The sequence below is a fragment of the Onychomys torridus genome, chromosome 13 (genome assembly GCF_903995425.1).
Source record: "Onychomys torridus chromosome 13, mOncTor1.1, whole genome shotgun sequence".
Taxonomy (NCBI): Eukaryota; Metazoa; Chordata; class Mammalia; order Rodentia; family Cricetidae; genus Onychomys; species Onychomys torridus.
This window is the reverse complement of record NC_050455.1, coordinates 10,054,029-10,126,117: the sequence shown is the minus strand read 5'-3', so window position 1 is coordinate 10,126,117 and position 72,089 is coordinate 10,054,029. Positions and strand designations below refer to the sequence as shown.

The 72,089-nt window shown below is 40.4% G+C and overlaps 1 protein-coding gene across 2 annotated transcripts; it reads left to right on the top strand.

The window, feature by feature from the left end:
* The first annotated feature begins 22,577 nt into the window (after positions 1–22,577).
* Positions 22,578–61,619, top strand: LOC118594873 (desmocollin-3). Of its 2 annotated transcripts, none has more exons than XM_036205116.1 (16): positions 22,578–22,810; positions 33,095–33,179; positions 34,955–35,154; positions 36,064–36,183; positions 37,475–37,630; positions 38,799–38,943; positions 41,195–41,361; positions 44,465–44,599; positions 44,990–45,175; positions 52,165–52,424; positions 52,537–52,679; positions 54,178–54,402; positions 56,952–57,176; positions 58,634–58,755; positions 59,068–59,322; positions 61,253–61,619. In XM_036205116.1, exons 1-16 carry the CDS (start codon positions 22,700–22,702, stop codon positions 61,448–61,450), a joined length of 2,733 nt encoding a protein of 910 aa, XP_036061009.1. In that variant the 5' UTR covers positions 22,578–22,699; the 3' UTR covers positions 61,451–61,619. The 2 variants fall into 2 exon arrangements, with proteins under 2 accessions (XP_036061009.1, XP_036061010.1); XM_036205117.1 differs by lacking the exon at positions 61,253–61,619 and adding an exon at positions 61,131–61,173.
* Positions 61,620–72,089: the final 10,470 nt, after the last annotated feature.

Sequence of the window (72,089 nt, the reverse complement as noted above, 5' to 3'; positions counted from 1 at the left end):
TTCTTCAGGGCCACAGTGAACCCACCTACACCCCCCCTGTCAATTGATCCCAGCTGCCCACAAGGCCATGTCATTAATCAACAAGGCCATTTCCTCCCAAGCCTCTTTCCAGATTGATTATTCCCTCCCTCTGGTTTTTGTTGTCTTATCCACTCCCCATGTGCCCACGGGGTCCTTTGGCAGAGTTCCCCTTCTACCTTAAGGGCCCAGGATAAACTTAAGGGTCATTCCCTCTTATGGATTCATATGCCTGCCAGTCATACTAAGGTCATTCCCACCTATCCCCAACTTGTTTCTGCCCTAATCATGCGTGGCTACCAGACCTCGTGTCAGATTTTTGGTAAGGACCCGATTCTATCCTAACGCCCTACACCCACGAACAAACTCAATTTTTATTTCAGACACTGGATTGTTGGGGTGTTGCCTTTTCGGGGTTCCTGGGCCTTCTTGACAATCACCTCCCCGATGACCCAGTCCTTCAATTTGCATCCACTCATCCCTTTATTTTCCCAAAAGTCATTTCCCCCAGCCCCTTGCCTGAGGCCCCAACCATTTTTACCGATGGGTCAGCCAATGGCACTGCGGCTTATGCCTTTCAAGGTCGTTCCCTTCCCTTTGCCCTTTTGTTCAGCTCAGCTGGTTGAACTTTTTGCTGTTTTACAGGTTTTTCAGAATTTCCATGATTCCCCCCTTAACATTTACACGGATAGTGCATATATCGCTCATTCGATACCCCTTCTTGATACAGCCCCCTTCATTAAGCCCACCTCCAATGCCACTCCCATTTTCGCTCAAATTCAACAAAAACTTAAAGAACACTCCCACACTGTTTTCATTGGCCACATTCGTGCTCACAGGGAGCTTCCTGGCCCCCTCGCAGAGGGAAATGCTTTGGCCGATAAAGCCACTCGACAGGTTTTTCCAGTTCTGCAGGAGCCCATCCTGTAGGCTTCTCATGCCCACCGCCTCCACCATCTTAATGCCAAAACCCTTTGATTAAAGTTCAAAATCACAAAAGAACAAGCTAGAAACATAGTTAAACAATGCCCATCTTGTGTAGTTTCCCATCCTGTCCCCCATGTTGGAGTTAACCCCTGAGGGCTCTTGCCTAATATGATCTGGCAAATGGATGTTACACATGTTCCCGACTTTGGTAGACAAAAATATCTCCATGTTTCTGTTGATACGTTCAGCGGTTTTATTTTTGCCTCCCCTCATACTGGTGAGGCCGTCAAGGATGTTATTGCTCACTTCCCGGTCTGCTTGTCTGCTTTGGGTGTCCCAAAACACATAAAAACAGACAATGGTCTGGCCTACACAAGTGGAGGACTTAGACGGTTCCTCCAACAATTTGAGATCTCTCACACTATGGGTATCCCTTATAACCCTCAAGGTCAGGGCATTGTTGAACGAGCCCACCAGAACTTAAAAACATGGCTCTCTCGATTAAAGATGTCCGAGCTTTCCCTTGTCTCCCCCCAAGACCGCCTGAGCCATGCTCTCTTTGTCCTTAACTTCCTTACCCTGGATGGTGAAGGTCTATCAGCGGCTGACCGCCATTGCCACACCTCAGCAGATGCCAGCCGCCCTTTGGCCATGTGGCGAGACCCCCTTACAGGCGTTTGGAATGGTCCAGATCCTGTACTTATCTGGGGCCATGGCTCTGCTTGCATCTTTGATCAGGCACATGATGCCCCACGCTGGCTCCCTGAGTGCCTGCATTCCCAGGGAGCCGGCTGTTCCCCCTGAGGACCCTTCTTCTCTTTCAGATGCTAAAGCTACCATCAAAGACTGAGACCTCAAAGAGATGGAGATCACCCACAAAGCTGCCCATTATCAATTCTCCGGAAGATGGGAAGAGAAGACTCTGGCAGAGACAGCTGCTGTCGCACTCCCCCATCGTTCAAAAAGGGAGCCTGTGACTGCAGTCACTTTAGCCGTCCTCCTGGGGGTGGGGGCTGCAGGGGCTGGTACGGGCATAAGCCTCCCTGGTCTTATCTAATCAACATTATTCAGAGTTTAGAATTTCCATCGATGAAGATATAGCGCAGCTCAGCGAGGCATTTCCACCCTTGAATCCTCCCTCACCTCCCTTTCAGAGGTGGTCCTCCAAAACCGCCGAGGGCTAGATAGACCTCCTCTTTTTACAGCAAGGAGGCCTCTGTGCTGCTCTTAAGGAAGAGTGTTGCTTCTATACTGATCACACAGGAGTAGTGAGAGATAGCATGGCTAAGGTCAGTGAAGGCTTAGAGAAGTGCAAAAAAGAGAGGGATCAAGAGCTAGGCTTGTTCCAAAATTGGTTCTCTGCATTTCCCTGGCTAACCACACTCCTGCAGTCCCTCCTGGGACCCTTGGTTGGCCTCATTCTTGTCTTGACATTCTGCCCTTGGGCTTTGTCTCGACTAACTCAATTTGTGAGCAGTCAGCTGGCTGAACTTCAGGCAAAACAAATTCAGGTTCATTACCATCGCCTAGACCTCCGTGAACGCGGTCTTGATGAACCAGATACAGACTCCATATCAGCACAGACCCCTCTGCCCAGGGGAGGATGCACCTGTGCCTGGGAGCTGGAGCCCACTGTTTAGGGGATTGAGGGTGCAGCTGGGACTGCAGAAGGCAGGGAGACTAAAGTGCTCCACCATCCTGGGTGCCTTGGATGACATACTCTATTGCACGGAGGTTATGCAGACCCTATATTCTTCCCTCCTGGATTAAAACCTGCCCCCTGTAAAAAACTGCATCGTTCCAGCTTCCTTCGGGACATGCGGGGACGCCTACATGAACCGACCGATTAACAATGAAACTTTTAACAGGGATGGAGCCTCTGTCACCCCTCCCCGGTCATGGCAAAACATTTGGGCCTCCTTTCTTTGTTTTGCTATATGTATAGAAGGGGGAGATGTTAGGGACCAAGATGTCAGGAACCAAACATGAACCATGGAAAGTACTAGCTAAGCCAGGGAATAAGTCATAAACCCACCGCCTTCCCCCCTCCCCCAGGGCAGTAACACCTGTTTGCTAACTGGAGGCTCCCAAAGATAAGAACATTCCACAGTCAGGTGCCATGGCAACCAAATGTAAAGAGCATTCCATGGTCAGGTAGCCTAGCAACAGAACAAATGGCCCCTGACCAGTGGTGACCTTAGCTGATTTCCTGCAGTTGCAAGACCTGCATGTCTCCCACATACTGCACGCTTTCCACGTCCCTTCCACTTCCCGCCTTCCTGCCCCTTCCCCTCTTATGCTATATAAGCCATGTGGAGGAAAATACAGATTGGCGGCTTGATCAGAATACTGTCTTGCCGTCCGTCTCTTCGTGTCATCCTGTCCTGTCATTTGCTCCCACAGGTGGGTGGCCCTGTTGACACCCTGCTGGCCAGGGCATACATTTTATCTCAGAATCTTTTGCTCTCCCTTTCTTTCTTTTCCTTTTTAACAAGGACTCATGTATCCTAGGCTGACCTTGAACTCTTATGTAGTAGAGAATGACATTGAATTTCTGTTTCTCTGCCTCTATCTCTAGAACACTGTGCCATTGCAGTTGTATAGCCCTAGGTAAAAAACTGAACCCAGGAGCTCCTGAATGCTAGGTAAGAGCTCTATTAAATAACCTACATCATCCCAATTCAATTTTTACCATTTTTTAAATCTGCAGCGTATTTTAGATAAATCACATAACCCCTTCTTGGAGCATATATTTCTTCAGTGTGATAAAGATTCAAGGTTAGCAAGGTGGCTTAGCCACTAAGCATGACCTGAGTTCAGACCTCTGGAATAATATGGTGGAAGGAGAGAGGCTTAGATGTTTTTTGACTTTCACATCTGCACTGTGGCATGAGCAGGTCTGTATACACACACACATATTTTAAATAAATAAATACATAAATACATAAATACATAAATACATAAATAAATAAAAATAAAGATTTAGATCAGACCAAATATAACGTTACTTTTAAGTGCTTTTTTTTCTATAAGGCTATGCTAATTAAATATGGAAGACATAACATTAAATACTGTTTTAATAAAATATTGATTTTCTATCATCCTCCTTCTCAAAGACACCATACTTCAAGCATCCATTGTATGTGTGTGTGCTGTGGATATCACTCTGTATAAATAAAATGCTGATTGGCCAGTAGCCAGGCAGGAAGTATAGGCAGGACAAGGAGAGAGGAGAATTCTGGGAAGTGGAAGGCGAAGGCAGAGAGATACAGCCAGTCACTGCCATGACAAGATGTAAGGTACTGGTAAGCCACGAGCCATGTGGCAAAGTGAAGATTAATAGAAATGGGTTAATTTAAGATAGAAGAAGTAGATAACAAGAAGCCTGTCATGGCCATACAGTTTGCAAACAATGTAAGTATCTGTGTGTTTACTTGGTTGGGTCTGAGCATCTATGGGCCTGGTGGGTGAGAGAGATTTGTCCTGACTGTGGGCCAGGCAGGAAAACTCTAGCTACAAATGGCACCCAACGTGTTGGCAAGAGTTTCCACCTAAAACCTGACAAAAAAGATTCTAAAACAGAGCTAAAAACAGCTTCCTAGTTGCCTCTCTCAAGTTAGCAGCAGCCTGTCGGTTTGAGCTACTATGGCGGGTTCCTGGCGTGTGCGTCTGACCTGCATTGTGGCGGGAATGAGGAGTCTACAAGAAGCACTTTACTCTGCTGTGTGGTGGATTTAGCCTTTGCTAGTTAAAAAAAAAAAAAAAAAAAAGTTTCTGGGCTATGCACTGCTTTGATAGAACTGCTTCTGATTGTTGATGGTACACATGGCTCCAGACCCAGAGCTGGCGGTTAACTGTACCACCGCCATGTTGGGAAGCTGAGGTGGGCGGAGCCAGCAGTCACAGCTGTGTTTCAGTCTTACAAAGATGGATATTACACAGAGAATCTGGGTTATGTTTTCTTTGGGATTTTTAACTGCAGAAAAAGATTTGATCGTAAAAGCTATTGAGTTAAATAAATAATGTAAATTTTAAAGGTACGTTGACTTCAAAATTTGGATATAAGGATATGTTGCTTTGGAAAAGAGTCTCTGCTTTTGTTTCCACAGAAAGCCAGAGGCTGTGGATTTGTTCCAGATTAAGGTACATCAGGTTTGATCAGCCAAGACCACCTGAAAGGTCTCCGATGATATGATGGCCCAGATGATCCAACATCCAAAATGGTTTCAAGGCAACTGGCTCCGAGGTTTACTCTCATGGACTACTCCATAATCCTAAAATTTTCTTTCTGTCCCCATAAGATACAGTGCCCCCCTCCAGCAGGAAGTAGTAAGAGAAACTATGCTCAGTTTCCCAAAATTATCAAGCTGGCTTTAGAGATGGAATTGGCTCACTGCTTCTCTAAACCCAGACATATTGCTAAAAGAAAAGGTTAAGAGATTTTTATGTCCCAAATCAGAAAAGCCCGCTGATGTGGGACAGAAAAAAACAGTATTTTTTTTAATAAATAATTTTTTTCTTTATTATTATGTGTTTTAAATTTTATACATCAGCCATGGGTTCCCCTGTCCTTATAAATGCGATCTCTTTCTAAAGAAGAAAAGGGGATATGATATAGATATAATAGGATGAAAGGGTAGATTAGCGAACTTACTTCTAAAGAGCAACAACTTGTTTAAAGTGCTTTACATTGGTATAGATTTTAGTCTATTGATACAAACTTAAAGTTAATTTTGTAATACTGTGTGTATATTTCTACTTGTGTTTAAGGTATTATTATGTTTGTATAGCCCATTTTAAATTATAATGGATAATTTAAAATAGATTAATAATTAGTCATCTATGATAATCATACTCGTAGCCATGTTAGTTAAGTCTTCTAGGTATACATAGAGCTATTTCAGATAGATAGGTAATCTTCAAATACTTCAAAGACCTACAGAATATGGCATTTTAAATATTTTTAAAATTTAGACTTTCTGGACGGTGAGACATGTCTGTTCCTGGCAACACTGATTTACTTCAGAAAGGAGGATGGGCATTGAAGACACTTCATATCTTATCTTCACCCTGGCAAAAATAGCCATTTGGGCAAGAAACTGCTCTTGCCTGGACTGCTTGATCAATTGGACATGCAGGACCCATAGAAAGGTGACCACTAAACTTTGCTTGACAAAATGGTCCTTCAGGTTCCTGCTTTGCAGATGAAACTGCCAGATATTCTACAGGACACTGAAAAAATTGACTGAGAGACTCTAGCCCTGTGGGCTGAAGCTGATTTATTTGGGAGCTGGGTGGCGGGCCCCAAAAGAGCAAAAACAACCAACAACATCATCTAGCTTGTGTTTTGAGCTATGGCCTCTCATTTTTATCTGGAACTTACTGATGTATCTATGTTGGATGACCCATTAGTCCTGAGGACCCATCTGTCTTTACCTCCTTAGCACAGGGATGATAAATATGTGCTGTAATGCACACCCAACTTTATTAGATGGGTTTGGGGGATTAAACTGAGGTCTTTTTTGTTTGTTTGTTTGTTTGAGACAGGGTATCTCTGTGGGCTTTGGAGCCTGTCCTGGAACTCACTTTGTAGACCAGGCTGCCCTTGAACTCACAGAGATCTGCCTTCCGAGTGCTGGGATTAAAGGCGTGCACCACCACCACCTAGCTGAGATCTTCATGGTTTCACAGCAAGTCAAGTGAGCTATAGGCTCACTTGAAAAAAAGGCTCCATCCAAAAAGAAACTTTAAAATGGTCCATTGGTCCCAAGTTTAGTCACTGAATAAGATGCTTTTGCCTCCATCTTTCTAACATAAATCTAACCATGGAACAGAAAAAATAAGCAGTTCCTATGGAAAGGAAAAGAAAGAAAGAATTGGGTTAGGTTTACAGCAAATGAAAGAGAACTCTAGTCAGTATACAAAATTTTAATTTCTTGAATGGATTAAGAAAAATGTGGTACATATACACAATGGAGTACTACGCAGCAGAGAAAAACAATGACAGCATGAAATTTGCAGGCAAATGGATGGAACTAGAAAAAATCATCCTGAGTGAGGTAGACCAAACCCAGAAGGACAAACATGATATGTACTCACTCATAAGTGGATTCTAGATAGAAAGCAAAGAACAATCAGACTGCAACCCACAGAACCATAAGGATATATATATGACATGGAGGATCTTAGGATGACTGTTGCTTATAATAAGATCTGGTTTTACTCAATTACTGAGCAACCCTCAATGAAACATCACAATATTAAGGTAAGAATTTATTCTGTATCAAGTTGATAATAGAAAAATAAGTAAATTAATTAATCTAAAAAATAAAAAATAAAAAATTGAACTATTAAAAACAAACAAACTAGGGGCTCATCATTCCTCTCCACATTCTATTCTTTCCCTTGTATTACATATTTTAAATTTTTTATGAGTGGATTCTGCTGGAATTTCCACTACAGATAAGCACTAGAGGGCTCCTGTTGCAAATCACCTGCTGGAACGATGGAAGGACCTTTCTACTGACACTTGGAGGGGAGCCAATCTGGTGTTGGTGTGGGCCTGGGTTCTGCTTATGTCTTTCCTCAGGAAAATAAAATTCCTCATTGGGTTTCTGAGCACTGAGGGGGCCCCGTGGCTGCAGCTGAAGCCCAACATGGCAGAGACCTATTGGGCCTTCGTGAAAAACTCTCCCCTTCCGATACCAATGGGGATTGAAAGCCCAATATGGCCAGCTTTGGCAAGCATTAACGTAAGCCTAGGAACTGCAGCCATGTGGTTGGATTCTCCAGAAGGTAATGTATGGTAACTGCTCTTTCAAGTATGTTTGAGATTGTGTCACCAAGACACCTAGGAGATTAAGGATAACACTGAAGGTCACTGACCTCCATTTAAACAGTAGCATGCCAGCTAAGCATTTTCATTCTCACAACCCTATTCAAGCTGGAGTAGTACCTCCTTCTCAGGAGTGGCTCTGTGCAACATTTTTTGGCGTCCTGAAATTCATTTAGCCCCCTTTGAAGATACCTTAAAATTTGAGAATGTAGTCATTATGAGATCATTAGTTCTGTTCCTCATGAGCTGCCTGTTTTTTCTTTATGGTTCTTAGTTGTTCTTTTGCAGAGCTGCCAGCTGGGGTCATGCTGGGATCAAGAATAATGGGCCTCAGCGGTTTGTGTTCCTGGGGTTGTGTCCATGCCAATGGATACCCACATGCTCCAGAAGAGAATTTTGACATTGCTGCTGCCATTGTTGCTGTTATAACAGTGGCAACCACTGCTACTACTGTTTCGAGGATTGCCATTTCATAACTGGTTACTACAGCTAGTACAGTGGAGACCATGGCAGCAAAAGTAGCTACAACAATTAACTAATTTTTCATGTCAAATTTAAATCAATAGTTATATACATTTCAATCGGCCTTGAAAGCTATAAATTTACAAACTCAAGTTCCACTCGCTCTCAGGATACCATCTTACAAGGTCTCTAATTTGCAGTAAGACTCATTAAGGAAGGGAATGGCTCAGTTGCCTATAACCTACTGGCTATGGGTGGATTAAGACTTCTGTTGGTCTTTTCTGTGTCGAACACACAGATTGCAAGCCGAGCACCACTTAGAGAACTTTGGCAACAGTTAACTCTGCAGCTCTCACACAGTTGAGCCTGTATGATAATAAGTATTCAGAGACAGGTAATTCCTAGTGGGGCGCTCACCAACCTAAGACAGAACACCTGTGTGGCCTGGACAGGTGTCTCCATGATGGGCAAGGTAACCTGCTGACGTCCCATGCAACCTAAGTCAGAAGCTCATTTTTTAGTAAAAGGCAGGGGTGGGGGGTAGGGGGTGGGGGGACCTGTAGGGCCCTGGCCCCATTTTGGGTAACTGTTGCCTTGCTTGCTGACCTTGACCTTGATATCCTCCCTATGCTAATTCCCTGTGAGATTCCACCCTCCTGAATGCTTAAGGGAAGCTCCTTGTCTGTGTATCCAGCATATTGGGTGTTAACAGATTAGATGCAAGATTGTAAAACATCAGGAGCAGGGGTGGGGATTTAGCTCAATGATAGAGCACTTGCTTAGCAAGTGCAAGGGCCAGGGTTCGATCCTCAGCTCAAATAAAAAAAAAACAAAAAACATCGGAAATGAACTTCTGCCATCTGGGGTTCCCCCGCTGTGCTGTAAGCCTGTATTTAAGACCTCTCCCTCCTTCAATAAATGACATTCGACATTCAAAAAAAAATAGGGGGTCAAGAACATGATGAGGAAACCCACAGAGACAGCTGACCCATGCTAGTTGGAGCTCACTGACTCTAGACTGACAGCTCAGGAACCTACATGGGGACCAAACTAGGCCCACTGAATGTGGGTGACAGCTACGTGGCTCAATCTGTTTGTGGGGTCCCTGGCAGCAGGACCAGGACTTATCCTAGATGCATGAACTGGCTTTTGGAGCCCATTCCCTGTGGTGGGATACCTTTCTCAGCCTTGACACAATGGGGAGGGGCTAGGCTCTCCTTCAACTTGGTATGCCAGACTTTGTTGACTACCATTGGAGGCCTTACCCACTCTGAGGAGTGGATGGGGGCAGAGTGGGAGGGAGGTGAGGAGGTGGGAGAAAGGGAGGGAGGAAGGGTTGGTATGTAAAATAGAAAAAAATTAATAAATAAACATATTTAAGGTGTAGCCATCCTAATAGCCAGCAAAATAGACTTCAAACTAAAATCAATCAAAAGAGATGATGAAGGACATTACATACTCATCTCAGGAAAGATCCAACAAGATGAAGTTTCAATTCTGAACATTTCTGAACCAAACACAAGGGCACCCACATATGTAAAAGAAACATTACTAAAGCTTAAATCACATATAAAACCCCACACATTAATAGTGGGAGACTTCAACACCCCACTTTCACTTCTGGACAGATAGGCCAAATTGAAACTTAACAGAGACAAAATGTACTTAACTGATGTTAGGCTCAAATGGACTTAATCGATATCTACAGAACATTCCACCCAAACAAAAAAGAATATACCTTTTTCTCAGCACCCCATGGAACCTTCTCTAAAATTGACCACATACTTGGCCACAAAGCAAATCTCAACAGATACAAAACAATTGGAATAACCCCCTGTGTTCTATCAGACCACCATGGTTTAAAGTTAGATTTCAACAACAGAAAAAACTACAGAAATCCTAAAATCTCATGGAAACTGAACTATGCTCAACTGAATCACCAATGGGTTAAGGAAGAAATAAATTAATGACTTCCTAGAGATCAATGAAAATGAATACACCACATACCCAAACTTATGGGATACTATGAAAGCACTGCTAAGAGGGAAATTCACAGCACTGAATGCCCACATAAAGAAGCTGGAGAAATCTCATGCTAGTGACTTGACAGCACACCTAAAAGCCCTTGAACAGGAAGAAGCAAAGTCTCCCAGGAGGAACAGACGCCAGGAAATTATCAAATTGAGAGCTGAAATCAATAAAATAGAAATAAAGAGAACAATACAAAGGGTTAATGAAACAAAGAGTTGGTTCTTTGAGAAGATCAACAAGATAGACAAGCCCTTATTCAAACTAACCAAAAGACAGAGAGAGAGCATCCAAATGAAGAAAATCAGAAATGAAAAGGGGGACATGACAACAGACAATGAGGAAATCCAGAGAATCATCAGGTCATACTTCAAAAACCTCTACTCCACAAAACTGGAAATTCTAAAAGAAATGGATAATTTTCTGGATAGGTACCACATACTGAAGTTAAATCAAGCCCAGATAAACCACTTAAATATTCCAATAACCCCTAAGGAAATAGAATCAGTCATTAAAAGTCTCCCAACCAAAAAAAGCCCTGGACCTGATGGTTTCACTGCAGAATTCTACCAGATCTTCAAAGAAGACTTAATACCAATACTCTTTAAATTGTTCCACACAATAGAAGCAGAAGGTATATTACCAAACTCCTTCTATGAGGCTACAATTACCCTGATTCCTAAACCAAACAAAGATGCAACAAAGAAAGAGAACTACAGACCAATCTCCCTCATGAACATTGATGCAAAAATACTCAATAAAATTCTGGCAAACAGACTCCAAGAATACATCAAAACAATTATCCTCCATGATCAAGTAGGCTTCATCCCAGGGATGCAAGGGTGGTTCAACATACAAAAGTCCGTCAATGTAATACACCATATAAACAAACTCAAGGAAAAAAACCACATGATCATCTCAGTAGATGCAGCAAAGGCATTTGACAAAATCCAACACCCCTTCATGATAAAAGTCTTGGAGGGATCAGGAATACAGGGAACATACCTAAACATAATAAAGGCAATCTACAGCAAGCCAACAGCCAACATCAAATTAAATGGAGAGAAACTCAAAGCAATACCACTAAAATCAGGAACAAGGCAAGGCTGTCCCCTCTCCCCCTACTTATTCAATATAGTACTTGAAGTTCTAGCCAGAGCTATAAGACAACATAAAGAGATTAAGGGGATACAAATTGGAAAGGAAGAAGTCAAGCTCTCCCTATTTGCAGATGACATGATAGTATACATGAGTGACCCCAAAATTTCAACCAAGGAACTGATATAGCTAATAAAAACCTTCGGCAACATTGCAGGATACAAGATCAACTCAAAAAAATCAGTAGCCCTTCTATATACAGTAGACAAACAGGCTGAGAAGGAAATCAGAGATACATCACCCTTTACAATAGCCACAAATGATATAAAATACCTTGGGGTTACTCTATCTAAGCAGGTGAAGGACCTATATGACAAGAACTTTAAGTCTCTGAAAAAGGAAATTGAAAGATGTCAGAAAATGGAAAGATCTCTCATGCTCATGGATAGGCAGGATTAACATAGTAAAAATGGCGATCTTACCAAAAGCAATCTACAGATTCAATGCAATTCCCATCAAATTACCAACACAATTCTTCACAGATCTGGAAAGAATAATACTCAACTTCATATGGAAAAACAAACAACCCAGGATAGCCAAAAGAATCCTGTACTAAAACAACCTCTGGAGGCATCACAATCTCCGACCTCAAGCTCTACTATAGAGCTACTGTAATAAAAACAGCTTGGTACTGGCATAAAAACCGACATGTGGACCAATGGAATCGAATTGAAGACCCTGACATTAACCCACACACCTATGAACATATAATTTTTGACCAAGAAGCCAGAAATGTACAATGGAAAAAAGAAAGCATCTTCAACAAATGGTGCTGGCATAACTGAATGTCAATGTGTAGAAGGCTGCAAATAGATCCATATCTGTCACCGTGCACAAAACTTAAATCCAAGTGGATCAAAGACCTTAACATAAATCCAGCTACTCTGAACCTGATAGTAGAGAAAGTAGGAAGTACTCTTGAATGCATTGGCACTGGAGATCACTTTCTACATATAACACCAGTAGCCCAGACACTGAGAGAAACAATCAATCAATGGGACCTGTTGAAACTGAGAAGCTTTTGTAGAGCAAAGGACACGGTCAACAAGACAAAGTGACAGCCTACAGAATGGGAAGAGGTCTTCACCCTCCCCACATCTGACAGAGGGCTGATATCTGGAATATATAAAGAACTCAAGAAGTTAGACATCAAAATGCCCAACAGTCCAATTAAGAAATGGGCTATAGAACTAAAACAGAGAATTCTCCACAGAGGAAGTTCAAATGGCTGAAAAGACATTTAAGGAATTGCTCAACATCCCTACTCCTGAAAGTTGCTTACATCCTTCTCCTGGTTCTCAGGTAATATTATATCCTTCTGAGGTCTTTGATGTGGTTGAAGACTAGATAGTTATAATTTTCTCAGTTATGATAAAAGATAAGTTAGATATAAAACCTTAAACTCACAAATATAAGATAGATAGGATATCTTCTTTAATATTGTAACTGTAATTCTTGCTTGATAATTGTTTTGTTATCTGTAATTTTACTATGTGAAAGTTAACCTTCCTTTTTTAACAAAAAAGAAAAGGGGAAGTGCTGTGGATATCACTCTGTATAAATAAAATGCTGATTGGCCAGTAGCCAGGCAGGAAGTATAGGTGGGACAAGGAGAGAGGAGAATTCTGGGAAGTGGAAGGCGAAGGCAGAGAGATACAGCCAGTCACTGCCATGACAAGATGTAAGGTACTGGTAAGCCACGAGCCATGTGGCAAAGTAGAGATTAATAGAAATGGGTTAATTTAAGATAGAAGAAGTAGATAACAAGAAGCCTGTCATGGCCATACAGTTTGCAAACAATGTAAGTTTCTGTGTGTTTACTTGGTTGGGTCTGAGCATCTATGGGCCTGGTGGGTGAGAGAGATTTGTCCTGACTGTGGGCCAGGCAGAAAAATGCAAACTACATGTGTGGTTGTATGCTCAGTGCTGGTCAGCGTTGCTGGGTAGCTTTAGGGTGTTAGTTTCACACCTAGAAGACCAGGCATGAGCCTCCAGCTTGTGTTCAGGACCCTTTGGATTCTTGCTATACCATTTATCTGGGTATTCTCCCACACTCAGTTATCTGGGAAGTCCCCTTTTACTTTCATAGTCAGTTACCAAATGCTTTATTAAAAAATCTTTTTTTTTTAGTCTTTTGTAGTTTGAACAAAATTCTCTCCTTGACTCCTAGTGTTTTCATAGGAAATTGTAAATTTCTATAAAGTGTAATATGCTATTTATTCATTTTCCTTAAAGATGTTAAGAGAAATAAAGGCAAAATAAGCCTTCCTTCCACAGAGAGGGAATAGTTCCATATTAAAACTCTTAGTACTTGAGATGGAACAGAGAGCAGACATTTATGCCTGGGGGCTAGGTTACCTCTCATGTGTACCATATGTCCAACTTCTCTAGAATCCTACTGGCATCTCTCTGCCTCTCTTCTTCCCAGAGTCCTCTCTGTTGCCAGAAATCCCACTCAACCTCTTCCTGCCTATGAGTGTCGGGGCATTCCTCATTTATTAAACTTACCAGCAGTTGCATCTTTACATGTTAGGCTCTGTGAGAAGTCCCATAAAAGACCACCAGTCACATATGCAATCAACAAGAGTGTTTAATAAAAAAACAATTCCAGCATGATGGAGTCAAACCATCTGATGAAGTGGCAAAATGGTGACCCCCAAGATCACCTCATAGACTCCTTTCAAGAAGGTTTAGGGGAATTCCAGCTTCAAATGTACTTTGAAGTGATTGGGTATAGACTCTTACTGGTACAGGAATCATTTTATGATTGATCCAGGAAATGCAAATCAAAACGACTCTGAGATACCACTTTACACCTGTCAGAATGGCTAAGATCAAAAGCACAGAAGACAGCTTATGCTGGAGAGGATGTGGAGCAAGGGGAACTCTCCTCCACTGCTGGTGGGAATGCAAGCTTGTACAGCCACTTTGGAAATCATTATGGTGCTTCCTTAGAAAATTGGGAATCCATTTCCCCCAAGACCCAGCTGTAGCACTCTTGGGCATATACCCAAGGAATGCTCAATCATACCACAAGGGCATTTGCTCAGCTATGTTCGTATCAGCTTTTTTGTAATAGCCAGAACCTGGAAACAACCTAGATGCCCTTCAACTGAAGAATGGATAAAGAAAATATGGTACATATACACAATGGAGTACTACTCAGCAGAGAAAAACAATGACATCATGAGGTTTGCAGGCAAATGGATGGATCTAGAAAAAATCATCCTGAGTGAGGTAACCCAGACTCAGAAGGACAAACATGGTATGTACTCACTCATAGGAGGATACTAGATGTAAAACAAAGATGACTAGACTGCTACACAACTCCAGGAAGGCTACCTAGAAAACGGGACCCTAGGAAAGACCCAGGGATCACCCAATGACAGAGAAATGGATGAGATCTACATGAACAACCTGGACGACAGTGGGAGTAATGAAGGGCAAGATTTGAGGGAAAGAAAGCTTAGGGGAGCAGGAGATCCCAGCTGGATCAAGAACATAAAGGGAGAATGAGGAATTACAGACTATGATAAATGAAGACCACATGAGAACAGGAATAGGCAGAGTGCTCGAGAGGTCCTCAGAAATCCACAATGATATATCCTCTGTAGACTGCTGGCAATGGTCGAGAGAAAGCCTGATTTTACCTAGCCTGATGATCAGATTGCCAAATACCCTAACAGTCGTCTTGGAACTCTCATCCAATAACTGATGGAAGTGGATGCAGAGATCCTCAGCTGGGTGGAGCTCCAGGTGTCCAACTGTAGAGAAAGAGGAGGGTCTGCAAGAGCATGAATTGTTGAATCCAAGATTGGAAAAAGCACAGGGACAAATAGCCAAATGAATGGAAGCACATGAATTATGAACCAAAGGCTGTGGAGCCCCCAGCTGGATCAGGCCCTCTGGATAAGTGAGACAATTGAATAGCTTGATCTGTTTGGGAGGCACCCAGTCTGTGGGACCAGGATCTGTCCTTAGTGCATGAGCTGGGTGTTTGAAACCTTGGGCTTACACAGGGACACTTTGCTCAGTCTGGAAGGAGGTGACAGGACCTGCCTGTACAGAATCCACCAGGTATAAATGAATCCCCAGGGGTGCCTTGATCCTGGAGGACATGGGAATGGAGGGGAGGGGCTGGGGGAAGGTGGGGGAGGGGGCGGGAGTGGGGAGGACAGGGGAACCCATGGCTGATGTATAAAATTTAAAACACATAATAATAAAGAAAACATATTAATAAAATGTTTTAATTTCTTAACTAAATAATTATTTGATACCATTATTCCATGGTATACATAGTTAGGTGTTCAGTAATATCTGCCAAATATTAACATTCCACAACATTGACACCCTGAAAAGCAAGCCCATGGAATGTACAACTGAGAAACAAGCACATGAAAAATTGCTCAGCTCCTCCGTTACTCACCAGGGTGATGCAAATATAAGCACAGGGAACCAGACTTCATGAGAGGAATGCAATTGCAGTCACAGTGGTGTCCTTAGTTGAAACTCTACGTTCAGTAGAGCATTGTTGAGAAGGACAGAAAATCATTGGACTCACCAACGTTGAAGAACTGACTTGTATTTTTCTAATGAAGTCTAATGTAGCATCTGCCCTGTGGCTGGGTAATTCTGATAACAGTAGAGACATAAAAATAAAAAGCAGAAATAAAACTTAGGCACACAGATGGAAATGTACATACTGTTCATGACCTGTGAATAGAAGTATTTGGGAAGCTGTTAGTGGATAAGTCAGAGGGCAGCTCCATAGGATGACATTATAGGAAATTATTTACATTATAGGAAGGGAATGTGCAGAACAAAAAAAGATACATTTAACTTGCCTGTATACTAGAATCATAATGCTCTTATCCTTTCCAAAGAGCCTTCGGGAGAGAAAGAAAGCCCATGTAAGAAAGGATAAGGAAGGAGGATGGCACTGGTGTGAGTCATCATCAGAATGTTATAGAAAGGCAGATCACCATAAAGGATAACAGAGTACATGGCCATAGACAGAGCACTTACTCACCTGGTCTACTTGAGGACAGCTAGGACTGGTGACAGAACCCACGTGAATGAGAAGCAAGCACTCTGCCAATGAGTTGAGCCCTAGACAGCACAGCATCAAAGTCAGGCATCCATCATCAGAGAACTGAGAAGCTGTCCAGGTACCATCCAATCAAGGCGCGAGTCTGCCCAGAGCTGAAGATAAGGCAGCTCTGGCTGATGACACTTTCTTTGAGTTTGGAATCATTTATTCCGAGAATTATTTCAAACAACTATTGAAACACTGGAGGAGGTAAATTAATAAACTATCTATTATTTCCCCATTAAAGGGACTATTTAAAACTGAAGTATAGTTAATTACAAAGTCTTTTCTGACCATCAGCCATAGAGAAATTGAAAATAGGGAGAAACAGCCAATGTTACTTAGTTTCTTACTGGAAAGTGAATGAATAGCTTTTCTGGGACATCCCTAGACATCTACTAGGAAGACTGCTAACTCTCCTCCCCCTGTTTTGAAAAATACTTAGTTTTGTTTTATGTGTATGAATGGTTGCCTTGTTCACCAAGTGTGCACCTGACACTCACAGAAGCCAGAAGGTGGAGTTGAATCCAGAGAATCTGGAGTTACAGACAGTTGTGCATACTGAGAACTGAACCCCTGTCCTCTCCAAGAACAGCAAGTGCTTTTAACCACTGAGCCATCTCTCTAGTGCATCTACCCCTTTAAATGTTCAGATAGGACCACAGAGCTGGGATTTATGAGGGAGTGAGGTGCTGATGTATTCTTTCACAGATGAAGTTGGGAACAGGATGTAGGCAGGGTTCCTGGAGAAAAGGAGGGCAAGAGTGGGATGCTGATGTGAACTAAGCATGTTGTAGTCATCTATGAATTTGTCAGACTATATTAAAAAGATCTGAGAATCTCAGCCAGCCAGGCTTCATGGTACACAGCTGTAATCCCAGTATTTGGGAGGCCGAGGCAAGAGAATCAGTTTGAGTCCAATCCTGGGCTACATAATCCAGATATACATAAATATATCATATTCATATATCAGTCTGGGCTGCCTGGTAAGACTCTGTCTTAGAGTAAACAATACAACAAAAAAGAATATAAACAAATAAAAAGGCTTTGAAAACCAGGGAGGGATAAATAAAACTTAGGCACAATTATTACTGAAGCAAAGAATAAAGAAATGGATATTAAATAAAATGGTGAGCTTCCCACAGGGAACTGGCGGGAAGCTCCTTTTGTACTCCTGAGCTAAGGGACAAGCCTGTGAGCTGGGGACTGTGCCTCTTCCCTTGGCAGATCTTGAGGGATGGTCCTCAGCTTCTGGGAAAAGAGAAGGCTGATGGGGCAGTGATTCAAGCATGACGCCAGGATAATGACACATGAGTTCTGGAAGTCAGCCCACCCACACCTTGACTTTCATGCTAGGGCAATGCCCTGTGAACAGACAGAAGCTCACAGTGAGCTCTAGAAACATGGGAAGGTCCAGGAAAAGCTGGAGTCTCAGCCAATAGGAAGAGATTCTTCCCTGTGAAGGAAATACAGTTGGAGACTTTTAAGACATTTCAAATGGGGTTTTCAATTCATCATGAAAACTGGAAAGAGAGCTCAGGCAGTATTAGGGCCTGCAGTGTAAACACGAGGACTTAAGTTCAAATCTCCAGAACTCATGTGTTGTGGTCACATGCACCTCTAACCCCTGCTCTGTGTGTGTGTGTGTGTGTGTGTGTGTGTGTGTGTGTGTGTGTGTGTGTGATGGGGGTAGGGGCATGTGACAGGATGATTGCTTTGGCTTACTAGCTACCAGGTTCAGTTAGAGATCCTATTTCTAGGGAATTAAGAAGATATGATAGAGTAGGATATCCAACATCTGTCTACTTCTGGTCTTCAGCAGTATACACATTTACATACCACACAGACACACAGACACACACACACACATACACGAGTCATAATCAATTCCTCTGAATATGAGCTTTTGTTCATGACTGTAAGACATGACACACAGACACAGACAAACACACACACACACACACACACACACACACATGAGTCATAATCAATTCCTCTGAATATGAGCTTTTGTTCATGACTGTAAGACATCATCTTTAACACAATGGGCTTTTTGTTTTCTGGGTGGAAATTATCATTCCTAACAGACAGTGGGAAGTCACCGTAGCCACTGCCCTGTCTCCTTAAAAGGACTGTTTGCTGAAGAGGCTATTTGTGAGGAGTCTCCAGACTACAGTGGAAGGAGGAAAAGCCCTTGTCACAGTTCTTGACTCATGTATTAATAAAGGGAGGCTGACAGACTTCCAAGCTCGGCACACCCTCTATGGATTGGATTTACAGTCATCATCCTTAAGACTGTGTGATGGTGAATCTGGGCAATGAATAAGGTCAGATTTTGTGTGATGCTTGCTGATGCTATAGTGGAAGGTCAATACTATGAATAGAAGAATTTTCTGTAGAAAACAATGGACAATTCCACAGTCAATCATTCTGGAGAGAAATGAACCCCTGGATTAGAAGTGATTAGAAGTGGGACAGAGCAGCATGCGGGAGAAGCACCTCTTTCTTGGGAGCTGTGGTCATTTTGGTAGAGAATTAAGGTTCCCCCGGCTGCCTGCAACATTTCTATGGGGACAGATCAAAAACTGGGAGGAGTGTGTCTTGGGATTTAGGGAGGCAGGCAGGCAGGCAGGCAGTTCCTTCATGGGACAAAAGGTCTTGAATGAAGATTCCTCTTGGTACCAGCTTCAAGCAGCCTTTTTGAGATGTCCCCCGAGTCAAATACAGTTATTCAAACCCATCTTATGCTTGCTCTTCACCAAAGCTGTTTTTCAATTTCTGGTTGGCAGGGTTTGTTTTTTTCTTTTCTTTTCTTTTTTTTCCAGGCATCATGTTGCCCTGGCTCAACATTACAGAAGTATTTGAGCTGACCCACACTTGCTTCATCCCAGACCAAAGACACAGAAGTGAGTGGGTGTGCTAGACCGGTTGGTGCTAAGTTGCACAAGGTAGGCTGGACCAGTGGATCAGGGGTCAGCCTTTACCTGCTAAGATCAGTTCCCCTTGCCATTGCCAGAGACTCCTCCTAGGTTCAGGCCCATTACCCTGCCCCTCTGCTTCTTCTCCCTCCTCCTCTTCATTTGTGCTTTTGGCTTGAGATGCTACGCTTTCCCCAAATAGCTTGTTTGGGGTGAGAAATCACTGCACAGCCCATGGTAGCCTCAAAGTCACCACTAAGTGCAGAGCGTACTGGTGTGAGCCATCACACCCAGCCCAGAAACTCTCATTGTTTCAGCTTTGCTTTCTGTTGATTATATGACAACTCACCTGGATTACTATAGCTCTGCGTGTTCATCTCAAACCTCTTACCATTATTAACTCTTCTTTGCTAGTTTTCTTATCTTTAAAACTAATACCAGAACGGAGGGTAATACCTTGTTTTTCTATGTGGCCCATCATTGTTTTAGCAGTGATTTTCAAGTGATTTTGAAGGTCAGAATATTAAAAGAGACATGTCTGAAAAGTCCGTTGCACTTCCTCGCATCTCACAATGGTCTGAAGTTGACTTTACTATGGATAATACCCAATTATAACTACACTCAAGCCAAAACTCACATTTTAAATAAACTTTCCAAATCTGATTTAAAATATAATTCATGCAAAAATATATGCAATTGAACCTATCTCTGGCTGTTCTATGTTGCAATTATAAGTGATGGAAGGGTGTTTCCCTAAATTACAAATGCACATTGCCTTATGGCAGGAATTAGATGAATATGTGCACAGAATGAAAAATGCCAAACCACCTAACGCTACATTCAGCTATCTTAACATGCTTAACATACTGCACCTAAAATTTAATAATGTGAGTTGAAAATATTGCTTGTGTGCTTTCTTAGTGTTTATGGACTAGATCTGAACCACTACTAATTTGTAGGAGGAAACTCAAAGCATCAGTAGGTATATCAGTACTCCGTATCAGACAACACCGTCCAAACAAGCAACGGGACAGTCCTGCTGAAGTTTCAGCTGCTTGGTACACACCCAGAGCCAGTTAGATTCTAGTTAATCTACAGACCTAGTTGAGGTCATTAAAAACTTAGGAACATTTAGAATAGAGTTGAATGCACCAGAAATGTCTACATCTATGTATAGGGACACACATATTTCATAATGATTAAGGGGAAATCAGGTAAAGAAATAGTTTCATGGGTAGTGGACATGAAAGCTCTCTACAAACCCCTAGTAATCCCTTCCATACCCTGAAGTTGAGCGAATTGCCATTTCTTCCGGGACAAGTAGTCACTCCTCAGCATGACTTGTCATGAGCCAGGCATGCTAGCCTTATTCCCAGGCGCAGGAGTTCTCTGTCAGGCTCTTCTGAATCAGCAGCCCTTTCTGTCTCCATCATACAAGAAGCTGCCCCAAGTCTCTCCACTGCTTCTCAGGCTCTGGCCTTGCTGCTGTTGCCTTTATTGGAACACTCCTAATACTCTGCCTTCCTCTTATCTCAAGCATCTTTACAGAACTAAGCCTGCTTTGAAGTGTTTTAGTCCTTCAGTCCAGAGGAGGGAAGAATAATCCTGACGGGACAGAGAGACATCTCCGCTCTTGCCTGTCCTTTCCTCCCTATACTGCAGAAAAGCCAGCTCCACTCTGGATCCCAAACATTGACTGAGATGGGAGAAGAAGACACAGCTTTCTCTGAGGTCACAGGCAAAGGAAGACAGGAAAATAGGAGCTGGACATCTCCAGAGGGGAGAAATTTGAAGCACCGACTCTGAGACTGGAAGGGCCTCCCACACAGATTTCAATTGATTGTGGTTTACATGTGTCCAGAATGAGACTGGGGAGCTAAACCTAGCGATGTCCGAGTTTCAAGAGCTCAGGGAAGTCCCACACTTTGGGGGAGCACATGGCTTAGATAAGGACACTCTCAGAAGTAACCAGGGTAGGGTGAATGAAGGCAGTCACATGCTTTCTACATTGCTGTGGACTGACTCAGGGTTCTGACCAAGGATTTTGAATGAGCTTTGGGGATCAGTAACACATCTGACACGAATTTCTTTCTGATTCTGCCAGCAGAATTCCAAGGGTATGGCCCATAGAAAGTGGGTCTGTGTGAATCCTTTCTCCAACCCAGATCCTTGCTATGGATTTGGATACCTATAAATGTTTGTTGAATAATGGTGAAACTACAAACACCATTTTAGAGCACATTTTGCTTCAGAGACTTTCCTGTGACCAGATTTGAAAATTTTTATCTTAGTACAATCACATTTAAAAAAGAGTTGGGGATTTAGCTCAGTGGTAGAGCTCTTGCCTAGCAAGCACAAGGCCCTGGGTTCGGTCCTCAGCTCTGGGTTAAAAAAATAATAATAATGGCAACTAAAAAAGAAGAAAAGAAAAAGAAAAGCAAAACAAAAAACAAAAACCAAAACCCCATTTGACCAATAAATGAACATCCAGAACATTTTTTTTCTTCTTCCCTCCCTCCCTTCCTTCCTTCCTTCCTTCCTTCCTTCCTTCCTTCCTTCCTTCCTTCCTTCCTTTCTTTTCGTAGAGGGCCCTTAGAAGGCCACAGATATTACCAGTAATTAAAGCACACAGGCAGTCATTCTCATTTTTGGTGTGGAGAAATGGTCAGGTAAGCACTTCTTTTCTCTCGTTTTAATATCTGGCACAGATAATCCGTGGCATGGCATTCGGGACAGTTTTCCTTCAGTGGTTTATTTTATCATGTTAATGAGGTTTGGAGAGACTGCCTGGGTTCTGTTTCAACGTGTGAAGAAGTTGCCTAGATTTAGCACACTGGATGGGAGGATCCCATGATCCGAATCAAGTGTGTGTTCCTGGCACCCAGAGGAGAGTCAGAGCAGGCGGGTCCGGGTTTGGTAGTGGGGATGCTCAGCGCAGTGTCAGCGAAGGGGACGCGGGGAGGGCTGGGCAGCAACGCCTCGGGGCAGGTGAGGGGCGTGGGAGAGCGGGCAGAGGGTGGACCCGGACCGCTTTCCCGGGGAGTGAGCTCCCTGGCGGCCGCGGGGAGCGCAGGGCAGGCTCGGGCAGCTCCAAGGCGGCCCCGGAGGTGATAAAACTTGAGAAATAACTAGGAGGGGCCACCCAGCGTCTCCCTGGTCCAATCCAGTTTCAGATGAGAACACGCTCCTGGGCAAAGAAGCTTGAGAGAGGCCAGAACGACTTCTAGACAAGCTGCTGCGAAACCCTCCCGCGCCCTGGCTCTCATGCTAGGCGCCCGCCTGCGTCCTCCCAAGGTGCACCGAGCAATGGCAGTCGCTGGGCTCCCGAGCCCCGGGTGCGGAGCCTTCTGCACACAGCTACTGCTGACCCTCTGGGTAAGTTACTCCGGGTACAATCGGGTGGGGTCCCAGATGGGGAAGGGAAAAGGTGGTCGCCACAGGGGCGCAATAGGCAACAAGTGATAGGTTGAGTGTCGCTGATCATTTCTTGTCTGGTTCAAGTTTGGTCTGGAGAGGTGGCAGGCGAAAAGTTGTCATGGGACCTCTCAAGACTCAGTTTTTTTTTGTCCTGGGCCGCCATAGGCGATGTCTGACTTAGGACTCATCCTCTGGCTTCTCCGCGCTCGTGTCTTTGCCCTGGGTGGGCAGTGGGTGCTATTTGCTCCTTGCTGGCAGCTCCTAAATTGGGGTGGTGATTGGAACTAGGGAGCCTTGAGTGGAAAGGGAGGACAGTGGGGGGGGTGTGTTATTTAGGATCCTTGACCTAGCAAAAGGCAGATGTGGTAGGACTCCAGGAACTTCTTGCCCCAGATTTTTATTGAGTCCCACCTTAGTGTAAGGCCAAAGTTGTGTCTCTGGATGTTGTCTCTGAGAAGCTGCAGTTCTCAGATATCCGTTTCCTAAAAGATGACTCAAAAGGCTCACCTGAGCTACCACCCCCATGGCTGCTTGTTCACCTGTACTCTGTGTGCCAGAGGTATCCAGGTGTGGGAAGCCTGACGAAGGGTTGTACTGGAGTTCCACGGGGTGACAAAGGGACTGGGCTCGCAGGCTGAGGGCAAGATGTCCTTGGTGTCTTTAGTCTGGCTGTTTTCTGAGAACCAGGAAGGCTTGAAAGGAAAAATTAGGAATTCTGACCACATAGTAACCTGTAAAACTTCAGACCTGTCCAAGGCTAGTCTAAGATGTGACCACTTCGATGTTCCAAAGACGGGAAAGAGGTTCAGGGGGGCAGAGGAGCCCATCTGACCAGGGAGCTGGTCCACTGTGTTATGTGGACCTTGTTTATTTGTTTGCTTTTTTATTGTAGCTCAGGCTGACATTGAACTAGCTATGTGGTTAAGGATCGCCTTTACCTCCTGATCCTTTTGCCTCCACCTTCTCTGTGCTGGCTTTACAGATGTATGTCACCTTATCTGGTTCTTGGCTAGCCCTGGTTCCAAGTTGTTGGCAGGTATGCCCAATTTTCATCCCCTCTTTAAATCAGGGAGTTACAGGCATCAAAGTGGTATTCAGGATCTGAAATACATTAGGAGGCAGAAAAATTGCAATTAAGCCAGCCAGTTGGCTCTGCAACAGTCAGAGTTGTGCTTGGAAGTGACTGTAAATGAAGTCCCCTTGAATGCTGTGTTCTCCTGGAATAGATGTGTTCAGACGAATTTCCAACTTTTTTGTTTAAAGACATGACTTCGGTGTTTGACATTTTCACCAAGAGAGGAATTAGGAAATGAGGAGAAGAGACTTCAAGTGTTCTGTTCTGAGGATTAAGGGTACTAGCTGGAGGGAAGGGCACAGAAGATAAGGCTCTATAAGATAGGGAACTGTGGATCAGGGTCCTGGTGGGGCGAGGCCAGAGGTGCATGCAGTTCTAACCAGGTGAATCAACTCTTCGCCATGGCGTGTTACTTCAGGGTTGTTTAGAAAGGAATTGCACAGCATTTAGGTTAAACAGCAGACTTGGAGATAGGAGTGTGCATACAGATTGAAAGTTTCTCTCATCAGTAGGTCCCTAGTTTATAAATAAATGTGTTAAATTTCATAACTGCATGGTTTTTCCCAAGAGCCTTTGAGCATAACATTATTGAAGCCATTTTAGAAACACCATTAATTATGTGGAGATTAATCATGGAACTGTAAAAGCAGTGACCTTTTTGAGGAGGACTTTTCAAAGCAAGTCTTTAGTACACATCAAGAACTCCTAACATGGTCAACACCTGACCTCCCCAGCGATGGGCAGGTGGAGGAATACTTCCAATCGGCAAGTTTCTGCATCTTGTTCCCACCGTCAGCCTGAACAGTCATAGACTTGCAGCTGAGGAGAGGAGACAAATTAGAAAAATAAAATAAGAGAAAAACAACCACCTCACTATTAATGAAAGCTCGTAAGCATTATTTTTAGTGTTTTTCCCCTTCCAATGGGACAAGAAATTATGGGGAGTGATGAAACTCACACCAGATCAGCCATTTTCTGCAGGTCACAGATAATGGGGTCATGGTCAATGCTGTTCTCTGCATCAAATCCGTCATCAAAACCCCATTAGCTTTTATAATTTATAAGTGGTGTGTGTTTGGAGAGATTCTACCACTTTCAAGACCCCCCTCCCCACTCTCTACTTTTCCTCCCTAGAGTGTATAAACATAAGTACAATTGGTGTTGACAAACGTACCTTCCATCTTTTCAGGTTGTGTAGTGTTCATTAACAAGGGGCCTCCTTACCAGGAAGACTTTTGCTCTTGAGAACATTTGACATACGTAAAATAAAAGGGAATATAGAAATTTACATTGACTCTTACTAGTGAAAGAGGATTGAGGTAAATAAAGTAATTAAGGGGAGAGAAGCTTTATTCCAAAACTTCATTGTAAGAAAGTCAGAATGTAAGTTGAGCATGGTGACGTGTGCCTTTAATCACAGGACCCCATAGACAGAGTCAGGAAGATCACTAGTCTTCACAGTAAGATCCTACACCCCAATAAAAGAAACAAAAGAAAATCAGAGTTTTAATGTGAACCCCAGACCTCACACTCGGTAATTGTCTATTTTTTAAAAGAGGTTGTTCGTTGTCATATTGGGATGACTAGCTCTTGAAGAAACTTTTGACTCTGGAATAAATGTAAAGCTGTGTACATTTTTGACCCTGTTGTAATCTCCGTGCCCGGTGCCTTCCATATAAGGCATCCCTGAGAGCTGTGGTTAGTCACACTGCCCATTGGACCAGAATTCCCATCTTACATCCAGTTTGGTTAGGAGGAAATTTATTAGACTCATCAAACCACTGTGACCACGGAGTGGTAGACCTTAGCATTTATGCTGGAGGTGGTAAGGAATGAATGCTAGTGTTTCCATGTAGTAGATGGTAAGTGTCCATAGGAGAAAGGAAAGGATTCAATTCTAGTGTCAATCACTCTGCTCGGTCAGGGTATCCTTTGTACCTCAGGCAGGGCATCCATGGCATCAGTTACCATTCTTCTTCTGTATCTCTGGCTAGTGAACCCAGGGCTGTGCTCTTGCTAGGCACAAGCTCTGCCTCTGAGCCACACCCAACCTGTTCTGTAGCTGCATTTGCCTTTGGTGGAGAAAGGTGTACCAAGCAAGTCTCTTTGAAGTCATAAAACTGAACTACTCAAAATGAAAGAGTTGCAGGTAGCTGCTTCAGCCTTTTACCCTGCATTTGGCATTAGATCTTTGCACCAGAATTTAATAGTATTTCTCACAATTTTGCAATCACATCACTAGAAAAAATTATAGAGTACTGTAAAACACTCTAATTTGTTACATTTTAATGCTATTTTAACATTTTTTCCAAATCAGATATTTGAAGTTACTCTTGAGAGTTCTCCTTTTAAAGGGTCTCTTTAAATTCAAGTTGTCAATCAATTCATCAATTTTTTAGAAATCAAGTTTCTTGTATATTGCATTTTAAAATGTATTACATTTATTTGTTTGTTTTTGGGGGAGGCCATACAATAGTACATGTGTGGAGGTCAGAGGACAACTGTGGGGGTTGATTCTCTTCCTCCACCATGTATGTTCTGGAGACTGAACTCAGGCACAAATCTTCTCTTCTCCTTCACATAAGCAGACCAGTAAGATGTAAATAACTCAGTTATATGGAATGGGCACAGAACAGAGTTCTGAGAACAGAAGTGAGTGGACTCTGCTTAGCTCACTTTCTGAGGGCCGTGTGAAGTTAATAAGTTTTCTCATGTCACCATAGACATCATGTATGGGAAATGATGAAATACATGGCAGCCAGCAAAACCCATGGTGTATCTAAAAGTTATATCCTAAGAAGGATTGCCCTAAGAAAGAGAAAAATCTATTATTTGTGTTTTAACATGCCAATGATATGTTGGTAAAGCAAAACTGCCATTGTTTCAAAGTAAACAGACCATTGAAATTTATTACTCAAAGATATTCTTTCTTAGCAAATTAGATATATGGGAATGGGCTTTCTTAACTCGATGAAATATACCTAACAAAAGTTAATTGGGGCTGGAGAGATAGCTCAGTGATTTAGAGCACTTATGGCTCTTCCAGAGGATCCAAATTTGGTTTACAGCACCCACTTAAGGCAGCTCACAACTTCCTTTAACTGCAGCTCCAAAGGATCTGATGACCTCTTCTGGCTTCCATGGGAATTTTCTGCTTAAGTGCAATGATGCAAATGCACACACATACACACACACAACTCTCTCTCTCTCTCTCTCTCTCTCTCTCTCTCTCTCTCACACATACACACACACACACACACACACACACACATGCACACACGCACGCATGCACGCACAAATTATATAATTAGTTTTAAAAAATTAAAAAAGAATGAATGATTGAACGTAGTGAAAAAATAGAGACACATACATAATGGTGAAACGGTCAACATTCTCTTTAAGTTGAGAAACAAAGACATTTTTATTGGTGAAATTATTAAGGCCACTCCTTGTAGTTAAAAGGGAGGTTTATTTTGTGAGGTAACTTACAAATGAAGGGATAGGTTGTAGGGTCTAGCAAAGGTATGGCGCAGTCTGGTGGTGTTCTCTGGAGAACTCTGCTCAGTCTACCTCCTGTGTCCAGTGTCCCTGAACCAAGAGAGCGAGCACCCCTCCTCTCTCTCTTGGGTCTTCTGCTTCCTCCTCCTCCCCGCCTTGTGGGCGTGACCATTACCAAAGCCTCAGTGGGGGTTGGAACTTCCAGGTCAGTGCTGGGATGGCTATCCACTACATCTCCCCCTTTTGTCTAATAAGAAAGTTCTAACCTAATACAAGACTATATACAAAGAGATGGTTATCAAATATTGTCCAGGAGGAATGAGGGATAATGACCTAGATAAGTTGGAATTGCAATAAGTGCAAACAATATCAAACAAAAAATACATAGTAAAATCCAGGGAAGTCTAGGGCATGGGTAGGTGGCATGTTACAAAGATCATTCCAAAAGGTGTTTTATCCTAAAGAACCTGAGTCTAATACTTAATATATTCTATCTAAGATATTATATATGTATATATACTAAGTTGTAAGTATAACTGCTAATCTTCAACCTCATCAAAGACCTGAGAAGGAATATAATAATACCTGAGAAATGGGAGAAGGAAGCAAGCAACTTTCGGGAGTCTTGCAAGAATAGACAGAGACAGCTGGCAGCCTGGACAGTCACCTAATGTTTCTCAGCATCGTTGGTGCTTTCAAATTGGCTACAGGCCTAGAGTATCTGACAGACCATTTTCAGAAGCAGGAATTCTGAAAGACCATCTTACCCTGTCTTGGCAAAGTATAGTGGTCGCTTTCCTTGTGTCCCGCTTGTCCAGAAAGGACAGCATTTGTACTGTCAGTAGTTGAGGCAAGGGCAGTTCTTTGCCCAGTAGGCCATTTTGTGCCAAGAAGACAAACTTCCAAATGGAAATGTCTTAGAAGCCCAACATTCTCTCAGGATCAAATTGGTGCTGCCAGGAGCAATTGTGTCTCACGTCAACAGAATTCTAAGTTATTTAAATGCCATATTCTCTAGGTCCATGAAGTGTCTGAAGATTACCTGTCCATCTGACTTATGTATTTATAAATCTGGATAACCTAACTAACATAATTATAGAGATGACAAGCATAGGTGACAATAACTCTATAAGTCTTATCTACCTAAACAACCTAAGGACTAAGGCTTCCTATAAATAAGGTAAACAGTCTGTAAGAAAATGTACAGTAAAAAGACAATGTCTTTAAATTGTGAAAATACACAAAATATCTTTAACAGAGGTAGGAAAGTATAGTGCAATATGCAATATGATAATAATCCTAAATATATATCAGTATACAGAATATCTTAGACAGAAGTAGAACATACATACAGTATGATAGATATAAATTTACATTTGTATCAACATACAAATATTTCAAATAAGAGTAAAAATATGTGTACAATATAACAAACATAGTTCTGTATTTGTATCAATATACAAATTATCTTAAATAAGAATATAAGAAGTTTATATTTGTATCAACATATAAGAATTCATAACAGTGCAAATTATCTAAGGCTGCTATTTTATTAAATTTGTTTACTAATGTATATGATAGTCTACCATGATGTCTTATACCTATCCATTCCATTTCTTCTTTTCCCTTTTTTTTTGAGACATATTTTCTTTCCTTAAGGAGAGTAGTGAGTTTAATAGTCTCAATGCTATAGTAGAAGGTAAATGTCACATAAGGTGAAAAAAATGCTATCTCAAAAGAAACTGAGAAATGCAAATGAGACAGTCATCAGATTAATATGTTAAAAAGGAATCAAATTAATTTCAAGATGTATGAGAAATGCACATCCATGTCCCAGCTCCATGAATAGTAAGACTTGGAAGACAATTTATCAGTAACCAGTGAGATAGTGCATTCATAACGGCACAGTGATTTGTTGTCTTTTTAACTTTCTTTTTATTTATTCTTTGTGTCTTTCACATCATGCATCTCCATCCCATTCATTTCTCTGCCCCCTTCATTCCCACCCTCTGCCCTTGTAACCTTCCCATCAAAATAAAATAAAATTTAAGAGAAGAAAAGAAAGAAAAAAGGAAGAAAAAAAAGGGGAAAAATCAATCTTGTTATGGGAGCTATAGTGTGACACAGTGAGTCACACAGTAAACTCTTTTATCCATATATCTTACTTGCACGTGTTCACTGCAGAGAGTCATTGGTCTGGTTTGAGGCCTCTGGTTTTTGCTACACCATCGATTCTGGGCCCTCATTGGAGCTCCTCTTGGATATCCTATTGTTGAGCTGTGTCATGGAGACCCTGCAACTTTGAGTCTGCAGGATGGGTCCCTTCACATGTTCCAGCAGATGACAGTTGGGTAGAAGTTGGGGTGAGCCAACACATAACTCTGGTTCTAGGCCTGGGTAGTCGGTCAGCCTGCCAGCTCTCCCTTGTCCTCACCACCTCTCCTAAGTGCAGCACAGATATTTTTATGGCAGTATGTATTACATATTTTAATGTCTTGCACCTACAAGGGATGCCCAGCTTGTTATCTTAGAATGAAAAAAGAACAGAAAACAATAAAAATCACCATAAATATAGAGGAATGATAAGATTCTATTAAGAATTTCAATTAATGTTAGGATATGTCAACATCAGAAAGTAAGGCTCTTGATGTTTTATGTCTATACACGCTGTTAAGTTAGCATGAGTTAACTGCCTAAATCCTAGTGTACTTGAAATCCTAGTGTACTTGATTATATCAGAGCTGAAATCCTTCCTCATGGTTATTAAAATATTTTCCTGAGATTTCATATTTTAATTTGTAGATCTGAAAGAGGTAGAGATGGGTATGTAAAGAATCATGTTTTTGTCAATGATGTACCTTGTTTTGTTTCAAACAGACTTGCTGATGTCTCTCTGAAGCAAAACTACATTCTTTGAAGCACACATTCAGTGACTTTCAGCAAATTTAGAGTGCACAATGATCACCACGGTCTAACTTTGGAGCATTTCCACAGCTTTCCCAAGGAGCTTTGATCCCATTTCTAGTTGCTTCTTTTCCTTCCCCCAGTGTAGTCACCAACACTGTCTTCTGTCTCTACATAGCTGCCTGCTATGAATGAATGAAATTATTGGCTTTAAACATAAAAGTGCATCCGTTGGTAAAATGCTTGCCCCACAAGCATGAGAATCTATGTTTGGATTCCCAACACCCACAGAACAATTGTGGTTCTATTGTAGCTGGGTCTAATGGGTATAATGTGGACAGGTTTAGCCATGTTTTAGCATGGATCAATAGTCTGATGTTTTTAAATAGCAGGATAGTATCCTGTTGCATGCTAGATCACATTCTGTTTATCTATTCACTAGCTGGTGGATGTGTTTGAACTTCTTGGTTTTTATCAACAGTGCTGTTATGACTATACATGTAGAAGTTGGTGTGGACACAGATTTTAAACAGCATGTAAATGCTGGATTCTGTCTTTATTTGCTGTTTAATTCTCTTAGAAACTTCAACTATGTTCATCTGTCTACACCACCTTCCATTTCCATGGAAAATACAGGAGGGTTTTAGTTTTTCCGCGTTTTTAACAGCAACTTGGCATTTTCTGTCTTGTTTACATTAGCTCACTTAGCAGGCATCTTATGGTTTAGATCTGCATTTCCCTAGTGCCCCATGCTATTGGGCATTTTTAATTTTCTTAATCATCATTTAACATCTTTGAACACCCTCTACTTAAGTTCTTTGCCTATTTTTTCAACATTTACCATCCTTTTTTGAAGTTATGAAGTGTCTTCATATACTACAGATATATCACTAATTGTCCTTTCATTTGAAAATATGGGTTTCATTTTAATTTCTTTATTGTATTTTTTGAAGTATGCAGGTTTTTAATATCAAACCAGTCCTGTTCATCTGGTGTTCATGCTTTGATATTGCAGCTAAGAAATTATTGCCCAACATGGATTGTGAAATTTTCTTCTAAATCAGACTTTCTCAACCTATGAGTTGTGATGCTTCTGAGGGGCTATATATCAGATATCCTACATATCAGATATTTACAACATGCTTCATAACAGAAGCAAAATTACAGTTATGAAGTAGCAACAAAATAATCTTATGGCTAGGGTCATCATATCACGAGGAACTGTTATGATGTTAAACTGTTAAAGGGTCACAGCATAGGAAGGCTAAGAACCACTGTTCTAAATAGTTTTCATCCTTATCCTTTGGTCTTATCCACTATTAATTTCTGTGCCTGGCATGATGTAGGGACTCATTTCCACTTTTGTCATCCCAACTGCATTTGGTAAGGAGATCTCTGACCCTGGAACTTTCCAGAGGCTACTGTATGTCCAGAAGTGAGGTTTGTTTCTAGAATGTCAGCTCTATTCCATTTGTCCACACATTTATCTATGTTAACAGCATTTGGCTTGGGTTAGTGTAGCTCTGAGCTGTTTCAAAACTGAATAATGCCAGTCCTCCAACGTCATTCTTTTTCTGTGTGTGGGGAGGGGCATCTTTTGCATTTCCTTAAAGATTTTCTTTCTTTTTGGTCTGTTTTTGTTTGTTTGTTTTGAGAAAGTATTTCTCTGTGTAGCCTTGGCAGTTCTGAAACTTGCTCTGTAGACCAGGCTGGCCTTCAACTCAGAGATCCACCTGTCTCTGCCTCCTGAGTGCTGGGAATAAAGGTGTGTGCCACCACATCTGGATAAATGGCCAATTTCTTCAAAAAAGAGATTTGAGATTCAAAGAAGATTGTATTTGTAGAATATTTCCTCTGATTCATAACAATAGGTAAAATTTCCACTTATTTGAGTATTTTACAACTTCTCTTACCATGCTTCATTGTTTTCAGGGCAGGATCTTGTACTCTTTAACAAACGTATTCCAAAGTATTTTACCCTAAATGGAACTGTTTTAGAATGTTTTTTTGTTAGTTTACAGGAAAAAAAAATATATTTACAGTATTTATTTATTTGGTGTGTGTGTGTGTGTGTGTGTGTGTGTGTGTGTGTGTGTGTGTGTGCATATGCATACATGCACCATGGTATTGCAAAGATCAAAGGAAATGTTGGTGGGTGTCAGCTCTCTCCTTCTACTATGTGGGTTCTGGGTATTGAACTCAGATCGCCAGGCTTGGTGGCAGACACTTTTACTCACTGAGCTGTCTTGGTGGCCCAAGCAATTCACTTTGTATGTTCATCTTATTTCTTAGTCTTTTTAAATTCATTTATTTGTTTTGTCACTATCCCCAATATGGTAAAACCCTTGCATATGTGTGTGTATGCATGAATATGTGTATATATACATATGAATAAAATATCTGACTAGAAAGTTTTATTTCTTCCTTTCCAATCCATTTGTATATTGAAATCAAAATTTCTTTTTGTGTAAGTGCCCTGGCTAGAAGCACTAATATAATATCACATAGAAGTAATGGAATAGGCATGATTGTCTTATTTCTAATAACAGAGGAAAATATTTAGTCATTCTCACTTAAGTATGAACTTAGTCATCAGTTTAACATAGACACTGTTAAATAAGTCCTTGTATGTCACTGGAATGGTGAGACCATTATCATAAATGTCAGGAAGAGCTTGTCAATTGCTTGTTCTTCATTTACTGAGATGACCATGTAGTTTGTTTCTTATTCTCTGATGAATTAATGTGATATTTTAAATTTTCTAGATCTTCAGTTTTGCTGGTGAAGCCTGTAAAAATGTGACATTAAATGTCCCTTCAACACTAAAAATGGACCAGATAATCGGAAGAGGTGAGGACTTTCTGAACAGCTGATTTGAAACAGACATGTAGGGTCCTTAGTCTGCCAGGAGCATGGTGTGTCATTATTGCCCTCTGGAGCTCATCTGCATTGACTTAGAAATGGAGACAATTCTGTATTATTTCAGATACACATTTTTGCCCTTATTTCTGTTGGATTTGGTGATTAATCCAATACATGTTTTTGTAGTCATTAATCTTTTAACTGGTTAAAATATCACACTCTGGGGTCCAAGAATTGTGTAAGTATAGATGAATATTGAAGAGAAACACTACAACATTCCTTTATTCTAAACTTAGATTTTATTTATTTATTTTGTGTTTGTGAACATGTGTTATGGTGTGTGTGTGTGTGTGTGTGTGTGTGTGTGTGTGTGTGTGTGTGGATCAGAGGACAACTTTTTGGGGTTTGTGTTCTTTTCTTCTACTCTGTGAGCATCAGGGATCAACCCCAGGGTGTCAGGCTTGGCAGCAAACACCTTTATCCACTCACTAGGCCATCTTGACAGCAATGGAACAGTATTGTGATCAGTGTTACCCCTTAATTGAGAAGAATAACAAAGTGTACCATTCTCCTCTGAACTGCACAAAGTCAGCCGTTTTAAAATGGAGACCTGAGAAGCTGAATGAACTTCAGTTTCTCCCAGAAGCTAGAAAGTTTGCCCAGGTGTTTTTTGTTTGTTTTGTTTCATTGTTTTTAATGTGAGTTTAGATAAATTAGAGGAAACTGCTATTATTTTTTATTTTTTAAAATAGAAATACTTGTCAAAGAAATATAAAAATGGCCTTTTCAACAAAGTGTTCAGTTTCTGACTAAACTATCTCAGCTAATTTAATCGAATTAATATCACTTTTTCCACTGTGGGAAAGAAGAAAAGAAAAATGTAAAAAGAGATAGGCTGTTCCTTTGGGAAAATAAACCAGAAGGGATCATTCATTTAGCTATATATATATATTATGATGAGAGATGTATACTGTTAGCTCTTAAAACATTCACTGCCTTTTGGTGGAACATCTATCATTTTGTAAAAACCACCCATGACAGATTTAGGTTCAAGCAAAGATACACATGAAGTAAAGGACTCTTAGGTGAGATAATTGGGCATTTTCAGTTTGGTTTCTGTAAAAGCAGATGAAGAATGGATGGGAAAGAGTTGTGTTTTGATACCTAAATATCATTACCTTTTATTGGGAGGCAAAATTCCCAGATAGGGAAGGTGCCAAGTGGTGTTCCCATAGAGAACCATGGAAAGCTGTGTCTGTTGGGTTGAATTGTACAAGAGTGCTCTGGGAAGAACTCAGGGACCGGTTTGTCTTACTTGACTGTCAGCTTGTATGCTTCTGTTCTTTGTGCTTCTGTATGTATCTTCTGACTATAGGCAGGTGCATCGGAAGACACCCTCAGTGTGTTGTTGAGGGAAATTTCAACTGTGTTTACTCAGGTGCACCTGAGGGTGTGTGGCTCACCTCTGTCCTGAGAGTCATGTGCACACTTCTTTAGTGGGAGATTATTTTCATAAGCCTACTAGAAGCATGTTAATGTTTAAAACATCTTATTCAATAGAAATACAATAGAAATATACAGCCAAGAACCATCATTTTTAATTAAAATGAAATTATTATTTTTAAGAATGAAAGAGGGCTGGCTATTAAGGCATTCTACAAATGCAAAGTGCTTGGTTTTCATGATCATGTACATTATTTTAACATATGTGTTTCCTTTATGCATGTATCTCCACCTTACAACTGGAAAATTTTTGCGGGCAGTTAATTTGAAAGAATGTCTCAGCTCTGCTGATGGCATCAGGCCAAGTGATCCTGATTTCAGAGTTCTAGATGATGGGTCAGTTTATCCAGCCAGAGCTCTTGTGTTGTCTGGTGAGAAAAGATCGTTTACCATTCAGCTTTCTGACTCAAAGACACAGACACAGAAAGAGATCCAAGTAATCCTGGAGCACCAGAAGAAGGTATGCAGAGTGCGCTGGACATTCTCAAGGGTGGGACTTTTTTCAGTAAAATTCCTTAAAAATGACAAAGAGGAACAATGGAGCAATAGTGTTTTTGCTCTTCCCTGCCTCCCCTCCCCTCCTCATTCTCTTCCCTTCCTCCTCTCCTGCCCTGTTTTGTTCCTTTTATTGTTCTTCCCTTCGTCCTCCATTCTCGTCCTGTGTCTTTTGTTTCTAACTCTTTCTCAACACCAGTTAAATGCTGGCTTTGGGTTTTCTTGTGTTAACTGTAATAATATCCCTCTTCTGTGAAGCTTTTGTCTACTTCTGGTTTCTACCTAATGTCAGTTGTGTTCTGGGATCAGTTTGGGACCACTTTCATCATAGCCTTTAGGATTCCTTATTAGTGCCCACACTTACTCATGAGAAAGAGCCTTGTGAATGTAGTCACAAAATGATGTAAGATTTCAATTGACCTATACCTAATCTATGCCCATGAATGAGTGGTAAGGCTAATTAAATGATTGCTTAGCACTTTACTGAATATTTAATAGTAAAATTATTAGTTAATAATAGTGACCATGAAACTAAGTGTCTCCTTTTGCTACATGGAATAAAATTATTATTTCTAAAGCACCTGGTGGAACATGTTGCAGTTATAGAAATGTTCTAGAATGTTCTCTAATTTCTAGTGTATGGTACAGTAACCCAATGTTAATGGCTGCTGGGTGCTTAATATTCAACTAGTGCAATGAAAGGAAAGAGTTCCCTATTTAAATTAATTAACACAAATCATCCCATGCCTAATGGTGGCCAGTGGCTATCATATAGGACAACACATGTAGATGGAGCAGTGAGGGACATGCATTTCCTTTCTATGGTTTGCCTGGCTATGATGCTTCTGATACTTATTTTCTCCTGTAAATTCAGGTCTTGAAGAAAAGACACACGAAGGATACTGTCCTCAGGAGAGCCAAGAGAAGATGGGCACCCATTCCTTGTTCTATGCAAGAGAATTCCCTGGGTCCCTTCCCATTGTTTCTTCAACAGGTAGGTAGTCTTTCTTTCTGATTGTGGTCCTGCTAAGTGGAAAGTCTGTTTGACTCTGATTTAGCAAATAGTTAAACATTAAAAAATATGCAGATATGACCAAAGTTGTTCATGAAATACAAGTGAATAAAATAAGAAAATGACTTATGTACTAATGGTATAAGACAACCTACATCCTTTGTGTGCCTTTAATCATTTATTCATTTCTTTCTTTCTTTTTTTTTTTTTTGGAGCTGAGGATCGAACCCAGGGCCTTGCGCCTACTAGGCAAGCACTCTACCACTGAGCCAATCCCCAACCCTTTATTCATTTCTTTAGGAGATGGTTGGGTATCAATATCTGTTAAATGGTATTGTAGACACTGATATATGCATTGGAGACAGAGAGAAATTGAGTACTGGTCTTCAGGACAGCTAATTTTACTGAAATTTCAGAAAGCACCAGCTTAGGCAGGGGAGATGCTCATTCCTCTCCTGTGAAAGTGTTCTCCAGCGAAACAGTTCTAGAGTATGAAGACAGCACCAAGAACTAAAGGCTCCTGTTTCCTTTTCTTCTTGGAAGGGGTAAAAATTAGATGAGGTCTCAATATGTAGTTCATGCTGGCCTCAATCTTATAATTCTCCTGCCTCCGTCCCACATATGTTGGGACACAGACTTAGCTTGGTCACCTTTGCATGGTCAAAATGGCTTATCCTTATGTTCAAAAGTGAGACTGCATTCTTCACCTTCTAGACCCCAAATCTTCACAGATCTTTATTATTTTGTTTACCTAATCTATTATGTCATAATTATTTATACTATTATTTATATTAGTACATTTTATTATTATATTATGTTTTATTGTTCATATTATTTTTGTGTATCCCAATGACTTGCTCTCATGTAGCCATACCTAACTGCAATTTAGATGGACTTTCTTCTCAGCATCTTTGGGTTCAGCTGTAAAGAAAATGGTAAACAAGGGTCTGCAAAATGGCTCATTGGTAAAGGTGCTTGCCACCAAGCCTGACACCTGAGTGTTATCGCTGGGACCCACATGGTGAAAGGACAGACCTCATTCCAGCATGTTGTCCTCTGATTTCCATACATGTACTATGGCCTTACCCTTACCAACTATAAGTTATATTGTTCTTTTCTACTGATATGTTGTTGTTAACATAAAAATATATTTTAAAAACATTATATATATATATATATATATATATATATATATATATATATATATGTATATATCACAAATTAGCATTTAAATTCAATTCTAAGTGCTTACCTCTGTGTATTTTCCTTTCAGGTTCAGTCTGATGCAGCTCAGAACTACACTATCTTATACTCACTAAGTGGGCGCGGAGTCGACCAAGAACCACTGAATTTGTTTTTCATAGAGAGAGACACTGGGAATTTGTTTTGCACTCGGCCTGTGGACCGTGAGGAATATGATGTTTTTGATGTAGGTGCTTCATTGATAAATATGGCTCTATATGAATGAACTGTCTGTCTTCTGATGCTTACCTGCTCTTTTTTTCTTACATTCTCTTCTTAGAGGCTATTGGAAAGTCAAAGGACAATAGCGTGCACTGTATGTTGGAATGCTTGCTCAACCCTTTATCTCAGCTTTGGTTAGGCAATCCTGAAATGAAGCAAAGAGGTTTAATTGTATTTGAACATAAAACTGTACAGTTGTAGGAGTTTGGTTTAGCTTGTCAGACACCATCTCTGGTTGCAAGAACATTTTCAGTTCTCTAGACAGATCCACAGCTGGTCCTCCTCCATTGGTCTAGCTTTCTTTTTTGCCTTTCTTCCATGTGTGTTACTCTCTGATTGCGTCTGATAGCCAGATAAAGGAATAAAAGTGGGAAACAAAGTCTAACTAAAGGCTAGCAGCTCAGCTTTCTGATATGGATAAATGTACTTTCAGTAGGGGACTGACTTAGACAGTTTGCATTAAAGAGCAGAATGTGCTCTGCTGTCATGAACCAAGTTCAACAAGAGGCTGCTCCATTGGGAAGAAGGAGTCTGTTTCTAGAAGACAAAAGAGATGCTGAGGAACAAACCTGACTGATGTCCTCATGTGGTGTTCTTTGCCTTAAGCTATAAAACATTCAACTTGATATAATTACACACTGAGCAGAACTACATTCTGTCTGATGTTACATTTCCTTTGATTAATGGACAGTGAGGGAATTAGTAAATGTGTTTTGTATTAGGAACCATTAAAGGTATGCACTAAGAGTCCAGAAATGGCAAGACAGGGGGGTTGCTTTATAGATTATGTAGAAGAAATTTTTCCAGTGGCCATGAGTTGACAATTCTCCCAATGAAACTTACTGATGACAGAGAGTTTAAAGACTGTAACCTGAGTTACAAGTTCACCCAATGCCTCATAATAATGCATATGGAACTTCATCTCCAACTTCTTTACATTCTGACCTGTCCTTTATCTCAAGTGGAGTTGTTTCTCCCTATACTGAAAGCCCACTGCTTTGATTATCTCAGTGTGTAGCATTGATGAGGTAGCTTACTACTGAAAGGACTCACAGGGAAGGGCACAGGGTGTCTCCTCCCCCCTGTGCTGTGATGTTGACTGGCTGCTGACGTTGCCTTACTCTCTTCCACAGTTGATCGCCTACGCATCCACTGCAGATGGCTATTCAGCTGATTTACCTCTCCCACTGCCCATCAAAATAGAGGATGAAAATGACAATTATCCTCTTTTTACGGAAGCAATTTATAATTTTGAAATTCCAGAAAGCAGTAGACTTGGTAAGGCTGTTTCTATGTCAAACATGTTTGTGTATATCCTTGAGACAGTGGGGTATTTATTTTTTGTTTTCGTTTTTGCATTGTGTGTGAGCATGCATGCATGTGTGCATTCATGTGTGTGTGTGTGTGTGTGTGTGTGTGTGTGTGTGTGTAGACTAGAGTACAACCTTCCCTGTCATATTCAAGTAGCAGTTGTCTTTTTTTTTTTTTTTTTGGTTTTTCGAGGCAGCGTTTATGTAGTTTTGCGCCTTTCCTGGAACTCACTTGGTAGCCCAGGCTGGCCTTGAACTCACAGAGATCCTCCTGGCTCTGCCTCCTGAGTGCTGGGATTAAAGGCATGAGCCACCACTGCCCGTTTTTTTGTTTTGTTTTTGAGACAGTGTTTTTCTCAGTGGCCTGGAGTTTGTCAAGTAGGCTAGGCTGGCTGGCCATTGAGCTCTGGAGATCCACCTGTCTCTGACTCTCCTGCCTCGGGATTCTGAGTACAGCAACATTACCAGCTTCTTTTTAAATGTAGATTCTGGGGATCAAACTCAGGTCCTTGTACTCATAAAACAAACACCTTTTCAGTGGTCCTTTTCCCCCACTTTTATATTCATGGATCTGGGATCTACTTATCAGAAAATATTAGTCAAATCCTGTCAATTCTAATCAACATGCCTCTTACCATGTACTACAGGAATTTCTGCCATAGTCAGTATGGCAGTAATTATCAATCATGGGATGCAGCCATTAGTCAGGCTTTGTATGATGTTTGTAATATGCATCTTAGTTTATCTTCTCATTATGTGGTTTTATCATATCCCCTTTTTCAAGAGGACCCACAGGGTAGAATGAACAGTCAAAACAAATGTATAGATATTTCATTGGGGCTGTGGAAAAGTATTAAATGATAGAGACCCAGTGTATGCACCACCATACAGTGAGACTGGGGGCTCTGGTGTAAAAGGTGGTAGCATTTTTTCCTCTAAGATTTCTGATCATTGCTTATGTCCTTATTGTATTATAGCTGCATTTCCCATCCTTGTTTTACTGTGACAGTTTGATTGTCCAGTGTTAACATCCTCTTTGCACACATGTGAAATTAAATTAAGATGATGGACAGTTTAGAGTTTAGGAAACACACTTTCTTATACATGTTGTATTTTTAAGTCACTGAGAGGAGGCATGGCAGTCTTTGAATTCTTTCATCTGTAAACACACACACACACACACACACATACACACACACACACACACACACACGCGTCATGTCAGAGGAATATGAGATGTATATATAAAAATATTTCTCAGCTTCATGATTCTATGGCCCCATTGCATGTTTCTGGTTCTAAGAGTGATTCTAGGTTTCAGTTTTCCCTGGAGATCAAGGACAAACACTTTGGCTTCCATTATCCTGGGGTAGTTGAAGCCATTACATTCAGACCTGTTAATGTTGTGAAGCTCTTGAAGATAAATCAATTAAGAAGTCAAATCAGAGCAGACAGAGCAAGAAAGAGACAGAGAGAAATGTCTTCAAATGATAGGAGATCAAAGGGTGGACTAAAACAGATTGCCATGAGACCTTCGGATAATGCTCAGCAGGTAAAGGAGCTTGCCACCAAGCCTGACAGCCTGAGTTGATTCCTGGGACCCATATGACAGAAGAGAATTGAGTGCTGCAAATTGTCCTCTAGCCTTTATATGTGCTTTGGCATATATATATATATATATATATCATATTGGGGGATACCCAATAAATTAATAAATTTAAAAAAATCAATTTGATCACTTACATAACTATACTAACCTAAGTCTTAGTTTAGCTATTGACTAAGTCTCAAAAGAAAGACTGAATTACTTTAGGAGACAAGGTTTATGCCTCTAGTTGGCTTTTTATTGCAATATGTTGGAATTCATATTGAAATTATTTTAGCCTTGTTGGTTTGTTTTTGAGATGGGCCTTCCCCAGGTTGATCTCAAATTCCTGATCCCCCTGCTTCAACATCTTTAGTGTTGGTAATACAAGTATAACTTCCATGCCTGCTCTGAATTTACTATTGACTGGCATTTAGTTTTTGGTAATTTACTATCAAATATTTTATTCTGTGACTCTCAATGCCAGAATGCTTAGATTCTCCATTAGAAGTCCCCTTCCTATATCCTGTTTAAAGATGTGATTCATTTGGGTAGACTCCGACAAGTTGAAAAGTAGAGACAACAAACATATTGTGCTGTCCTGGAAGTTCAAATTTTCTTTTTAAACATATAGGTACTGTGGTGGGAGTGGTTTGTGCCACAGATAAAGATGAACCAGACACGATGCACACACGCCTCAAGTATAGCATCTTGGAGCAGAACCCACAGTCACCTGGGCTCTTTTCTGTGCACCCTGACACCGGTGTCATCACCACCGTCTCTCATTACATGGACAGAGAGGTAGTGTGGGTTTAATTCTTTTCCCACTTACTAAACTAGCTGTTCTGTTTTGTATTTTATTTGAAGTATAAGAAAAGACAAGTTCCTGGAATGTTTCCTAGTTTATAAACATTATTTCTATTTCCGTATGTAAGAGAAACCTTAAGAAATAGAAATAAAGTTTGATTGGTGTTTAAAAGGGGGGATACAATGTGTTTCTTAGGAAAACTGTTGCATATTATTTTATTTCCTTTAATGTGTGAAGCTAGGTGGTTGCAGAGCAGTAAAAGGCTTCTGCAGTCATGCAGGGCAATGAGGTTTAACTCTTTTGTTGAGTATAGTTCTTTTCCGGATTCCTATTCAGTTACTCTAGCTATGTGCAGTTGTTTATTTTTTAATTTTATTTATTTTACATACCAACCACAGACCCCCCCATCCCTCCTCCCTCTCCTCTTCCTCTCCCCATCCCTTCCTCCAACAGGGTAAGTTCTCCCATGGGGAACAGCCTTAAATGAATGTACCAGGCTTAGCTGTGTGCAGTTTTTAAAAAGGGAAGTATTACTTAGGATAAAATTAAATTTGCTAGTAATAGTATATGGTCACATGTGTGGTAGTTGTATTCAACTTCTTTATTGAATGTTACTTGGTGTTTAAAATTTTTACTTGATTGATTAGGAAGGTATAATAAATATCCAACCTATGTAGGAGAAATATGATGGAAAAATTGATTAGCTTGCTCAAGTCAAATTATTTCAAGAAGTCTTTGAATCTCTTGTTATCATTTCTCTGTTTGGTCAGCTGTTTAACTCAGAGTCAAGCATTACCAACTGAAGAAATGAACCACATGTACAAAGTGACTTTATTGGGACATGTCTATGGTCTCCACTATAGCTAGAATAATGTACTAGAATGATTACTATGACAAGGACAAATGTTATGAAAACTATCAATGAAATGTGACTCCAAAGGAAAGAGGAAGGAATGTGGGAATCTACAGAAAGGGATATAAACTAGTACAGAGGTTTTTGTTCCCAACCTTTAATTTTTTTTTGTAACATTGGAGCATTTGTGTGGCAAAACTTGGAACAACACTAACTGTTTTAGTTGCAAAACACTTGATAAAAGCAGCTTAAGAAAGAAGGGGATTAGTCCAAGGGGGTAGTCCATCAGGGCAGGGAGTCACAATTGCACTTGCAGCAGCAGCAGAGGGAGGAATTCCTGCTGCTCAGCTGGTTTCTCCTGTGCAGTCCAGGGCCCAGTCTGGGGAGCTGTGTTGCCCACATTCAGGTGTCTTCCCATCTCAGTTCACCCAAGCGAGTAGCTCCCTCGTGGGCAGACATACCTGCATGTTTGTTTCCATGGTGATTCTAAATTCCATCAGGCTGATGATGGAGATTAGTCATCACAGCAACAATGGGGAAGGTGAAAGATATACTATGGATCTTTTTATGCATTTCTAGTATGTAAAAATGGGTATGTTAATTAATTGAAAATGGCTTTCCCCCATTTTACAGATTAAAATTGATGAGGATAAGCAGTATAAAATAATTAAAGATTATAAGACTCAGTTATTACACTTTTTAAGGTTCCCAACCTGACCTGTTCTCAGACTACAAACAAAAACGTAATGGGACTTTGTGTGAACAGACATTTTGTGCAGCGCAACACAGGGGGTGAAGACATGAATGGCTAAAGAGATTACAAATTATGGCAGTTAGATGAAAAACACAGGTTACCAGTGTCTTGAAGACTACTGGAGGAGTGCCTCATGGTGAGAAGGCTAACTTGTAGTGAGAAAGGGAAAGCACGTAAATGGAAGACTGGAGGATGAGACTCTAGAAATGAAAACAGCCAGGAGAAGGGGTGGCTGGAGACAAGTAAAACAGAAGAAATGCAACAATAATGACTGTGTCTCCAATAAATCTCTTCATGTCCTGGTACCTACTCCATGTCCAGAGGTCACTAGGACCTCCCATTGGCCATGTTTAGAGTCTTCTAGTCTTTGTGCTTGCCACATCTTAAAGCCTTTACCTTGAATTTGTGGTTTTCATCTTGCTTTTTTGTCAATTCCTTCTTCATACACACTCTTTGCTTGGTTGTCTTCTTTTCCCTGTGCTTGAGGAGGCTGTTACTCATCATGGCTCAGCTCCTCTCATTAAAACCTGAAGGATGCCTCCCCATCACCACCTCCTGCCATGAGGGGTGGATCACGCAGTTAGGTGTTCTTGTTTATTAGATCTCATTAGGCAGATAAAATCCTCCATGTACAAAATAAATAAGTAAAGAAACAAACCAACCCTGTCATGTTCACAGCTCTTCTTATCCTCCTCTGCAAAGTGGCCACCCTTGGAGAGCCGCCTTATTCTGGACTTCCCATGGTGGCTGGTAGTAGCCTTGTCTATCTACCTGTGTAACCTGGTCCACCATATCATACTCAAGCACCTCTTTATCTCTTAAGTGAAGAATTGATTATCAAATCTCACTCTACTCTAACTCCCAAGTACATTTCAACTCCTTTTCCCTTTGCTTTTGTTTCTACTCCTTCAGGTTTAGACCACCTGTCTAGTGTAAGGGCTCCCTACCTGTTCACAGTATGACACTAGATGAAGTTACTCTAGACCAGTGGTTCTCAACCTTCCTGATGCTGCAGCCATTAATATAGTTCCTCATGTTGTGATGACCCCAATCATAAAATTATTTTTACTGCTACTTAATAACTATAATCTTGCTACTATTACGAATTGTAATGTAAATATCTTTGTTTTCTGATAGTCTTAGGTAGTCCCTGTGAAAGGGTCATTTGACCCAAAAGGGTTGAGACCCACAGGTTGAGAATCACTGCTCTAGACAATGCTTGCGTTTCCTTGAGAATATTATAAAACTCAAATGTCATTACTCTGCACTCCATCTCTGACTTTCCTGTTTCCTGTTAGAAAATGTCTAAATTCTTAGTATGTCTTTTTGTAAAGAGCTACCTTTTCAGAATTACCTTTCTCTACCCAAGTTTAAGAGTATATCCAAACATAGAAATAAAATAAAAACAAGCAAAAGAATGTGCAACACGAGTTTTATTTATGAATCTAAACAAGTGTCTGAGTTAATTAAATAATTGTTTTACTTTCAGGTTGTAGACAAATACACATTGATATTGAAAGTCCAAGACATGAATGGCCACATTTTTGGACTGATCAGTACCTCAACTTGCATCATAACAGTGCAAGATTCCAATGACAACGCACCCACATTCAGACAAAATGCTGTAAGTTTAGAACATACAAATCTATATTTGTTCTGTCTATTTCTCTTTACTAATCTGGACTTATAAGGTTTTCAACATGCTTTGAGGCACGTGTGCACTTATGAATATAACTGCAGGTCAAATAAATAGTATGCATACTTACACATGGCCTCTGTTCCTGAGTTAGTATTTATGATAGCTGCCTCTTGTTGAAGGGCAATAACATCAGCCTCCATTTGTAGGAAATATTCCTTGTCTTAAAGTTTCATGAAACAATACTATCTGCAATCATGTTTTTATGTGATCTGTATAAACACCATGAAGGCAAGTTCTTTTGGAAATTAGGAAACATTTTACTTTGTGAAAGTTCAGTAGTAAGTAAAACTTTTTAATGACTTTCTTTTCCTCCAGTATGAGACTTCTGTGGAGGAGAACACGTACAATGTTGAAATCTTGCGCATACCTGTAGACGACAAGGACTTGATGGAGAGTGCCAACTGGAGGGCAAATTTCACCATCTTAAAAGGAAATGAGAATGGGCACTTCAAAATCACAACAGACCCAGCCATCAATGAGGGTGTTCTGTGTGTTGTGAAGGTAACTAGTTAACGAGTAAGAACTTTATGCCAGTTAGTATTTTCATGAGCTAGACAGTTGCTGATCCTATCCTAGTCAAGTTGAAAGAGAACTGGTTAGTCTGATGGTTCCCATGCGACTCCTCTTTCTTTTCTCTTGTGTATGCCAGAATACTTTTTTTTTTTTTTTTTGCCTGACTCTGCCTCCCAAGTGCTGGGATTATAGGCATGCACCACCACCGCGTGGCAGAGTGCAGATTTTTTTTTAAAGATTTATTTATTTATTTATTATGTACACAGAAGAGGGTGCCACATCTCATTACAAATGTTAGATGAGCCACCATGTGGGTGCTGGGAATTGAACTCAGGATCTTTGGAAGATCAGTCAATGCTCTTAACCTCTGAGCCATCTATCCAGCCCCCAGAGTACTGTTAATTATAAAGATCTCTATATCTCCAGTGGCATCCCTCCCACATAGAGAGAGCCTTATTTCTTAAGCTCTTAACATAACTTTGCACAAGTCACTTTCTTTACAACTCACATCCTTGGGTCTATGTCTATAAGGGATACACATTTCTATTTTGGAAAATGCTTCTGTGTCCATTTGTGACTTGTTCTTTAGTGGGTATTCCCAATGTAACTTAGAAGCCCCATATTCTTCTCATTCTCTCTAGGATATATCCCTGGTATTTTATCCCCAGTAGACAATACTATTATGGTGAATAAAGTATTACATAAGACAGCACTGAATGGACATATTTTTATTGTATATGTTGTTATTTGATTGTACGCTATATTCTTGGTCTCATGTCATAAGGGCAGGAAGGTCTTTGTTTGACATAAACATTTGTTTTTATATTTCTAGCCTTGAATAAAAAGATAATAGTGTCCTACAGGCAGGTATTATGTCTATTCACTGAGTAAGGGCCACTTACCTATTGATGAGAATATTGTGTAACCTTGCTGGTTTTAGTTCTTTTCCTATGTGAGAGGTCTAAGGGACTGTATGCCAAGGCCTAGAAAGTTCTGTCCAAATAGGAATAGCCAGACATACAATCTCCATATTAAATGTCTGTTTCAGCATGTCTCTGGCTCACGTTCACTGAATTTCAGATGTATAGAGCAGAAATTTTTCTCCCCAGCAAACTTTGAAATGTATTTATTTCCATTATTTATAACGTGACAGTTTCAATTATATTTATAATTATTATGAAAATTCATAGAGTTTTAAATTGAGCATAATTTCTACATCTAGCAAACACATGTAGGAGTTAAAAAATAAACAGTAGTTATGAACTATGCATATTGTTGTGACAGGTAATGGATGAGACATATGTACTAGTTAATCTTAGATGTTGCTTCTTTAGGATAAGGCATTAAAATACCGAACTTATAGTAATAGTAAGAGATAATAATAATAACAAATAGCAGTTATCCATCCTGGAGTGAAAATCTAGCTTATAACATTTCCACATCATGACACCATGCTCCAGTAAGCTCACTCGGCAGAGTCTTCACATCCTGGTGACTGTCTGCAGTCTCTTCTCAAGAGGCCAGTTATATTTTCATGTCCATATCTGGCTAGTAAAGCAGTGCTGGCAGTAGACTGTTATTTACAAAATGACAGGCATACTGTGAGCCATCTCATTTAATTGACTTAAGTGAGAATAGACTATTTAACTTAACAATCAATAAATGTACTACTCACTTCAATTTGATTTTAATAAGTAGATTATTCATACATTTAGTTTAAAACTAAAAATACGTAATGAAATTTCCTGCTTCTTCCTCAGGAATTTGGTTTTCCTAGAAGAATCAGTAAGCATTGCTAGCTTCTTATTTGATGGTTCAAAGGTATCACACACACACACACACACACACACACACACACACAAGCATGCACACATGCATACACAAATGCACATGTGCCTAAGCAGTCTTACTCATATGTAGTATTTTGAACAAAGTCACTCTTCTCTTAGTGTATTGCTGAGATTAAAACCCTGACATCTGTACAGTTTTATGTAGTTTTAAAACCTGTTCCACTTCTATAGAAGTATAAGCCGTGCATTATACAAAAATTATCTCTGAAACCATTACCATATTGGACATAAACAGTTCTTCATTTTGAGAACTCTATGGTATAGATATTTTAGTGTATCTATGGCATGAGTATAAGCTGTACTATACTAGTAGAAATCTTTTTGTGATTTCAAAGTATACTAAAGTGAATAAACTTGGTGTGTGTGTGTGTGTGTGTGTGTGTGTGTGTGTGTTTTACACACATGTGTGCAGACACACATGTGTAATTTTACAATGCAGGTTAATTCCTAGAAAAGGTGATGTAAAATCAATAGTGTGACTTTTCCTGTGTGGCAGCTGTGTTTAATGTTTTTCCAATTTAATATATCTAGGATTTACATTCCTATTTGCAACTGAAATTTGTCTACAGTTCTTGCCTTTTACATAGTTGCTGCTAAGCTTCATTATCAATTTTATCCTTGATTTGTGGAAGTAGTTTATAGGTGTAGGTGAGATGGCTCAGTGAGTAAGACTGCTTGATTTTCAAGCAAGAGGACCTGAGTCTGAATCCCCAACCCATGTGGAGAGCTTAGCATGGCTGAGTGTGCCTATAATGCAGTACCTGGGAGTGGAGATGGGTGGGTCCTGAGAGTTAGCTGGTTAGCCAGCCTTGACAAAATGATGACCCTCTGGTCAGATGCTATCTCAAATCAACAAGGTGGATAGTGATAGAGGAAAGCTCCAGAAATCCATCCTTCTCTGGTTTCCAAACCTGCATGTGTATACGTGCACCTGTATACTTAGGTAAATACAACACACACACACACACACACACACACACACACACACACACACACACACACACACAAATAATTTACATTTCCCCTTTCCTGTGCTATAAAGAGAGTAGAAAAAACAACACCATTGAACTTAGATATTTATTTGACTTTCATAACCCGGGATGGTTATTTTTAATATTACTTCCAATTTTTTAGTAAGGAGACTAAGTCAAAGAGAAGTAACACTGTGGCCCACATAAGTAGGCTAGGTAGCTTGTGCCCCACATGCACCAGCAGCTGAGTTCTACCCCTCTCAGGACAGGAAACCCTGCCCATTGAGCCACAGTGCTAATGCACATCCACCTCATGTAGGACCTTTACTGTCCCAGGCTGCTCTTGCTCTTCCAGCTTCATGTTGTATGGCCATGTTCTCTTTATCTTCATTTGAGTTATTTGCTTGATAAAGTATGTTTTCACTGACATGAAAGGGTCTTCTCGTATTGGAATTTTAATTAGGTTCTATATTTCTGAGTTCACTTTTAAAAACATCTCTTTTGTCTTAACTCCTTTGTTGATAGTACCTTTTTGTTCTCAATTTTTTATCAATGCAATTTGTATCTGTTAAATCCTCCCTTCTACTTTCTTTTTGCAAAGTCTTAGAAAACTGAATTTGTCACAGTATTTCATAATAGAAACACTCATCTTGAAAGGTGGCTTATTTTTTTTTCCTAGGAAAAGATTTTTGCAGCTATGGCCTGAGCTACCTTTTAACCTCAAAGAAAGGTCTACCTTTCATAAATCTAACACACTGATCACAGAAATTGGAATTCACCTCTGCTAGGTAGACTGTATTTCCAAAGAGTAGTCTTCCTTGCAAGTTGAAGAAGTTGGGTTTTTGTTTGTTTGTTTTATTCTGGTTTGTTTGCCTGTTTGTTTTCTAAAGAGAAAGAAAGGATGTGGGATTGGTCAGGTGGGAAGGTAGGGAGGATGTGGGAGGAACTGGGAAATGGGAAACAGTGACTGTAGTTTATTGTATGAAAACAACTATTATATGTGTGTGTGTGTGTATGTATGTATGTATGTATCCCTACTGTAAAGGAAAAAAAAAAAGGAATGTGGTAGTGAGTTGATTATGATAAAAGAAATCTTCATTTCTAATAGCCTTGTTCTTCATTGTTAGTTAGGATCATATACTAAAGATATACTTTAATTCTTCTTTTATATTTGGAAGGGCTGAATAATTAGTATACTGAATCAAGAATTACTTGGGTATATTTCTCTTAGTTGTCTAGAGCTTGCCAACTTGTCTTGATCCATGTAACTTTGAGTGGAAAAATTATAGATCTTGGCCATTTTTACATGGAGGGGCCTGAATTTCACCTCCATGACCTTCTAGAGAGTTTGTTAGCACTTCTAAGCACATGTGGGATGTTTTTGAGTACATTTTTAATGTAATGAAGCAAAAGCATGCCTTAGTCTGGAGATAACTTGCATTCCTTACCACTTTAACTTGGAGCCCAGAGAGCTGGCAGGGAGATACTATGAGGCTCTAGGAAGCTGCCCTGGATCTTACAACTGTATTCAGCCAGAACTGCAAAGGTTACCTGCATGTCCTTCACTTCCTCATTGCCCAAGGTTGTCCTTGTCTCTACATGGCTGCCCCAGCATATGATTTGTGACATGGTCCTTGGTAGCAGCAAACAAATGGATCTTCATAGTTCTTTCTTCTTGTTTCCTGGGATAGTCATAAAAATATATTTACATGCTATAGGTTCTAAGATTCATCAAAGTTTTTGGCTTTTTAGAGCATATATGTGTATTTGTTTCTTAGTCTATTGGTATCTAGGTGCAAGGACAGTATGAAAACAATTCTGTTTATCATATATATATGAATATTTCCCTTCATGTATGTGGTGGTGCCCATGGAGGCTAGAAGGGGCTGTCAGATCCCCTGGAAGTAGAATTATAGGTGGTTAGTTGTGAGATGCCTGTCAAGGGTGCTAGGAACAAAATTCCAGTTCTTTGGAACAGCAAGCAATCTCTCTGGTCTTTCATATATATGTTTTGATTTTGTTTAATATTCAGCAAGTGTCTATTTTGGTCAGTAGAAAGACAATCAGAGAAAACATCTTGTGATTTCCTTCACAGTAGAGTGGAAAATAGTGTTTTATGGATTTTGCTGGAGTTTTCTGTGTAAAAATCAGGAGGTTGATAGACAGAATTAATTGATTCAGCAATGTGGAGAGATTAAAATGTGCCCATTAAGGAAATGGGTCTGAGACCAAGCCACCTGCCTTCAAACTCTAGCCCAAATGAAATCTTTTGACTTTAGGAAAGCCAGTTTCTCTTCCTATTCTCCAGACTGCTGGTGTGTAAAATGGGAATAATGGGAATTCTTGCTGCACACAGATGTGAGGACTCAGTGAATTTACACTCACTGCTTAAAGCTGTGTTGTATATGAGCAGTGATCACCATGGAATTCACCATGTTGATACTCTTCTGAATTTCTATTGTGAGAAGTACATGTGGTAAATGACAGACAGGGCCAAAGTACTCGTCTTAATTTATCATGAATATAATTTTTATAACAGAACATAGTGTTACATCATTCAGGAAGGAATCTTCAAAAACTGAAGTGGGTTCCTAAGAAGAAATGAGATCCTGGGTAGATTTTGTTCCAAGAAAAGTCAGCCTAGAGATGGCTGAATTAGATGTCCTGTATAAGAGTACTTAAAGTAGATATTTGGGAGCTGAGTGAGGGCACACATACCAGTAGTCCCAGCACTTTCAAGGGTGAGAAAAGAGGGTCATCATCATCATAGGTTTAAGCCTGCTGGCTTGGACAACACAATGAATTTCAAGGTTGGCCTTGGGTGCAGAATAAGACTTGGTTTTAATCATACAAAGATGAAAATAAACAATGACAGAAACAAACCAACCAGATTCCCAGAACCCCACAAAAAGAAAACAGTAAGAAAGTAAGTAAAATATTTTCACCTTTTAGATTTTGTTGAAGTACCATCCAATTTTACAAGATTTGTCAAATACCAGGGTCAGCTAGCCCCTGCAATACTTCTGGGTTGAGAATAACTTAAAAGAATGAAAAAAAAATAGTTGAGGGATTTCTTTCCCATGGCTTTGTAAATTCATCTGTAGAGGTTTTGGAGGTGACCCTTTGTAAAGGCTGGTTAGCACAGGACCATGGCTCTAGCAAGGAAGAGAAGTCTCTGTTAACAAAACATGAGCATGATTTTATTATTCAGTTTTGGCCTGAATGATAAAAATGTCCAGCTACTTGAAATACCAAATTATGGCTTACTCAGGGTCTGGGGATTTTGCTATGTCCAGCATGGGATATCTGAGGGGAAAAAAAAATCTACATTCACTATGCTCTTATGTCTGTTAACTTTATTCCTCTAAGACAAAATTCCATCTATTCAGCTACAGCTCCACCAGGCATTCAGGACAAGAATAACTCTAGATACACCAAGCTGTTTATCCATCTACTTTATTTCTGTGGGATGAAATCCTGTCTCCATAGCTTCAGTTCTGTCCAGACCCCTCAGTTCCTCTTTACCTCTCTTTCACTGTTCCTTCAAAGTCCTGCTAACAACTAAGCTCTCACGCTTTTGACCTTATCTTCTTCATCCTTTGTTTCTTCTCCCTCCATCTCCACTTGCTCTCTACTCCTGGCTCAAGAGTTCTGCCTTGCAATCTACATTACTTCTGTGTTCTTCTCTTCTCCCTGGTCATGTTGCTCTACAGAAAGATATTAACTTCTTTTGTTCTTAGTCAATTGCTCTAGGGAGCCACTAGGCCTGAAGGCAAGAGGGTGGTCTGAGCTTCATTAGCACAAGAAACAAAGCTATGTGTCTCCCACTAGCTTATCTTTGCCTATGTGACCTTATCTAAGTACTGGCAGAGAAATTAGTTACCTAGAAGTTCAGCAGGTCTGAGCAGCTGAACTGTTTGCCAATTCATCTGGGAATATTTGGGCATGCAAGAATTTCATAGCAGAAGACAGCAGGAATATTAAAGGCTGGATAGCACCAAATATTCATAATAAATGGCTTGCCTTTTGACAGATTCTTGGCCGGTCAAAGTATAGCTTTAATACACAGCTGAATCTCTATAATATATTCTTGTGGTCCTCCACACCACATGTACTCCACACTGAATTGTTGACATGCATATCCTTTATTTTAAAGCCACTAGATTATGAAGAAAACCGTCAAGTGACGCTAGAGATTGGAGTGAACAATGAAGTTCCCTTCATCAGAGAAGTTGCAAGCCGAGTACCCACCATGAACCGGGCCTTGGTTACAGTTCATGTGAGGGATCAGGATGAGGGGCCAGAATGCAGCCCGCCTCAGCAGTATGTGCGGATCAAAGAAAACTCAGCAGTGGGGTCCAAGATCAACGGCTATAAGGCCTATGACCCTGAAACCAAGAATAGCAATGGCTTAAGGTACACAAATCCAGCAACCATGTGCTAATGCAGTTGTCATGATTGAAACAGGTAACTTATTTTGAGATGTGTTCTGATGCCAAAGACTTAGACAACTTTATTTTATTAACAGGTATAAAAAATTGCAGGATCCTAAAGAATGGGTCAGCATTGAAGAAGTTTCAGGGCTGCTCACCATATCAAAAGTTCTAGACAGAGAAGCCATGACTCCAAGAAGTGACTTATATAATATTACAGTCATGGCAATAGACCAAGGTAACAAAGTTTTAATTCAGTATTTTATAATAGAATGGAAGAATAAATTGCAATTATTCTTGTGCAAAAATAATCTGTGGTAACTATACACAATTCTTGAAAAGTATCTTGAAGAACAGTATCTCTCTTATTGTCCTACAAGATGACTTTGGTGAGAAGATACTCTTTATTTCTGGTTTTGTTGGTTTGGTTTCTGATAAAGTGGTATTATATAGCCAAAGCTGCTTTTGAATTTACTGTGTAGCCAAGGTGACCTTTATTATTCCTGCTCTTCCTGCCTCAGCATACTGAGTGCTATGGTTACAGGCTTGCACCTCCAAACTCAGAAAGATACTTTTGTTGTTGTTGACATAGTCTTACTCTGTAGCCCAAGATGACCTCAAACCCACCATGTAACTAAGGCTGGTCCTGAAGCTGTGGCAATTCTTCTGCTTTAGCCTCCCCTGGGCTGGGTTTATAGGAGTCTCTTGTGTATCTTTATGTTCCATCTGTAGGAACTTAGTTCTTGCACCACTTTGTGGTAAAGGTCAATGATCAGACCTAACATAAGACTATGCAATGGTCTCCTCAGACTCCTCCAGATATTTTGTGTCACTTTACCTAGGGGTTTTTCTCATTCAGGTGACTATTAATTCTAAATTTGAATTCTGGTTTTAAAGTAAATTTCCTCTATCTGTGGTTTAATTTAAATAATAATAATTTCAATGTGTAGACATTATCTTATACTCACTGAATTAGAATCTCTGGCTGTAGAGCCTGGATGTAATATATTAAAACCTCCTTATGGGAGCCCAAGAAAGGAAAGCTTGCAATTCAGCATTTGTTTCTATTATTTATAGTAACTAAGGCAAAAGGTTTATTGAACCTTGTATCTGATATTATCATCTGTAGGAACCATATTAGATAATCTGTAGCTTTCTTCATATTCATTCATATTCTTATTTACTATTCATCAAATAAGCAAAAATTATGTTTTCAGGAAATACAGATTCTAGCTGTACTACTGATGGGTATATACCTGCAAGACTCTAAGTCAACATACCTCAAAGCAACCCATGTATCATATTCATTGCTGCACAATAGCTGAGAAATAGAACCAGTTTAGATGCAAGGAAAAATAAAAAAAACATGGTACATACACACAATGACATTTCATGTCTCTGTAAAGAAAAATGAAATAGTGACATTTGCAGAAAATAGACACAACTAAAGATTATTATGTTAAGAGAAACAAGCTAGTCTCAGAAGGACAAATGACACATTTTCTCTCATGTGTAGGACCTAGACTTAAAATTTATATTTGTGTGTGTGTATGTATGTGTATATATATATATATATATATATATATATATATATATATATATATATATATATATATATACATATATATATATGCATATATATACACACACACATATATATGTATATATTGAAATTTATTTTCCTCTTTGAATTCTCTAAGAGAACTGTACTCAGCCTTGTTCTTTTCTCTTCTCAGAGGGTAAATCATGCACAGGAACACTTGCAGTGAACATTGAGGATGTCAATGACAATGCACCAGTGATACTTCAAGATTATCTTGTTATCTGCAAGCCAAAGATGGAGTATACGGACATTTCAGCTGTGGATGCTGATGAGCCTGTCAACGGCCCTCCCTTTCAGTTCAACTTGGCAAGCTCTTCTGTAGAAGTCAACAGAATCTGGACCATCAACCAAGTTAATGGTATTATAGAAAAATAATGATTCATATGATTTGAAGTAGCAAAATAACTACTGGAGTGTTTACATGTTAATTTACACAAAGTACGATGCAAAAGTTTAGGATATTAAATTAGCCTTTTCCAATGCATGTGCCTGTGTGTATATGTATAAGTGTATGTGCATGTGTAATCATCTCTCTATAGTGTTTGTTTGTATGTGTGTGTGCACGCACATACATGTGTGCACCATGTGTGTGCATGTCCATAGAGGCTAAAAGAGGGTGTCATATTGTCAAATTTCCTGAAGCTGGAGTTATAGGAAGTTGTGAGCTGTCCAATATAGCTGAGAAATGAACTCTGGCCCTCAGAAAACGCAGTAAGTGTTCTCAACAATGGAGCTATCTCTTCAGCTCCTAATACCATGTTCTTTCATGCTACTAAGTTTTATATATGCTATCCATTCTGCCCTAGAAAAATCACCCTCACTGTGTCTTAGTTTCATACTTAAAATGTATGCATTACCTACTATTGGTTGGATAAGCTGCAGATCCTGAGTATATGTATAGGGATGGGTCAGTGAGGGACTACCTCAGGTCAGCTGCTAGACCTCTGAGAACTCACCCCAGAAGTATAAGGAGGAACATGTGACCTTTTGCATCACATGTTAATCACATCTCATACCTGGTATGACTCCTGTTTACCAACTGTCCTTTCTTACAGCATTCTTAATCCATATTCTTACTTTCAGCACTGAGCCTAGTGACTAGCAGCTAATAACTACTTAAAAAGTGATTGCTTAATCAACATTTTGATTAAAGAACATGCATATGGGGAAAAAAACACATTAGGGAGATGAATAATTTGGCAGTATGTGGGTTTAGAAGATTTTCTCAGGAATTCTGAGTGTTTGGGTATAAGGAAGGGTGAAGTTAGGTGGTGTTGAGTCTTATGTGCCAAGCTGAGGAGACTGACCTTTGTATGGTAGGTGACAGTGGGGTGTGCATTGGGACTGTGGAAAGGAGACCATTCTTCATCCAGATGTATATACATCTTATATAGATGACAGTAGTGTCAGGAGATAATTGGAAGAGGGCAGAGTTGATTGATAAGGAAAATCCAAGGATGTTGAACTATTATTACAAATATATGACATAGCTATGGCTGGCCAGTCAACTTGTAAAAAGTCAATGATTTGCACAATCTTTCTTTAGACACTGGTGATACTGAAGTGTTCCAATATAACCCAGGAACCATTCACAGTGCTCTAGCAAGCTTTTGGGTACAAAGTGTAGCCAAACCCCCAAAGCTCTAACAGAAATTTAAGCTGTGCAAATTCCAGATGCTTTCTTGTATGTATTTTATACCACTGTGACATCATTTTTGTCTGTTATAGATGCCCAAGGATATTATAATTGCCCCTGAACATCTATAGAGCTTTGGTCAATTGAGAATAGCATTATTCAAATACACTATCAAGACCATTGTGGGAAGTAGACTATCATAGTTGATAGAACCAAAGTATTTTGATGTAAATGGCCATGTTTTTTTATAAAAGGAAGTAGTATAATTAGCTTTCCTAGGGAGATTATTTCCACAAACAAGGCATTAATCATATAGGAAGTATTGTGCTCTTTGAAACATTACTTTTCCCGGAGGGTTAATGGACAGACAGTAGAAGGTAAATGGCTTAGAGCATGAAAACTGAGAACGTTCTCTATTCAGGTATAGATTCTTAAATAGAATATGAGCTGGAATTAAGGAAAAATTTTGACCTCTACATTAAGAGCCAACCTAGAATTCTTATTCTGTATTGATCAGGAGAAATTAGATATTGCTGGAATGTTGCTAGGTCATTTCAATACCAGATTGTATTGGTTATTATTATTATTATTATTATTATTATTATTATTACTATTATTATTTTGGCCTTTTGAAATAGTATCTCACTATGTAGCTCAGGCTAGCCTCAATTTCATTGTCACTTTTTTGACCTCATTAGTTTCAGATGCTAGAAATTCAGGTGTGCATTCCTTATCTGAATCCCAATTTATTATTTAAGGCTGTCTTTCATAAAATTACAAGGAGGAACATGTCTAAGGTAATATTAATTCCTGAAAGGGTGGCAGCATCAAGGCAGTCCCCTTTGCAGTTTTTGTTTTTATTTAGCAGGTGGGTATTTTACAATAAGAGTGGTGGAGTAGGTTTGTAAGAAAGAATAAGTAATCATTAAAATTAACACTGGGCTAGAGAGAGTTCAGGTGATAAAGTGATTGTCATGCAAGCATGAAGACCTGAGTTCAGTCCCCAGAGCCCACATGAAAAATCAGAGAAGGGTAGTAATACTAGTCCTGGTGGTGGGGAGGAGATAGGTCCCTATGCTTGGTGGCCAGTCAGCCTAGCTTAATCTGTAAGTACTGGGCAATAGGAGTTCTTGTCTCAAGAATCAATGTGGTCAGTTCCTGGGGAATGACAGCTGAGGTTCTTATGGGATCTGTATATGTGAGCACATACAAGTGTACAACTCTCTACCTGAAATCAATCAATCAGAATAAATCTTTTTATTTTCTTAAAGATACAGCTGCCCGCTTGTCCTATCGGAAAAATGCTGCAGTTCAAGAATACACCATTCCTGTGAGTGTAAAAGACAGAGCAGGCCAATCCACGACCAAAGTCTTGAGAGTCAACCTGTGTGACTGTACTCATCCTAGCCAGTGTATGGCCAGGTCAAGGAGTTCAGGGGTCACCTTGGGGAAGTGGGCCATCCTTGCCATCTTGTTGGGCATCGCATTGCTATTTTGTAAGTACTTTTGATCACTTAAAGTTAAAATGCAAAATAAAAGATCTGAGTTTCAGAAAGGATCTTGGGAAGTAAATATAGACAAGCATCGATCAGGTGCAAGCTCCTTTTACAAGTTGCCTCTTTGGTCTATGGTAGCTGAGTTGTGCTTCCGTAGTCACTATGTGAGGGAACATGAGGCTTTCTGAGACAGTTTTCACCCTGGACAGAACTGTTAGAAAGTCTTCAGTTTACTTAATTCTGCTGCCTTTTTCTCATTTATGGGGGCAATGGTAGTAACCTACTCTTTGCAGTTCAATGAGTTCATTGATAAGAAATTATTAGATTAGAACATCTAAATTTCCAACATACATTTATTAGTTTTTCAAACCCCCAAAATAAATATATCTTGAACAACTACTAAATTTCAGAAAACAGTACTAGGTAGGGTTCATTGGAGAGCAAATCAGACAAAAATAACAAAAACAGAATAGAACGAAAAAAGTCAACAATAACCAAAAAAAAAAAAAATTCATTTTGACAGGAGGAAAAATTTGGAGTACAGTAAGTAGACTCAGTCATGCTGCTGTGTGTGTGAGGTCATCGGTCCCTGAGAATATGTGAGCGAAAGGCAAAGCTGTGTTCCCTTAGCACTTCAAATATGCATGCTAAAATTTGAGTTTCTTGTAATTATTGTGTTTGCATTTTTTTTTTTTTTGGTTTGGTTTTGTTGTTGTTTTTGAGACAGGTTCTCACTATATAGCTCTGGCTGCCCTGGAATTCACTATGTAGACAGTGCTGGCCTTGAACTCACAAAGATCTTCCTGCCTCTGCCTCTCAAGTTCTGGGATTAAAACAGCTTCCTGTAATTTTTGTATCATGAATTATTGCTATTTTTTTCTTTCAACAAATTAAAGCCTTAAAAATCTTAGGTCATGGGTCATACAAAAACATATGGTGGGTTAGAATAGCAGCTGTGGTTTGCCAGCGTGCTGGCCGTTCTTCTGGACCACTGTAAATCGCTGCTATTACTGTTGGCTTAGCAATCTTAAGTCTCCTATTATTATGATGTACGATAAAAGTCTAAGTAAGATACAAAATGTGCTTAATGTGCTTAATTATGTTTATTGGAGAAAAATCTCTTCTGAGAAAAGTTATTTTTTATTTTTATTTTTTAATTGGCAAACTGATCTTTTGGGACTCAGTAAATATCTTCAATGTTTGAGTTAAATAAGTGTTAGAGATTTTTAAGATCTACTGTTGAACTCATGCTTCTAAACACTTTCACACATGATTATTGCATGCTTCAAATTGTGCCTGTGAACTTTGCAAGACCAAGACAACTGGACGGAAGGCACAGTTCAGTGTCTTATTGTCCTCCTGTGGCCCAAGGCATAAGCCATAGGGAGAGTCACTTTTGTATGTCTGGCAAATTAAGTATGTTCTTTTAAAATATATCTCTCCTTATTTTTCCTCAGCGGTGCTGCTGACTTTAGTATGTGGAGTTGTTACTGCCCGGAAAGGAAAGCATTTTCCTGAAGATTTAGCCCAGCAAAACTTAATTATATCAAACACTGAAGCACCTGGGGATGACAGGGTGGTAAGTAATTTCTTTGGTGAATAATTATTTCTATAGTTTTAAAATCCATCCCTGTGAAGTTATTTGGGAGTCAGTTTATATTTGTGAATAGTTGGAATCTTGTAAATGGTAAATCTTCTGTCTGCCAGTGTTCCAGAGCTTCTAGCGTGGTACTTAATGAAGTTAATAAAACAAGATTACCTTCCAGTTGATTCAAGCTTAGGCTTTGATGGTGTGTATTGCTGACAAAAGTTATCACGCTGACTGCCTTCCGAAATGTGTGAAATTCTCTGACCCCTCCCCCCACCGTTGTCCTGTTCTGTTATGATGTAGTGCTCTGCCAACGGATTCACCACCCAGACTGCCAACAACTCCAGCCACGGCGTCTGTGGTACGATGGGATCGGGAATGAGAAATGGTGGGCAGGAGACAATTGAGATGATGAAAGGGCACCAGACCTTAGACTCCTGCCGTGTGGCTGGGCATCAGCACACCCTGGATTCCTGCAGAGGCGGACCCGTGGAGAGCGACAATTGCAGATACACCTACTCAGAGTGGTACAGTTTCACTCAGCCCCGACTCGGCGAAGTGAGTGTTCCTAGATGCTCTACTTGAAAGTAGAGAACAATAGAACACTGATAATTGATGTACATTTCCAGAAACTGCTTTGCCACAGTGGTTTATGTGCCTTCTCTTGTTAGTTCTGGTCATTTAATGCTTTGAATTTGTTATATTTAATTTTTAAATATTTTGATCCCTCTGTCACACTCAGTTTCTAGAATCTTATGCGGACCAGAGGCTTCTAATATCTGCCCCCAAAAGATTCATTTTTAGGTGTACCCTGTGATTAAAAAAAAAAGAATGTGAAGATAAATTCTAGTTCCTCACAAATACATATTTCCCACATCACACTTGTATTTTGCTATGAAAACATAAACATATGAATGCAGTTTTAGATTAAAGATTAACATGCTTTACTTAGGCTATACATTAAATTTTTTTACTTATTTTATTTTTCTACTTTTTCTAAATGGACCAGTTATTGTTACACATATTTATAGGTTGTGGTGAGTGGTCACATAGATATGCAATGTAGAATGGTTAAAGAACCCAGCGTGTGGAGACATTTGAAATTTATTCTTAGGAATTTTGAAAACTACAGCACACTATCATATGAATTATTTTCAACACATCAAGCATACTGCACAAATATAAAGTGTCTCATCTAGAGAGAAGCGGTGCTATGAAAGAAAGGATTGAATGAGTGAATCTCAGTCAGTCCACGACAATACTGGAAAGCTTTTAGAAATACTAATGCCTTTGCTTCATTATGGAAGATTCTAATTCCATTGGTGTGTGTGTGTGTGTGTGTGTGTGTGTGTGTGTGTGTGTGTGTGTACAAAATTTCACATGTGATTTGTATGTGGGGCCAGGATAGGGGACCCTGTTTGAACATTATTGCTGGCACTGATTCCGTATCTGTATCAGAGGGCACTGGTGCCTTTGTGGCAAACACTGTACCAGACACTCTTAGCTCTGTGCTGGTCACAACACGAACAATATTCTAGAAGAGGGCTCTCAGCTGCTGCGTGTCTATAGCATTTGTTTTGTTTCTTTCTTGTCATAGTCAAGTGTTTATGTGTTTTATATTTGAAGACGGCATTCACGTAAGATCATGGGGTCCAGACGTTCCCTTAGGAATGCCCTGCAGAGCCGTAACTGGTCATGGGAAGTGTGGGTAGCAGCTGGCCACCAGCTGAGGTGTAGCGGAGGACTGCACAGCCAGGTCAGGAAAGGGAGCCTTAAGTTTGGAAGACAGGCCAGCAGGACACAGCCCCAAGGGCAGAGGTGGTCAAAGGCTTGGGTGCTCACAACCAAAGCACAGTTTCTGCAATGTGAGTTAAGGTGATGATTTTAATTTCAGTGATTTTCTAGGGACATATCTCTACTTTTTGGCTACTTCACAGTGCAGTAATTAAATATATTTCGTCATTGCACACAATAGATGTTTAGTTTATATTCACTGTACACTGATGGGCTTAAGAAGTATGCTTTCATGCATTGCATTTCCATCATTAGTTTCCAAAATAAAGTGATATTTGAGGAGCATGCAACTTAAAGTAACACAAGTTAGTTAACCAAAGTTACTTAAACCTAGGACCATTCAATATCCGCATACAAATTCCAACCACTTGGCATATTGTTTCCATTTTGTGAATTGACCTCAACTACAGACATAACATTTGGGTATAAATATTTCATGATGACTTAAATGTACTTAGATATTGCATTTGTAGACCTATTTTTATATTTTTATGGATTATTAAAAATGCAGACTATACTGAATTATGATATGGCTGTAATATAGACCAATCATGTGCATTTTTTGTGTGTAGGACTCCATTAGAGGACACACTGGTTAAAAATTAAACATAAAAGGTAAATAAAATAAATTTTCTGTTCATATATTGAAGTTGTTTAAAGAAATAATACAATTCCTCTTTTTTGGACTTTACAGAAATTGCATGCTTGTAGTCAGAATGAAGACCACATCCCATCCCAAGACTATGTCCTCACCTATAACTACGAAGGCAGAGGATCTCCAGCAGGTTCTGTAGGCTGCTGCAGCGAAAAGCAGGAAGAAGAGGGACTTGACTTTTTAAACAACTTGGAACCCAAATTTCTTACATTGGCAGAAACATGCACAAAGAGATAACGGCACAAGGTTACCATTCGACATGGCCTTAGCAGTTACTCCAGAAGTTTGAACCGACAATACTGTAAAACAGAGTCATTATTTACACAAAATGGACCTGAGTTATATTGGCTTGTGATATTCTGACTTTAGTCTAGTGTGAAATTGACACATATTCAGGAGAAACCATTGGTGGAATTCTGCTTTTTTGCAGGCTGGCTGTGTGCTGTGTGTGACATTCTTGCAATGCTCAGCAGGGGCAGTGGGCTGAGGTTCCTGGTCTGTTCCAGGGTCATGCCCCTCACAGTGTGTGGTGCATGTGTCTCCACTGAGTGTTCCTAAAATACAACCACATTGTGAGTCACGGAGTACATGCACATATAATGAACTTTTCTACCTTTTACAGCCTTCCTCCCACCAATTTGCAGTGTTAAAGCACATTTATCAAAAAGTACAAGGATTAAAACAGAGAACCAGCAGAGTTCATGCTATAGTCCTGGAGTTAGCAAAGGGTCTGTAAGGACCCGCCCTGCCCTCAAGATATTTTTCTAACAAATGAATTGGGTAAAATAATAGTCTAAAAACAGCTCAGTTGTAGCAATATCATGTCATCACACACTCCTAAGGATAGCTTAAGAATCAAACCTAGCATTAAGTAACACTATTTGAGAATGTTTCAGGACAGAAATTTTAATACAAATTACATTAAAACTTTTGTAAAGCTGAAGACCTTGGGACCCGTTTCTCTCCAATTTCACTATCAAACACTTTATTGGACTTTGGAAACAGAATTTGGCAAGCTAGCCTGTCGTGCAGTGCAGCGATTTCTTTATTTCAGCATAGTCTGAAGCCAGTGAGTATTTCTCCAAAAGTGCGCACCAGAGCATCAATTTACAATGCATCTTAAACAAAGAGGAAAATGGAAATTACTGAACATAAGGCTGGATGAGGCTCATCTTGTAACAGGAAATCAGGGCTTTAAAGGGGCAGACTTCCTCCTGCCTGGTCACTGTGCATTGTGTGACACCTGAATGTGTCAGCTCAGCTTGCTTGTGTAATTTGTTTCAATTTAGAAATGTATATTCTAGTTTTAGTGGGAAAGAAAGAGAAAGGCATGTGGAAGAATGGATTCACTTCCCAGACTATGTACAGATTTGTACATTCAAATATTAGAAGCCCACTACAGGATCTGCTCCTTTGCCCCTTACACTGATGGGACCCTCAGGAATTTATAGAAATGACATGGTTTTCTTGAGACCTAGTGCTGATCTCTGCTGAAGTTACATCCTTCATCACATCCCTTCCCCTTTATTTTGTCTTCTACTTTTCTTCTCTCTTCCTCCCTCTCTCTTCATTTATATATTTTTTTGGGGGGGGCGTGGGGGCAGTATCTCTACATACCCAAGGCTGGCCTCAAACTCACAATCCTCCTGCCCCAGCCTCTGCATACTAGAATTACAGGCAGATGCCACCACTCTTGCTTTTGATGCAGAGCCAATTGACACTGTCCTTTACGTTTGGAGGCTTTATGGCAAAGCATCCTGAGAGCAGACAGTGGGGACAAAGTGTTGTTATCCTTAGAGCCACAGACTCCTGGGCTCTCTTCCCCACACTCCAGCCACAGTGCAGCTTTCTTTTTTCTTTTCTTGGAGCTGAGGATCGAACCCAGGGCCTTCTGCACTTGCTAAGCAAGCGCTCTACCACTGAGCTAAATCCCCAACCAGCCTCCTGGGTTCCTTTTTCTACCTGCCAGAGCTATTCGAAAAAACGCCAGTAGCTCAACCTCGGTGGCAAACCTTCCAGAAACTCAGTCATCCTTCAGGGTGAGTTAAGTTTTTATCCGTTTGCTTTGTTAGGGGGAATTTATCATGATGGAAGAAACAGGAATTTAGGATCCATGGGAGGAAGATGAAACTGTCTCTTAGGGAGGGCAAGCTGATGGAGCATGTAGTGTTCAGAGACAAACAAGCAGACTCGTTGGGAAGGCCCAGGAGTGAAGCTTGCTTACCAGTGGACAGCAGGAAAGTGGCCTTAGATGCTCTTGGCATTCTCCTGGGCCTCATCCTGCACTTCCTTCTTGCTCAGACCAAAAGAGCTGCCCTTTAGTTTGGTGAAATAACAGGCAAGACATTTTTAAAGGCCTCTTCTTATTTGGAATATGAAATCAGGGAAAAGAGGTCTGTGAAGGGAGGTGTAGTTCAGTCACCTGCTTGCCTGCCTGGCTTGCTCAAAGCCATCCCAGGATTTGATTCCAAGCACCTTATTAAACAAACTAGCATGGTTTCAGCACCTGGGAGGTGGGATGGGACGATCAAGGAAGTTCAGGGTTCTCCATAGCTATGTGAGGAACTGGAGGCCAGCTGGGGCTCCATGTGGTGAGTCTTCGGATGGGCCAGAACTGCTGTGCCAAACAAACCCAGCCTTGGCAAGAAAGCCCTTACCCTTCTCCATCACTGCTGAGGTCCTCAATTACACATGCATCTAAGATTGGGATTTGACTTTACACTTTTTTCATTTTACCCTGAGAGTAATTTTCTTGGTATACTTCTGAAATTGTCAGGGCTTTTTTTTTTTTTTTTTTTTTTTTTTGTTCACAGCATCAGATAATATTATTCTTTTCTCACATGCATAAGGTGAAAAGTGTGCTTATAGTGTGTAAGAAAAACAGCTCGCTTTTTTTAATGCTTTCATATCCCCCCATTTTATGTATTTACATTTGTACAGACTATTTTTTCTTACATTTATAAAGAAGCACTTAACTATCTAAAAAGCAATTGAAGTTTATTTTTTGATGTTTTAAACAACTTTAATTTGATGATTAAATTGCTTTTGAAACATGTCAGATAAAAATAAACACTCATTGAATGTGTAAAATAATACTTCTTGATAAGGAATGTAATAAAACAATGCTAAACTGGTTTCCTCTCTTTGTTGTGTGTAGAGACTAAATGATTGAAGGTGGTAACATGCAACCTTGAAACACTGAATTTTGGGCTAGTAAGAAAATCAAAATACTCCACAGCACCTTTGCTGTGTAGTGGGGAATATTTTGGAGAACAGGTCACTGGCAAATTGTCAACATCATCAGGATGTATTGGGTTCAGGATGCCGTTTTTGAGGCTCAACTCTCCAGATGAGAGCCATCTGAAAAAGTTCATTAATGTGGATGTGATTGCAATGCTGACATGCTGGTAGAGGACTTGGAATTGGGGACCAGTAATTGCTCTGATCAGCTGAGCCCCTTTCAGCGCTTGGTATGGAAATTTTAATAGGAGAATAAAGGGGGCAGTGTTTCTGTGACAATCATGGAATGCACTGGCATTCTGTCTACCTGTCACACACAGAAGCCACTAGGAAATAGGAATCTGAGAGGCAAGCTTTGTTTTCTGGTGAGGTGCTTTCCTCCTGAGACCTCCTGGCAGGAGAGGCTGGTGCTCTGCCTTTACCAGTAGCTCCTCCTCGCTCAGCTCCTTTTCAAGTGTCTGTGAGGGATCGTGGGACACACCCATCAAAGGCTCAGACATCTCCTGTTCTCAAGAACCAGGCAGGATGAGCACACTGACTGTGCCAGGATGCTGGGTTTTATTTTATTTGTTTTAAATATATATATTTTTTTATCTGTATGTGAACCTGGGTGTATGTCTGTGTGCCATATTCATGCAGGAGCTCCTGAAGACCAGAAGAGGGCATCAGATTCCTAGGAACTGGAGTTATAGATGGTTATGAGCTGCCATGTGGGTGCCAGGAATGGACCGGGGTTCTCTGCAAGAGCAGTGAATGCTACTTACCACTGAGTTATCTTTCCAGCCCCAGGATCTAGATTTTATATGTTATGCTAACTTAGGCTTCAATTCATATCCCTAGTGACAACCATGATTTAGAAATAAACCTTTGCTTTCCTCATAACTTAATTTGTCTTTATATTAATAACTATTTAGGCAAATGGGAAATACAAACATAACCCCATTATAGTAAATTAGCATTCTTACAGTGTGTGTGTGCTCTCTTCTCCTCAAAGTTGGATGAATTCTGGTTTCTGAGACCATCAATCCAATATTTTACCCAGTTTTAAATTTTCACTCATTTTACAAACACTTAAAAGTTATATCTGCAATCAACTTCTATCTGTTATGCCCAGATCTCAGGGACCCCCAAAAGACCACCATGGAGACAGAATGCCAAATGTAAAAGCAAAGAACCTTTATTTTCAAGCTCTGGGGCTTGTTTTGTCTGTCCCACACAGCAGTGAGAGCAGGGAGCTCAGGTGGGGAGGGGTTTTCAACATAGCAGAGGTTGGGGTGAGGGGATTTCCAGGGGTCAGGACCCTGATTGGCTGACATTTGTCTAGAGGTAGGTATAAAACAAAAATAGGTGTATGTTAGACTCAGGGACATCTGGCCACCTTATCCAATGGTTGGAATGTTTGGGATGTCAGGTACTTCCCCATCCCTGGGTGGAGTCAGCTTATGGTTTTTCCTGGATCTTGGTGTTGCCTGCCAGTAAGCCTGTCACAGAAGCTGTGTCTAGGCCCCTGAGCCTGTTGTGGCAGCTGTGTGGTCAAGCTGTTTTGGGGCCCCTCCACACTATCCATATTTTTTAACAATACAATTAAACTAAGTATTATTTCTACCTGCTAACTGGATTAACTTCATATCTCTGATCTATATACAAGCATGCATAACAATCAGGTAACATCAGGTTAAGGCCACTTTTGACAGGTGAGGATAAGACAACATAAGAATAATGACCCAGAGACAGGACAAGAAAACACACACACACACACACACACACACACACACACACACACACACACACAAAGGTGGCTGGAGAGATGGCATAGTGGTTAAGAGTGCTTGCTGCTCTTAGTGAGGACCTGAGTTCAGTTCCCAGAACCCAGAGTGGGTGCTTCACAGTGGCCTGTAACTGCACACCCAGGGTATTTTATGCATTCTTCTGTACTGCACAGGCATCTGCAGATACATGGCACATGTATATAAGACAATGAAATAATAAATAAAATAAATCTTAACATACATTGTGTGTGTGTGTGTGTGTGTGTGTGTGTGTGTGTGTGTGTGTGTGTCCACTTAAGCCAAGCCAAGAGCAAGGTTCAAATTTGAGTGCAAATGATGCTCTGATTGTTTTTCTCAGTGTATGGAAATATTTAGTAACTTGTCAGGCAGCCTATGTCCATACCAGATCTATGCTTACGCTTCAGTCTCTTATTTAAAAGATAGTTGTTCACTTATTTACTCATCCAGTTCCTTGGTCAGTTATCACACGCCAATCATGGTTTAAATGATCAGTGGAGAGTAGCTGAAACCCATGCTTCTGGTATTTACATTCTGGGAAGGGAGAGAAAGGCCTGCTTGGCATGTTCCTGTTTCTAAAGGCAGCATATATGAACTTGAATGGGGGTTGGGGGGACCACAGTGGGATGTCAGAGCTCTGCTGTATCCTGTGAGCTTTGGTAAGGTGAGGGATAACTGGCTACTTCCTGCGTTTTCTCCTTCATCCTCTTTCCTTCCCTCTTCTTACTGTCTCTTTTCATTTCCCTGGCCAATTCCAGTTCTACATTTCTGCCCCTTCTCTCATCTTATTTTCTCTGCTTCCTTCAACGAGAGCTGAGCTGGGCGATAAAGACGTGCAGGAGGTCTTTATTTGCAAGTCAAATGGAGGCTCCTTTGTAACTGACTGCACAAGGAGGCATGTGCCAGCAAGTGTTTTAGAGGACCTCACTGCCAGTATCAACATTTGGCATTTTGTTCATCTTCCAACAGTGGGGATCTAACTTGTCCTTCAGCATGTCTCTACAGCAGGTTCTGACAGAGCAGAGCTGATAACCCTCCAGCTGGCCTACGTCACCTTTCAGGATTCTGTCTCCACCCTGAGTCAATCTCTTCTGTTAACACGTGGGACACCTCCCAGGGAAGCAAAGGCCACATTTTCATTTTATGCTCTAGAGTATGTAGCTTTTGTAACCAACTTGGAGTCCATGGATCTACAGTCTTATCTGTGCTAAGAAAAGGAAGAGATGGGAATACTGGTACTTGCAGAAATCTGCCAAACACATGCATCAACACCAAGATTCCAAGAAGGCAGAAGCCTTGGCTTCTGAGACTACTCTGCAATGAAAAGTTCTCACAGTTGGGTTACACTCTCTCATTATTGTTATGATTTATTATGAGAGTGGGGTGGGGGTTAATCCCGAGTGTGCAGGGAAACATGCTGGGCAGATGCACTGGCATGGAAGCAGCGGTGGCTACTATCGATACACGACCCAGAGGATGCATTCATGTGGAGAGTTTATTGTAGTAGACAGGTAAAGAGGCAGAGAAACAGAAAGAGGGAGACAGGAAGGGAAGAGAGAGAAAGGGAGAGGGGGGGGTGCACATCTTATGAGAGGAAAAGGTGGAAGAAAGAGAGAGAAAGAGAGAGAGAGAGAGAGGTGTTTTTCCTTAAGAGGCTTCTATGTCAGGACACAGAGTGGTCCCAAGGGGCGGGATCAGAATATTAACTATGATGAAAGATGAAGATGCTTGTCAATTTTTTTTTTTAAAATTAGAGAACATGGTCAGAATATGCAGTGATTATTAGTTTAGCTTATCTCTTAATTATGTCAGCTGCTCCTTAATTCACAGTTAATATAGTTACCCCTTTCTTTATTTAAAGCCAAATGCTTTGCTCACATACCATGAACTCTGAGTGTAATTTATGTGTGGTGGATTGTTCTTCATGCCTGCATTCTTAGTTCTGCACACCAAATCTGAGCCTTCCAGGAAGGAACACACTTTTGTTGTCACATTCTGAGGTCTCCCATTGACCATTCCAACTTGCTGCTTCTGTTTTCATTTTATCATTTGTTTAATTTTCCTTTCATAAATTTTGTCATCTGAGGATGTGTCTTCTATGACCTTTTTCTATTGACATCTTACAAATGACTATGAACCTTGTGAATTTAAGTAGCCCACGTTTATTTTCTGGATTCTACCACTCAATGCAACTGCTCCTTTGTTGAGGGGATGCTGTGGTCCAGGGCTCCACTGCACTGCATTCTCACCTGGCGGCCAGAAGGGGAGAATTCTGGCTTCTTGTTTTCAGACATGGTCTCACTAGTCGTCCAGGCTGGCCTTGAACTTGTGGTCCTCCTCTTTCAGCCTCCCACATGCTAGGGTTATAGCTGCCCTACCACACCAAGGGGTCCTAGCTTTTGTTGACTGCAGTCTCTGCACTGCTCTTAGGTTCTACAAGCCACAGAAGAGGCTTTGACATGTGAGTTTCCTCAGTACAACTCTGGATTCATCTCTAGTCTGCTACATGGACTCTTAAATAACATAACTTAGTCAAAGGAAAGACATCCCACCAACATGCTTTTATTTTTTTATATATTTAAAAGGCAGTTTATTTTTATTATTATTATTGCTATTCTTGTTATTGCTAGTGTATATGTATGTGTGTGTGTGTGTGTGTGTGTGTGTGTGTGTGTGTGTATGATGCATGAATGAGTACATGTGCACCAATGGCATGAATGCAGGTCAGAGGATAACTCTGTGCAGTAGGTTTTGCCTTCTACCTGCTGGTAGGGAGGGAACTCAGGTCATCAGGCTTGCACTGCAGGCATGTACCCATCTTATTGACCCTCTTCATCAAGGTAAATTACAGGTCCTGCTTGACTAGAAGGACAGTTGGACACCAAGAGGTAAATGGGAAGTTGAGATACCACTAGGATTCACTTACATTCTGTTCCCACAGTCTCTTCCCCCATTTCACTGAAAATGGAGCGTTAAGGTCTTGATTTTGTTTGTTTGTTTTCCCTTGTGTTCAGTGTTAGGAGCCTGTCCTCACTCCCACACATGCACAGCTCACAGTCTTGCATCTTACATCATCAGGGAGAGCTGGCGACTATGTGGTCATGCAATCTGCGCCTTAAAAAAAGTCAAACATTAGATGGGAGGTGGTGGCACACGCCTTTAATCCCAGCACTTGGGAGGCCAGGTGGATCTCTGTGAGTTCAAGGCTAGCCTGGGCTACAGAGTGAGTCCCAGGAAAGGTGCAAAGCTACACAGAGAAACCCTGTCTAGAAAAACCAAAATAAATAAATAAATAAAAATAAATAAATAAAAATAAAAATAAAAAATAAAAGTCATCGTCGAACTTGGGGGGTTGGGGATTTAGCTCAGTGGTAGAGTGCTTGTATAGCAAGCAGAAGGCCCTGGGTTCGATCTTCAGCTCAAAAAAAAAAAAAAAAAAGTGGAACATGGACCTGACCCTCTCTGCTCTGCTCCCTCCCCCCAGGCCTGGTTTCCCTCTCCGCCCCCATCCCCCTCACCCAGACCCCTTTTCCCTCCTAATAAATTTCTAAAACTACCATTGGGTTCTGCCATGACCATGACCTTTCCACGAGGTAACCAGCACTGTGTATCTATCATTCAGGTTAAATGCAGGGTTCCCTGCATGCTACACAGGTGTCCACTAAACTACATGCCCAGTGCTAGCTTGTTCAGTTTATTTATTTTAATGCTGTTGTTTGCAGGCAGACAGGGAGAGAAAGTCTGTCCTCTTATATAGAGTCCATTGGTAGAAATTTTAATAATTTACTGAGACAGTTGTAGATGTAATCATCTTGTTAAATAAACACAGAGCCAATTGCAGAGTTAAAAGCCAAGAGGTCAGAGCAATAGCTGAGAGCTGAAAACCTTACCCTTCACTGCTGCTCTGTCTTTCCTCTCCATAAGAGAGTTTCTTCCTGTGTCCTGTCTTATATATAGACTTTCTATTCTGCCTTCTCATTGGTTGTAAACCCAGCCACATGACCTCCTCGTCACTGCATGTCTGTACAGACATCCAGGTCTTCTACGGTTGGTATTGAGATTAAAGGCATGTGCCGCCATGCTGGCTGTATCCTTGAACACACAGAGATCCTGCCTAGCTCTGCTTCCCAAGTGCTGGGATTAAAGGCATGCACCACCACTGCCCAGCTTCTGCTCTGGCTTGCTCTGACCCCAAGACAACTTTATTAATATACAAATAAAATCACATTTCAGTACAAATAAAATATCACTACAGACAATGGCTGTTTCTTTCAGCCATACAATACATTCATGCTGTGAGTTTACCAAGTCCTCGCTCTAACCACTTTAACTAAGGGGAATTTCAGATAAAACCACAATCTGAAGCCTGGTCTACAGAGCTAGTTCCAGAACAGCTAGGGCTGTTACACAGAGAAACCCTGTCTGGAAAATCCAACAGAAAAACAAACAACAACAAACCAGAGTCTGCATTGCTTGAGAACACAAAAGGCAGATGGAAAACTAATATTATCGAGTACATATTGGATAATTAATTCTCTAATTCTGCTGTGTGTCTGTATTTATTTTGTAGATGAAAACTCAGCTCCTCAGAGGTAAGGCAGGGGATGTTTTGAAAAGTAGTGAGGGAGGGTAGGTCAGAAGAAATTCTACATTGTGTCTCAGTCTGCCTCCCTTGAAAATTTCTTCAATTTCCACTGTTGTATTTCTGTTCAATGAATAACAGTTACCATTCATCAATAAATAATGGCTATATAACGCCTCCAAATCAATGTGGTTAATAATAACTGTACATTATGAAGTTGCTCTAGAAAGTGGTTTTACACAGACCCAGTTCAATTTGGCTAGTTAAGTTGCTTAACTATTAGGCTTTCTTACCATGTATTTTGCCCCCTTTATCACACACAGGTATAAAGAAAGAAAAAGTGGTATATTTATACACCATGAAAAGCCATGGAAATAGCACAGAATCCTGCCATCTGCTGCCACATAGATGGAGCTAGATATTGTTGCATTTAGTGAAACAAGTCAAGCTGATGTTCTCACTGAATTATAGAAATCAAACTTGTGGAAGAACAGAATACTGATCCCCAGTGACTGGGAAGGGCAGGAAGGCAGAAAGCTCAACCAGCAATAGGGAAAGAATCACCTTCAGCTCTTGCTTAGCATAAGCAGGTGGCTGTTGGTTACAACAACCCATGCTGAGATGTTCTCAGCTGACTAGAAAAGAAGATCACCCTCTCCTACCCCAAACCTCAACACATCAAGACATCAAGATGGCTGGTGGAGAGGAGCAGGAGTGCTTAGCAGCTTCCTTTGATTGCTACTGATTATGTTCCTGCACTGAGCAACCTAGGATGAAAAAGCAAAAGATTAAAATAAAAAACTCTATAGTGATTGTGAATTTTCCATCTCCAATTTTTGAATATTTCATACAAATTTGGAATTTTCTTATCTTTGTTTTTATTTGAAAATTTTGTTTTTATAAAATGTTCTCTTTGTGTATCATATTTTTGTACTAAGTTCTCATTTGTTTGGTAGTATCAGGTTTGTTCAAAAACATCAGATTTCCTTTGCTGAATGTTTGTGTGGTATTCCTCTTCCCTTCATTCCAGTTCCAGCCATTTCTTCTTTTATGGGTTTTGCATAGAACACACAGTTAAATCACAGACCCTGGCATTTTAATTGGAGTGTTCATTTACATTTACTGTCACAAGTACTTATGGATGTACCTAGGTTTATTCTCCTGTATTGCTGCATGATTTTCTCTAGTTGATCTGTTCTTTCTTCCTTTGTCCCTCATTCTTCATCTGCATCAATCCATATGAGAGCATTTTGTTATTTCTTTTGGA

What these genes read in the sequence shown, in the direction of transcription:
- LOC118594873 (XM_036205116.1), top strand. Translation starts at nt 22,700, where the DNA reads ATGCTAGGCGCCCGCCTGCGTCCTCCCAAGGTGCACCGAGCAATGGCA. An exon ending in AGGAATATGATGTTTTTGAT is followed by an intron (nt 37,631 to 38,798) that starts GTAGGTGCTTCA and finishes TCTCTTCCACAG; the next exon opens with TTGATCGCCTACGCATCCAC. An exon ending in GTGTTCTGTGTGTTGTGAAG is followed by an intron (nt 45,176 to 52,164) that starts GTAACTAGTTAA and finishes TTTATTTTAAAG; the next exon opens with CCACTAGATTATGAAGAAAA.